This window comes from Molothrus aeneus, chromosome 1, assembly GCF_037042795.1.
Source record: "Molothrus aeneus isolate 106 chromosome 1, BPBGC_Maene_1.0, whole genome shotgun sequence".
In the NCBI taxonomy this organism is placed as follows: Eukaryota; Metazoa; Chordata; class Aves; order Passeriformes; family Icteridae; genus Molothrus; species Molothrus aeneus.
The window spans coordinates 78,039,490-78,111,578 of record NC_089646.1 but is presented as its reverse complement, the minus strand read 5'-3'; the positions used below and the strand labels follow the sequence as shown (position 1 = coordinate 78,111,578).

General features: G+C 41.5%; 1 protein-coding gene across 2 annotated transcripts; it reads left to right on the top strand.

Annotated features, from left to right (window-relative positions):
• Positions 1 to 17,146: 17,146 nt before the first annotated feature.
• On the top strand, positions 17,147 to 68,127 carry BASP1 (brain abundant membrane attached signal protein 1). Of its 2 annotated transcripts, none has more exons than XM_066559582.1 (2): positions 17,147 to 17,343; positions 66,504 to 68,127. In XM_066559582.1, exon 2 carries the CDS (start codon positions 66,513 to 66,515, stop codon positions 67,242 to 67,244), a length of 732 nt encoding a protein of 243 aa, XP_066415679.1. In that variant the 5' UTR covers positions 17,147 to 17,343; positions 66,504 to 66,512; the 3' UTR covers positions 67,245 to 68,127. The 2 variants fall into 2 exon arrangements, with proteins under 2 accessions (XP_066415679.1, XP_066415687.1); XM_066559590.1 differs by lacking the exon at positions 17,147 to 17,343 and adding an exon at positions 17,488 to 17,608.
• Positions 68,128 to 72,089: the final 3,962 nt, after the last annotated feature.

Genomic DNA, 72,089 nt, shown 5'->3' with positions numbered 1-72,089 from the left:
ATTTCTACTTCTGTGCACTTTGGGCATCATTAAGAAAACAATGTGCTACATACAGAGGACAAAAAAGGTATAATTTCCCATGTTGAAGCCAAGGTGTTCCTGAAAATTTTTTTATTCCCTTTTCACGGTGTCATTTCCAAAAGGAGTTACACCTGCACCTTCTGAGGCTGCATTACTGATGAGAGATCAGAGAAAATGGTTGGACCTACTGGATCCATTCTGGTCCAAGCCGGCTGAATACTTGAGTGCCTGTCAATTGGGAATGGCCATGGCCCAGAAGCAGCTTGAATGCAACATGGTCAGAGCAGCTGAGTGGGCCTCTGTTCCCTCATTCCATAGGCCTTGAGAAAATTCTCAGTTTATTAATGCTAGTATTAATGATAGCATTTTTGAAAGCAATTAATGCTGCATTATGTACATATTTTTTATTGTCTAGGCTGTCAGATCCCATTGTCAGGTTTACCAAACTTTAGCAGAACATGAATTTTATAATTTCTCTTCTTATATGTTGACAAGAACTGAAGAGCAATTTGACTGAAGGCCTACCATGTATTTTGTCATTGGGTTTGTGAAAGGTTTGAAGCTATTATGTCAATCTCCCTGCAATGAGCATGGCTTATTACCTTTTGGATTAAGATTTCATGAATGCCAACCTCCTTACAGCATGTTTTTTCCATTGGAAGGAATTCAGGGCTCTAAAATGTCACTAGCCATCTACAAATAGATCATGCAGGACCTGCATTAACTTGTTGCATTTCATCTTTATTTCACAATTTCATATGAAGTGATACTGTCTAAAATTAAGTTTATCACTTCTTTGCTGTCAAGGACAGTACTTGAACGTGTTTTACATATAAAATCCAACACCACTTTTCCAAGAGCAAATATTTCCAAAGAAACAGAATTTTCCCAGAGTTAACAGTGACTCATGAGGTCTGAAGCTTTGACTGATGTAAATAAGCAGAGAAGTAATAAATGAGGTTATGTCATCTACATCAGCTGAAGCTGTCCTACTACACAGCCCTGAGAAATTTGCTGAAAGCATACCCATTTTAAGAACTCACTGATGGATCATGGAGTCTACTACTGATATGCTTTTTTATTCTTTCCTTTTTGGATTCACTTGAAAGCTGTAGCATCTGTGGGCCCCAAACAAAAGCCCAAAAGACTGGAGCAGTTATCTGTTAGCTCCTTGTGAATGATCATAAGCCAGACCAGAACACTTTTGAAGAAAACTGCTTTAAAATCATGAGGGTTTCCAAAGCGAAAACAATGACATGTTCTGGACTAAGACTCTTTCCAGAAACTAAACAGTAAGTTACAAAATAGGCCAGTTCTCAAGCATTTTGGAATGACAACAGTTCAAGATTTTTGTGGTGAAAGCATAACCTTTGAAACTGTTATTTCACAAACAAACGGCAAGCTCTGTCCTTCTTCACACAAACACAAGATTTGATTGCCTCTGTAAAAACTGTCCCCAAAGCATTTCCTTTGGCTGGTGTGGAATGCTGACTATTCATTAAATCAGGCACAGAAAGAAAATTTTTTGGCCCTTACGAACTTTTGAAGCTTTGGGGGCTAGCAGCTGCTTATCTTGTGAACAGAATTTCCTGTTAGTATCCTTCTAGCCTATTTGTTCACTGGAAGCCCAACAAATGTCAACAAAAATAACACTCTATGTTCCAATTTTTAAACTCAATTGAGAAATCCCAGATATATATTACACTTCTCAAATAGACCTGTGTACTATTAATGAAAGTACTATTATGACCTTGCTCAGACATTGTTTAGTTCTGGTGGTTGTTAGCTGACTTGAAATTATAAAGATGTTGAGGGACTGACTATAAACACCATGTTCGTGTAGCATAAAATGTACTTCCAATAGCAATGCCAGCAATCATTTTAGGAAAGACTAAATAATTTTAATTGTTAAAAAATGGCCCTTTTCATGCTGTGAGAGTCTGATTCTTGTTAAATCTGCTATTTCTGTAGAACTAAAGGATAAATGAAATATTCTATTCCTTCAAAAGTTCATTCAAATTGTAAATAGTTGAAATAAGTCTTTCCCCTCTGATCAAAACCAGCCCTAAAGGAATCCTGCTTGATTTTAGGATTGGCAAATGTGCAGAAACATGAAGCTTTCTGATAATGCCATTTCTGGCAATGTCTGCTGCACAGAACGGTGCTGATCTACTGTCTCCAAGGGTATTTGTCACCAGCATTAAATCAGCTGGGTAGATACCCAGTTTCTAATGGAGCAGGACACACAAGTGTAGCAAACAGTGCTGCTAGGCTTATTCCCAGGGTGGCAGTCTGAAAGCTATGCCTGATTTTTCAAAGCAGGGACCAGACCCATGAGAAATAATTTATTTTATTTAAGACACTACTGGAGACATTACTGCAGAAAGCCAAGAGTCTAGGAAGACCACCCACCATCCTGGACTTAAAACTACATTGCCTTGAACTCCTTTGACAGCAGTGGGTGACATTTGCAGCACACAAGTTTGTGGTGCTCTGGGATCCCTTCTAAAAGGCAGGAGCCAATTGGGAAGCCATGAGAATTATGCACTACCGAGTTTCACAGCGTTTGAAGGAAGTGATCCTCCTGCTGGCCTTGCAAGATTTAAAGTATCAAGAGAAACAGCTTTGTGCAAGGAGACAAGGAACTCTGTGAGCAATTGAAGTTACTGTAACAAGTGGAAGTTTGTTTTCCAGATCCCTGTGGCTGATGTCCAGTGTCTACCCCACACACACATGTTGTGCTGCATGTGCACCCAGCAACTGCAAAGCACGTGTGCAGTAAAATCAGAGCATCCAACATCTGCACAGCACATCTGGTCTCGTTTATGACGATGAGATGCTGACTTGCTATGTACATGTGCTTTAAGAGAAACGTTTTTAATGTGCCTTTAATAACTTTTTTGCCTTCTGACTCAATTGTCTGTCTAAAGATGTGCCCAAACATTTTCCTAAACCCAAGGCATTCAGGATGCTCATATCAATACTTTCTGATGTTCTTGGGGTGAAAGTTGACATTAAAAATTTTCCCTAAAGTGGAGCAAAACTGGAGTCCCTCCAGAAATGAACACATGCTAGCTTTTCATGTGAGATTTCTATTGTCACTGTTGGATAAAACTGCCCAATAGGTTCAAAGTCGTGAAGGGATGGGGGAAATAAGTTTAGAGTTTGCATTTCTGATTGCAAACATTTTATTTTCCACACCTTCCTTCATATAGAACATCAACAGTGGCACTGTCAACACTGTCCTGTAACCTGGAGTCCAGGAAACTCTTTGTATTGTCAGCAAATAGCAAATGCAGAAAACATGAATTCTCCTAAGATTGAGACAACAAATCCAAAGTAATCTAAAATGCCTTTTTAGTGACATTAGTGATTCTTGATACTTCAGGGGGTATCTGCTTATTCACACATATATTTCCATTATATATTTTCTGTTCCTAAGTCCATTGGTAAGGAAATTTTTTTGGCATCAGAAATTCAAGAGGCATACACAAGCCACATACAGTCTTTCTTACAGCTTATTACATGGACTGTGAGTATAATTTTCCTTATTTGTAGCTGAAAGACATTTTAAAATAGCTGCTTTATAAATAATCAGGCATATAATGAAATCCACATGAGTACTTCAAGGTGGCTCTGAATTCTCACACAGAAGGTCTACAGACTAAACCTGTACAGTGTTTCCTATGTGAAGGGGGACAGACAGCCTTTCCTAAGGATGCTTTCCTTTTATTGAGTGCATGGTAGTGTTTTGGGTTATGAAGAATTGCTTCATTGTGTTCATTAGCATTTCAAAAGCATTTAGCTTGGCTGGAGCACTATAAAAGATTGCTGTGAACTGTATCGCTATACGTATATAGGCACTACTGAATACAATAGGAAATAGGATATATTTACATTTTTATAGAGTTTCCTGTGTTAAAGGAATGTGCTGACTACTTTGAAGTTGAGAGCAAATTCTCTTTCTTCTCTTCCTCAGCCAGAATGTTCTTATGTGCAGCACAACTGTATTATCACAGTGTAGGCAAAGTCATTGTTATTTTAACCATTCTTGCATTTTCAAGGGTGCAAATGAAGGTGTGGGTAGAAAACTGAATCTGAGTGCTGGGGTTTGTCTGGTGACTAATTTCACACCTTGTCTGTGCTTGTGAGACATGTCACAGGGAAGAACTGTGTTGTCCCCTTTCAGATAACAACTATATCTACCCCTGAGTGCAGAAGGGTAAGAGGGACATGTCCTAGAATTCTATTCACCCCCAAATATGAAGCATTTAACACAGCAGGTTTCACATAACTTGTGAAAGCGAACAGGTAGCTAGCTAGAAACAGGCTTCAAGGTAGCAGGTACTGTATTCCTTCCTTGTATAGCATAAATCCCTGCTGAACAGTAACTGAAAGGCCATGATCAGACAGGAGTAAAGGCATGTCTTGTAGGAAGGATGAGCAGGGGAAAAGAGACACAAGCGAGGGAGAAGAGAGGCTTATTAAGAGTCAGGCTGTCCAGTGTTTCAGCATAAAGCAGGAGGACACACTCACTGAGCCTGTCCCTGTGTCAAGAGCCCAGGAGGAGGGTGCACTGAGTCTGTAAGAACCACCTGACCAAGAACACATAGAAGATGAGGCTTTCTAAGACAATTAGTAAAGGTTTCTTGGTTATACACTCTCATCCTTGTGCTTTTCAAGCCTCTAGATATCAACAACATGGCAACATTCCAGGAAACCCCCTAAACTGGGTTGGTGATAATTTCACAATAAAAACATTAGAGGCTCAACCACAGGTTGAGCTATACCAGACCTACTGCTCACAAACTGTGAAGAGCTGGTGGAAAATGCAGTCATGGTTAGCAGCTTGGGCTGCAGTAGCCACAGGATGATTGAGCTCAGGATCTGAAGGAGGGCTGGGAAGGAAAGCAGCAGGGTTAGGATTTTGTATTTCAGGAGAGCAGACTTTGGCTTATTTTTAGGGAATTGCTAGGCAGAGTGCCCTGGGAAGCAGCCATGAAGGGGAAAAATGCCCAGGAAAGCTGGCTAATTTTTAAAGAAAACTTCTTGAGAGCTCAGGAACAAACCATCCTGTTGGACAGGAAGATTGGGAATTCTGGCAGAAGGCCTGTTTGTCTAAGTCAGGAGTTTCTCAATGAAGTAAAACACACACACAAAAAAAGGAGTGCACAAGAAGTGGGAACAAAGAAAGATAATGAAATAAGCGTGCAACAATATTGCTGAGCAATGCATTAGGACAAATGTTATAGAGAAAAAAACAGGATGGCCAAAACAGAAGGTGGGTCTGGAGCTAAAACTGGCCACAGTCAGAAAGGGCAATGTGAGATGTTGCAGGAACATCAGCTGGAAAAGGAAGCTCAGAGAAAAGGTAGGCCAGTAGATGAATGAGGATATGGTCTAGTGATAAATATGGAAATGACTAAAATACTGCAGTAATAAATCTTTTTGTTTCATGGACAAAACCTGTTCCCAGAGCCCTCTGTGTACTAGCATATATTTGGAAAGAGGTGGTGAGTAGGGGGCACAACACATTAGAGGGAATATTCAGTTCATGGGAAGAGGTGGATGCTGATGGAGATGTCTGATGTGATTGTGGTGCCACTGTCCATAGAAAATAATAACAATCAGGAGAGGTAGCTGAGGACTGTGTCCTCTGGACATTTCCAAACCCATGGACAAGCAGGCAATGAAGACTAGTCAACAGTTCCAAAGGGTTAATCCTACTTTACTAGCCAATTACCTTCTCCAACAAAATGACTGACTATGAAGGCAAGGGCAGATTGATGGGGATAATATATCTGACTTTAGGAAAGAATTTAACATCAGCTCCTACTGTAACCCAAATCTCACCTAGCAGCTCAGGAAGTTTGGACTTGACTAGAAGAGAAATTTGGGCTCAAAGACTAGAAATCAATGGCTTGAGGTCTGACTGCTCACTAATCCAGTCCTTCAGAGGGTAACACTACAATCCATATTATCCAGGGTTTCATCCACAGTCTTGATGATGCACACACCTTCCACAAATTAGTGGATGATGCAAAATTAGGGGGTGGCTACTGACACCTCAAGTGGCACAACTTCACAGTTCTTCACAGGTTCACAGTGACCTGAGAAAATAGGACTCAGTAAGAGCAAGTACACCTGGGGCAGAATAACCCAGTGTATCAGTACTAGCAGGGAACTGCCTGGAAGAACAGCAGCCTCAGTGATAAAGATCTGGGATTACAGGCATGTGACAGTGGATGCCAGGCTGAACATGTGACAACTGTGTGCTCCCATCATGAATAAAGGAAGGGGTTAAGGGTTTTCTTAGGGGTGCACAGCTGGCAGATCAAGGGAGGTTACTCCTTCCTTTAATCTGCTGCTTGGGAGACCACAGCTGGACTAACATGTCTGGCTCTGGAACACACTTCATGAGGGAGGTGGTCTTGCAGAAGGTTACCAAGGTGGCAAGGGATGCAGAACAAGTAAGCTGTGAAGTAAAATTTAGGGAGCTGGGCTTGTTTAGTTTTTTAAGGAAGAGACAACAGGGTCATTGAACAGCCTATAACTACACAAAGCGAAGGTATGAATATGACTAAGACAGATTTCTTTTTACAGTAGCAAGCACAAAGCAGACAAGAGTAAGGGACACATTGTGTCGCTTGGGAGGTTTAAATAAGACACTAGGAAAACATTATTCACCAAGATGGTAATGCAGCACTGGAAGATGCTATGAAACATGCTGTAGAGTCTCAAACTTAAGAGATTTTCAGGACTTCTCCAGATAAAGCCATGACAGGCCTAATATAGCATTAATGGTTGCCCTGATTTAAGCAGAAAACAGAACTATATAACTCTTCAAAACAGCTCTTGCAACATGCTGTGATGTGCCTCTAGTCTTGAAATCTGGCATTTCGAGGAGTTTATTTTACTACTGGGCTGTGTATCAAGGAAGGATATAAAATTCAGATTATCTGGGAATACTTCTTGGTAAGGAAGTAATTTCAGTTTATGGCCTTTTTCTCCCCCTTTATCTCAAAGCAGATATTTTTTAGAGTTGCTTGTTTGGTGAGAGAAGAGGAAATAGTATATTCAAGCACTTTTTGAAAGGTCTCTGTAATCAATAAAATTGGATTGCACATAAATCCAGAAAGTGATAATTAAGCAATCAAATGGAAAGCAACCTGTAGTCAAACTGCTGACATGTAATTTTTGTTTACAGTATCAACTTTAGTCTACCGCGATAAAATGGTCTGCTTCAGCCTTTGTACCATAACAGTGCAGGAGCTTGTAGTATATTCTTCCCATGATTCCTTACAGGCCAATGACCTTGTAGTGAACTCAACATTCCTGCTATTTACTGAGGTAAATCTTGTTTTATCTTCAGCAGAAGGCTGGAAGTAAAGGCAAACCTTCAGCATCTGTCACTCATCACATGGTATTGGGAATGAGCTGTACCAGCTTCAAGTGCCTTTGCATTTTGTGCTGAAAGCAGCTTTAGAAATGTCAGTGGGTACAGGGAACAGGAGGAGAAGTCAGCCTTCCTTCAAGCTTCCAATTTCTTTGTCTGGTTGGGGTGTCTTGTGCTTTTTGTGACAAAATTGCTCATGGCTGTAAAATAAATTGCTGGCTACAGGCTTGTTCCTCCATGAGAAAGGCTTACTCTGTGACTGGTAATTTTTGCAAATAATTTCAAAATTTCCAAAATGCTTTAGAAAAGGCAAGCAAGTATTTGCTTCTATATACAGAAGAAAGCAGTTGAGAAAGCGACATGGGAAAGCTTATATTTTGTCCCTCTCTATTGAATTTCATCTGTGCTCAGAGGAATTATTAGTTAGGCCATGATATACTTTTTCATAAAAACAGGCTTTTAAAAAATAATATGCAAAGAAAGAAGGCAAGAGGATTTACTTGGTTATGTGACCAACTTTGGCACACAAGGTAAACAGACATTGAGTAGAAGTGGCAGAACAAGAAAACCAGATGTAGATTGTAGACTGAACAAGATTGGAGCTTCAGAATATGCATGTGTCTATGCATTCATTACCCATCACTGCAAATTCACCAAAAATGAAATCCTCAAAAGTAAGCCTGTTACATCTGTCCTGGAAAACCAATATTCTCTCAGAATATGACTGGTCCAAAATGCCATGGGTCAGCTTTTCTTTCTGTGTGCAACCGTAAGGATTTTTATTCTTAGTCTTGGCAGCTTCCATGCCAAAAATTGTGTGTAGGTTAGCATCTTTAACCGATCTGATAACCCCTCCAATACCCTTCTTGTCTTCTGTGAGGCAAAAATCATCTGCCCTAGGTGCAGTTCTGGCAGCAGTACTTCCTCCCTGGTGCATAGTTTCAGAGGTGACTAAGCCAACATCAGAGCCATTAGCTACCAATACACTTGAGGGATGCCGCCCCCACTAAATCCAGCCTTGCTGCCTCTGAGGCTCTTTCACTCCCACTACAGGGGTATCACCCATGCTTATGCTGTTTGTGATCCTCACACCAAGAGCAGCCTAGCAAGCAGCACAGCCTTGCTGCTCTGCTCGCCCTGGTTAGGACCTACAGCACATGGGTGTGCATGAGCGGGAAAAGTGGCCCCACACCACAGTAGGACAGACTGCACGGGTGGAAGTCTGAACAGCAAGATGGCTGTGACTTGATTCTCAGTCATTTTGGACTCAATTTTACTTACATTATGAATTCCTGTAGATCCCTTACATTTCCTTTGTATTGGTCAAAAATGGTATAAACCCCTACCTCTGCCAAGGAGCCAAAGTGCTGGTTTGTAAGGGTGGGAAGGGGAGAAAGTGGAAAGGAAGAGTGCAAAGAAGAGCTAAAACATCTCTTAAACTGTAATAATTCATTGTTCACTGGCCACTGTTTTGTGCTCTCATTTCCCAGTTCACTTTCTCAGTTCAAACAAAGTGAGGGAAGCTGAGCCTGGAAGCCCTCCTGCTAATGCAGTGGCTACCATATGTGGAGCAAAAACTCTTTAATGATTTGAGTAGTAACCTCTGCTTGTTAACAGCTCAGCCTCAAGATGATGGAGCTCACGGAACCCAAAACACATTTACTAAACTGGCATTTACCTCCAGGTGTGGTATTAGCCCTGTTATTCTGACTGATGAATTAAAACACACAAGTTTGCTTAAGACCAAAGAGCAGATGGGCTCAACACAAGCAGAAATCTGTGGACTTGACTAACCAGAAGTAAAACCATACTCCTCTTCACAAAAATCCCATGTTGAGGAGTCTAGACTGTAAGGTCACACCATGCACCACTCTGCTGGTCACAGCTCTTCTGGAAGGTGTTTGGGAGTTTTGCCATCTCGGAAATGATGGTGCTCCAGGAAGAACATTTGGAAAATACTTGCAGAAAGTTAAAACTTCCCATTCCAACAGGTGGCTTGTCTTCTGAGTTTTGTGTCAGACCTACCAGCAGTGAGGCCTCTTCTAGTGAATTTGATGAGAAAAGATGACGCCTTCCTTGTCCCATTGGAAAGTTATCAGCTTTCTAACTCACTAAATAGTACTGGAGGTGCTGTTTGCATGGCCTGAGTGGTTGTTACTGAAATGAACTGATCTTCAGTGAAGGACAGAGTGGCAGTGTGGGGGCAACAGCAGCCGTGCATGTCACCAAGGCTGCCACCTAAACAAACAGGAGCTGCTGGGCAAGCAAACAAACAACCCCTAAACAAATAGGAGCTGCTGGGCAAGCAAAAGCAGCATTTGCTTCTGCTACATGAAGTTTTCCAGTTACACTGATCTACGAACTGCAGCTGATAAAGAAGGCAATGTCTGATACTTCTGTCCTGGGGTACAGTCAGTTATCAGCTTTTGCATCTCCACAGATCCCACTGGTCTTCATTCTTTTTCCTTCAGAAGTTTTTCAGTAAAACTTGAACTATTTTGTGTGTGTAAGTAAGTGTTGGATTTATGTACTGTGACAACCTTGATCCTGCCGTATGTCAGGAATCCCCATATGCTCTTTCATTTGTAGCATCCACAAGGTTCACTCAATAAAGGCAAAAGGTACAGCCTGGCTACAGACCCTCTGTCATTCAGCTACAAACAGCTGGTAGTGCACATTACAAGGCTTATTTAAAGCTCAAGTACTTTCACCCATCCTCTCTTATAGCTAAACTTGGCACGTAAAAATGTGAAAATAAAAATATCAGTGTAGTGTAACATTTCAAAGAAGCATTCGGGAAGCAGACAGCCTGTCTTGCTCCAACATGGAGAATCCTATGGCTGAATGTACAGCCCATGCTCTGAGAATGTACTTGTCTGTGGTATAAAAAACCCAGTCCTCTAGGTGTGGGGTGCATAACTTACCACGTACCTGCTCACACTTGCTTTTGGTAGTCTGAAGCACTGAATCCTTTGTGTGACCATCTACTGCTAACATTTTGACTTCAGATAAATCCCCACAGCTGGCTCTTGACTGGAAGAAGAGGAGTGGTTTTGCACACAGGAGTGTTCTCAACAACTCTATGGACATGTTGTTAGTCGAGGAATAAGGGGTTAGAGGCACAAGTACAATCTGACTCTTTTTCTGGAGGAGCCACTTCAATCTCAGCATTTACAAATATTTTTAGCTTTAGCCTCCTCAACTGTCATTGTTTGACTCTTCACAAGCCATTTGCAGCTTGCTCTTGGCACAAATAGCACAATAAAGAAACAGCTTTAAATCTAGTGCCTCCAGATTGAAGGAATGAAGGGGACTGAGAAAGGTGGCTGTATTCGGTATATGACTAGAGCTGCTGTCATTTATGAAGGTTTAAACTCTTTTCCATGCCCACTTCAGGCAGCTTAGATTCCCAGAACACCTCATTTCCGTCAGTTCCTGATCTAGAGATACCCTTCATTGTGAGAGGGTGGGAAAGGACAGGCAAGGTACACAAAATAAATTTATAAGCAGTAGGAAGACAGTTGAAAGAAAACCAAAAGATCCTATAAATTCATCTCCTACAATGAGTACCCAGGGCTTCCATAGTCAGCTTGCAGGATGGGAGTGGTATCAACAGATGTCAACAGGGGTCACAACAGCTGGCTCCCAGGAACATTTGCCCCATCAGAAAAATTTTTCCGTGTCTGAAAAATTTTTCCATCTTTTCCTTTCTTTCTCTGCTTTGACTCTGGGGTAACACTGGCACTGTTAGGAGAGTTTTAATTATAAGACTGTATTTGCAAAAGTACAGATGTAGGTGATCCTCATGTGACTCAGCTTGAATCCAAAAGCTGAGCTGTGGTACCATTGTCACAAGTGCCTTCACCAAGGAGCAGCATGCCAGGTAAACCAAATGGCTTAAGCTGGAGTTACCTCAAGGAACTGCATGCTGTGCTGTCTTTACACAGCTAATTGAGGTGCCAGCAGGCACCTGTTACAAACTGGATATTGCAGAGCAGCAAGCACAGGGCTAATCCACAAGGGAGGAAGAGCCAGGAGCTGAGAGAGGGGCAAGTTAAGGAGATAAACAAGACCCAGGGTCCATCCAGAAATTTCAGTCAGAAGAAGTAGAAGGTTGGGTCAGAGACAGGGATGGGATCAAGGACAAGAGTGGTGTAGCTGGGACTGGGACTGATGGCTTGGGCTGAGCTGGAATGGGGTACTGAGTCATGGGCAGGGGTGGAGGAAGTCCCAGGGGAGGCTTGGCAGGGGCAGTCAGGGCTAACAGTGACTTTGGGGCCATGGTGCTAGGGTTCACAACCAGAAGTTCTCTCTCAAGGTAGGAATCCAAAAATTTGTGTTTCAGACAGAATAATGTTTTAGTTCAATAAGTAAGGTACGTAAGCACCCTTCATTGTAGAGATCAGAACACCAAGTACTGGAGCAAAGAATTGTTTTTCTTCTCTGAGGGAAGACACTCCGAGGGACACTCTTTTCTGTGCACTCACTTCTCCTGCCTTTTAGGAGGTACATTATAGGTAGCTGTCACATCAGTTTGATCATCCAGTCAGGTGTGCATTTGCTCCTGCATTACTGGCATTCCTGTAGGTGAAAGAAAACAGAATAAAATACTACAAGAGAAGCCAATTCTGATCACTATCAAGATATTGATATGGTCACTCCAGCTGTTAACTGAAAGACATTTTTGTGGCGATTGAAGCCAAACAGTGAATACCTTATTCAGCTATTTCTTCGTTGAAACTTGCCAGTGAAAATGGAGAAAAGAGTCTGAGATCTAACCTATAGATGGTCATGGAGAAGCCTGGCATGAATAAATCATAAGGGAAGCTCATGGTAGTTGAACACATTTGCTTCTTTTGCACACAAGTAACTCTAACTCTTTAGGGTAAGTGGGGTAAGAGAAATAACCCAGATAATTGTACTGTCAGAACAGCAAATATATCCATCTTTGGAAAAACTTGCACGCAGACTTCAGTGGAGCAGAGAAGCCTTTTAAATCGATGGCTAGTGCAGGACCTCCTGGGAGGCACATATGCTTTATGTTATAGACTGAGCTGAAGCCAGAAATGCTGGGGTAAAGCAGGGTTCACAACCCACATATCCCTACCTGGCTCTAGGCACAAAATGCCACTTATGGTATAAACAGAACCAGTCTAGTAAAACTAGACTCAGATGCACCTACGACCATAGGATTTTGGGTTGTCCAGATTAAAATTGTTATCAGAAGTTTGCATCTGTCTTTATGTCAGGACTTAAATTTGAATTGAGGTGTTCCAGTAGTGATTTATCAAAGCTGTTATTTTGGGGTTTGATCAAAGCTCTTTATTTTATGTGCTTTGCCTGCAAATTTCTGAAATAATACCTTGTGTCTGACTATGCCATTGCAGTCAATTTTTGAAATTTATGTAGCTAGTAGTTATATAGCAGAGGAGATGATATCCACTGCAAATAGAAAATGTTAGATATGTCTTACACCAGCATCTTGCATTTGCCCCAGAATAAATGACTCCATAACCAAGAGAATCAACAGGGAATTAAACTGTAATTACAGTTTAGATATTAATAATAAAATTTACTTTACATGAATAATAATCTTAAGAAACACTTAAAATTTGCATAGCATGGTGAAAGAAAAAAAACCCATTATTACGAAAATGCTTATGGGGTAAACGGGCTTGGGAGAATCACTACATACGGGAAACTGCGGTTTTTCTCTTTGCCTGGATACCGGGAAAAACCAAGATCTGCCAATAAACTGAACAAAATGCTCCCTCTTGTGGTGTAAACTCGGGAATAGGAGAGCGCAGGGCAGCAGCTGGAGGCTGGGGCGGTGGGGCGGCTGTTCCTTCAGCTGCAGCCGGAGCTGGCAGGTTTGGGAAGCCCTCTGAGCTGCGAGAAGCCTGGATTTGCTCCTGTTTTGTTGTGATTGTAAGTGCGAGGAAGGCAGTGTTTCATTTGCAAGGCTGAAAGAGGGGCATAGGTGAGGGTTTTTACTTGCTTTTGGTTTGGTTTTTTTCCCTTGTTTGCTGGTCATCTCTCCCTTCCTATGGAATAAAATGGAAAGCTCCCCTGCTACGCTAGCATAGGTACTCCTTACTGATCCTAGTGTCTTCTGAGGAAAAAGCCCAGAGTGCTCAGACAAAAATGGAATTGTGGGTGACAAGGATACAGGCAAAGAGGTGGAAGGAGATGGGAGGTGGGCTTGTGAGCATTTTGGACCTGTGTTGTGGACATGCTGGGCTAAGAGGCGTGGCTTGTGGCTCTTGTCAGACCTAATGTAATCACAGAAAAAAGACTTGATTATTAATCAGAAGAACAAACAATAAAAATTAAGGATGAGGAAAGAGTATTTAGGATTGAATTTGTTTCCTTCTGGAAAAGATGGAAATATGACAGCAGGTGACACCCATAAGAGAGACAAGGCTGGGCCTGAAATGTTGAAGCTGGAGGGAAGAGCACTGAGGTACAGTAGTGGCAAGAAGTGACAGGAAGAGCTGGCTAAGAAAAGAGAGGTAGCTTGGGTATTTGTCAAAGCAGAGTAACAGTGTGGATTTCAAAAAAGCACCTGTTAATTACACAAAAGGGCCTAGACTTGCCTTTCCACAACAGATCTGGTTATTCATCTTTTTTTGCAGGTGTCTCTGTTCTGTGCTTTTTCTTCCTCCAGATACGGTTTTCATTTCAGAAGAAAAAAGAGAGGATATCTTACACACCCTTAGTTAAGACAAAAGCTGTTTAGAATACCCATTTGCCTAAAAGTATCACTTTTATTAAACAAGACCTTCAGATATGTATCTTACCTTGATGCAGCTGAGTAACTGAAATGAGCTTTTGACAAATTTTGAATTTGGCTGCCCTGAGATACACAATTTAGCATGTAGGTGTATTTAAAAGAATACTAGCTGGTAAACTATGGTTACCAATCTCAGCCCTCCAGTTGCTGAAAACAACAAAATGATCATAACCTCTCACAAACTGATAGTAGCAATGACTATTTCTGTGCCATTTTCAGTTGTACAGGCTTTTCCAAGCAAATGACTCAGAACACACTTTTATTTCTGAGATATATTGCGAACCCTGTGTAACTTGTAATTCAGCTACAGTCTGATAGTGCTCGATTTCATGCAGGTGACCATTCCTTGCCTAAGCCCATGTTTAAACACAAGCTAAAATAACAGCCTCTTTCTTTCCCTCTAATATTGCTTCACACTAATTGTGTGGTGCTTGGGCAATTTTACAAGACAATCTAGACAGTCGGAATGTCATGGCCTAAAGGGCACGGTTAGGCTTGATCGTCCTGCCCAGCATAACCTGGGGCTCCCTCTGTGCCCTACCCACGGTCCAGGACTGATTTCAGCCCAGCCCAGGCCCCCAGCGCCTCACTGAGCCGCTCTACAGTCGTGCTACTGCGTTCTGCACGCCTCTGCTTTACTCCATGGCTCGATTTTGGACCCATCTTGCCTCTCACTTCTCGCCAACGCTGCCTCACAAATACTCCTGGCTCAGAAATAAAACCGAGGAGAGGGATTTTCTCCCTTGACCTTGCAGCACGCCACCGCCGGGCAGGCGCCTGCCTCTACAGGGATGCTCCCGGGAAGGAAAGCGGGCGGGCGGACCCCGGCCCCCGCGGGATACGCAGCGGCAGCGCGGGGGCGGGACGCGCCTCTCCTCCCTGGGGAGCAGCTACCTCCTTCTCCGACGTGTCAGGGCGTGTCCCCCACCCTTTCTTCTCTTTCCTCGATTACCCAATTTAACGCTGGCTGCTGCATGCCTCACCCGTGCGACGCAGCCGCCCCCCCGAGCCCCTTATCGTGAGTGCAGAGATATCGCGACCGGGGGGAAGGGTCCCGCCTGCCCTCCCTCCCTCCCTCCCTCCCCCCCCCAGCTGCGGCAGGGCGCAACCAGTCCGCACCGCGCCTCGGGAAGGTGGGATGCTGCATCGGGGCAGGTGTGGCGTGGAGAGCTCTGCGCGCCGGCGGCTGCAGAGCGAGGGTTAAACCACCAGGAAAACGCGGAGAAACGCAGCAAAACTAGGAAAATAAAAACCTAATAAAATAAAAGTATAAGGAAAAGACTGGCTTGCGAACGCTTTCACTTAAATATAAGGAATTGTCCCTGCCGGTGAACCCGCCGTGTCCATGCTTCTCCTTTCCTCCTGTCCTCCCTTCACGCCCAGGGCTTTTGTGTGACCGCGGGGGGACAACGGGGGCTCCCGCCGCGCTGCCAGGTCATCCCTGAGCCTCTCCTCTGGCGTTTCGGACCGGCTCCCCGCCTCGGCAGCAACTGGGTGGATGCTCGGCACAGCTACAGGTTGCAGGGTGCGGTGTGTGAAACACAAACTCAGATGCATTTTTATTGTCCGATAGTTTTCCCTCGTGGGAATGTCCGGGAAGCGTGACACCGCACATCACACCGCACACCACACGCCCTCAGAAGAACACCCTGGCGGCCGCGCCCTCCCTCTCCACATGCCTGCTCCCCTTTCGATCCATATCCATCGAAAATACAAACCGGACTTAACCTTATCACGAGCCTACTACGCGTCTCTCACTCGGTCCTTGTCCCCAGATAAATGGGAAACAGCTTCCATTGTTCTCGCTGAAAGATGGTGCTGCCGGCTTTGAAGCCCCGGCGCAGCCGGACCGCGCCCCTTGAGCCAGAGGTTTCCCAAGACGTGCCGCCTCCGCGGTCCGTTCCCACCGGCTCCGCTCCTTCCCGGGCTGCGGGTCCCGGGGCCGGTCACCCGGCGGAGCCAGCGCCCGGCTCGGCCCAGCCCAGCCCGGCCCAGCCCAGCCCAGCCCAGCACAGCCCAGCCCAGCGCAGCCCGGCCCGGCCGCCGCTCGGGGAGCAGAGGGCGCCCCAGCCCCGCGCATCGCTGCCGCCGCCGCCGCCGGGCTCCCACAGCGCGGAGCGGGCGCGGAGCAACGAGCGGGGCGCACCCGGCCCCCGCCACAGCCAGGCTGTAAAAAGAGGGCGGTGGGAAAGTGCGGGCAGCACCCTCGGTTGTGCTGTGGCGGCCTCGGGGATGCTTTGGAACAGGGGGAGATCTGGAGGGATATCAGTCCTGAAGCCCCAGCGACGTTCAGGCCAGCTCTTCAGCTGCAGGCGCGCCCGGGAGAGATCCATTCTCCTGAGAAAAGTGTTGCTTTCCTCTATTTTGCTGCCTTTTGTGTTTAACCGGCAGACTCTCTCCTTAAGCGTGCCAAGACCATCCAGGCCCGGGAATTTTTAGTCTCCTCCGCCCGTGCCGCCCCTCTCCGCCGTGCAAGCGGCTTTCCCGCTCCCCGAGAGGGCTGCAGGTGTAGGCAGGCGGCCCGGCTCGCCTGCTCCCTCCGCCGCGCAGCATCCCCAGCTCCGCCGGGCACGGCCCGTCCGCCCCACGGTGCGGTTCGGGTGCGGAGGGTCGCGGAGCGCCCCGCACCTCGCCGCGCCGCGCCCGCTCTCCTCGGGGAAGGGAGGTTGGCCGCTCCCTTCCCTTTTTTTTTTTGAGGGGTGTGGGGGTGTAATGCTGCAAGGTGCGTTCGCGGAGCCGCGGTCCAGCCCCCCCCCCGCAGCCCGCACGGGTGATATTTAAACCTGGGGTCCGTGCGCCCCCTAAGCGCCAGCGCCGCGCAGCGCATCCCCCGCCCGCCAGCGCGGGAAATAAATAAATAAAGCGTGTGGCTTTTGAACTGCCCACAGACTGTCACAGGGAAGGGGGGAGGGAGGGAAAGAGGGAGGGGGAGAGAGTGAGAAATGCAGAGGCAGCAGCCGCGGTAGCGGCGGCAGTGCTCCAGCAGGCACTAGGCACTCCAGTCCCAGCGAGCGAGCGGGCGAGAGCCACAGCGCTCCGAGCGAGGCGAGGGGGCTCTGGGCTGCCCGGGACTCTCTTTGTGACACCCCAGCACACAAACACACCGACAGGGACAGAGGAAAAACACAAAAAGGTAAGACGCGGTTGTCTCACTTATGCCATTTACACAGCAGCCCGCGAGAGCTTTGCCATTTTTATCATTTTCCCCCCTTCCGTTGTGTCTCGATTTGTGGGGAGGGGAGATGTGCGTGTGAATCGGTAAGAGCAGAGAGAGCGGAGCAGCCCGGGAGGCGCCTACCCGGGCACATTTTAGGAATACCGCTGCGAGGAGCTCGATTCCTCGAGAGGGGACCACCTGGGAGCGGGATCGAGGCACACAACGGACCGAAGGCGATTCCGTGAGATTTAAATGCCCGGGAAGGCTCTCCTGGGGAAGGGTGGGGGTAGCGGTGGGTGTGGTGGGAATAATAGTGGTTTATGCCCAATTTCTTTTGGGTGCTTTTAGCCTGTTTCCAAAGGGAGTCTCCTTAATTCATAACAATAATTTAAAATAAAAAGAAAAAAAAAGAAAAAAAAAGGAAAGAAGGAAGATGCCCCAAGCTCTCCATGAAAGGAAGCGCTGGGAGAAGAGCACGCACGGCGCCAGGAAGATGGCAGGGCGGCTGGGCGGGGGGCGGCGGTGCTGCAGGGGGATTGCGGGCTCCGGGAGGCTGGTGGGGCGCTCCGCGGGGTGCGGGGGGCATCGGGGCGGGCGAGGAGCGGGGAGCGGCGCTTGCCCATTGTGGCCGGCGACAAGGCGATTGTCGCTTGCCCATTGTGGCGCGGAAGCGGCGCTGCCTCCGCGGTCACGCGTGCGCGTGGGCGCGCCGGCGGGTTTGAAGCGCTGCTCCCGGCTGGGCGGCACACGCCGGGGCTCGGCTGCCCGAGCAGGGGCCAAGGACCCGCCGTCAAACGCGACAGGGACCGCCGCTGCTGCTGCCCCCCGCGCGACGCCCCGATGCGCCTGGTCTATGAATATTCACCGACTGCCGCCCCCCGCTCCCCACAGGTCCCCATCAACCCTCTGGCGTTCCCCCCACCAAAGAAAGCTGCAACTCCCCTCGACCTTTTTTTTTTTCCCTTCCCCTCCCGACCCGCCTTGTTGCCTCTTCCCCACGCACACGCGTGTCTTTGGAACGCGGCTCCCGCAGGGCGCTCTCCCCGCGCCTCAGCTGGGCGTGGCGGCACACGCGGGGAAAGGGAGGCGGACACACGCACACCCCCGGGACACCCCCGGGACACCCCCGCCCTCCTGCCACGCCGGGTGGGCGCCGCGCGGGGGGATGCGGGGGGGATGCGGGGCTACGGGGAGGTGCGGAGTGGAGCGGGGATGCGGGGAGGAGTGGAGGGGGGATGCGGGGCGGCGGGGGGATGCGGATGGAGGAGGGATGCGGATGGAGGAGGGATGCGGATGGAGGAGGGATGCGGGAAGCCCCCGCCGCCCTGCCCGCGCCTTTGTCTGCGCCCGGCGCATGCGCGGAGGCGGCGGCGCGGCCGGGGCCGGCGGCGGAACAAAGGCGGCTCCGCGCCGCTCCCCGACCCCCGGGCGCTGCCCCGGCCGCCCTTGCCAGCCCCGGGGCTCATCGGGGTGACCCAGCGGTACCCCGCACCCTTCCTTCCCCGCGCTGCGCCGGGCTGAGCCGGGCTGAGCTTGGCGTCTGTTGCTGTGCGCGGTGGCGGAGCAGAGCCGTGTCCCCCCTCACCTCACCCACACAAAATTCGGCATTTAGGAAGAGGAAAAGGCCGGCCCGCTGCCCCCCCCCCCCCTCGGGTTCGGTGGGCGGCAGGCGAGCGCCCGCGGGTGCGAGCACCCCCAGAGCTTCCCCGGGGCGGGCTCCAACACCGCCCCCGCTGCTCTCAGCGGCCTTGGGGGGCAGGAGACGGGGCAGGGGTCCCTCTGCAGCGGCCTGGGGTCGCTCGGGGGTCGCTTTGAGCAGAGCGGGCGAGGCGGGCGGCGCGTACGTGCCGCAGAGGCGGCAGCCGCGCGGAGCAGCCCCGCCGCAGGGACGCGCTCCCTGCCCGGCTCCGTCCGTCTGGGAGACACACGCGTGCTCTGCGTGCCCGGGCGGGCGCTCTCCTGGAGCATCTCATCTCCCTCTGCCGAGGGGAAGCAATCTATCAAGAGGAAGATTGTGTGCGTGCGTGTTAGTGCGACATCTTGAGATCTCTTTTGTTCGAATTGTTGCGTCTCGTCATCGGTGCCTGCTCCTTCTTCACCACTCTTCTTTCCCAGCTCTTGTCTAAAATTCGGATATATATCTCTTTCTAGAGTGAGCATGCTTAAACCTGTTTGAAATGTATGATTTTGTAAGCTAATGGCAGTTTCTGAGCAGAAGACAACTGGTGTGTTAGGCTGGAGTTAAAGCTGACAAAAGAATATTGCCAGTGGGCTGCTAAACAGGCGATGGCAGTGGATTTTATTGCTTCCCCTCGAGGGTGATGAACATTCACTAGAAAACATACACCCCAAGGCCCCTTGCATAGCAATTACTTGATATTTCCAGTGTTTCCAATTAAGATCTCTTCTGAAGAAGCCATCAGAGCCCTAAAAAATGTCTAAATGTCTCCTCTCTGCTTGCCAGATGCTTGCCAGGCACCACCTAAACTGGTGGCCAGGCTTCAGACACTGAGGGTTTTTTCCTGTGTAGATGTTCCCCATTAAGCCAGGGAGAGTCTGGAGTGGCAGTGCCATACTGAAGGAAGATGCAGCATCTGCTGCTACTGCTCTCTCCAGGGGAGATACCTTGTCTCATACAATCCTTTTGTATTCAGGGTGTTTTTGAGAATTCTGGGCAACATTTAGGGGTGAAGAAAGAGAAGAAGCAAGAACATGGCCGAAGGTTTTTGCACTTGCTGTCTACTCATTTTCTCCCACAACTTCATTTGGGGGAGAAGCTTTGTTTTGTGATCTCTCTTGCTAGTGGATTGTATGCAGTGGAGATTTTCTTTTTGTCCAGCTGTTTCAGTTTAGCCAGGGAGCACCAACTCTGATCTGTGGACAGAATAAACACAAAATGTTGGGAAATTCGTGGTGGCTCTGTCTATTCTTGTATGCTTCATGTATGGAATAGCTGATTGTGAAATACAGGGAAATTGTACATAGCTGCCAAAATGCAATCATGCAGCAGTTTTTTTTCTGTTCATTTCAACCTCTGAATGTATCATATCCAGTTAAAATCAACATTAAAAGGGTGAAAATGGTAAAATCACTGTTCAAGTTATTGCCTGAAGCAATGATATGGTGATTTTTTTTTTCTTAACCCCCTGCCCTCTTCCATACATCATTGCATTTGAGATGCAACACTCTCTAAAGCAACGTGGTGATATAAGGTTGATTTATTTCAGCAGGAATATTTCAGAGGAATACCTTTGGTGCATATCCTTACCCTAAGACTATAGAGTGTGCAACCTCCATAATTTCTGAGCCATGTCTAGAGCTGTCTCCGGTCCTCAAGTACTTGTGTTTTGATCTTTCAAAATCAAGTCTGTGGAATAAATTGTATTTTCCAAGTGAAGCTGCTTCTGTTTGTGCTGTGTTCCACTGGTAGCTTGGCCCATGCATTGAACCATGAAGTCCTTCAGCAGAACCTCCTGCGTACCCGACAGCTTCCGTCTGAACAATGGTGAATTCTTCCCTTGTGCCAGCACCCACCCACGGCCCAATGGCACACACTGAGCAGGGTAGGGAAAAAAAAGCTGGTTGCAGGGTAGAAACAGGCCTTCCCATGAAATCTTGGGTGAGTTCTGTGTGGTTACATTTTTAGACACTCAGCTACCATTGAGTTAGTAATTATTTGGAAATCTGCCATAGAAAGCTGATCTTGCACTAATTTACTAATTTTGAAATTTTGAAAACAAAAATTTTGGAGGGCTTTTGTTTGTTTTTTTTCTTTTTTTTTGGTCCCATCTCTATGAAGAGTATTCTTCAGTTTTTTGTACACGTTTGTGCACAAATCCCAGGTCTTGATTTAGGTGTGTAGGTGCAAGCGTAGTGTCCATGGGTGCAATGTAAATTTAATGGGTAAAATCCAGCTCTTCAAATAAGAAAACTGGATGATCTTCAAATACATAATGAAGAGTACAATAACCAATATTCAAGGCCTTTCCTTTATTCATACAAGGGTTGTAAAGGCAAGCCATTTTGAGGTATGCTACAGAAGTATGGAGACTGATTTATAACTAAAGAAAGATACTTAGGAATGACTTGGGTTGCTGTTTCTGTGTCAATCAGGAATGAAAAGAATGAGGTAACAACCAGAAAAATCAAAGAAATTCCTGAAAGCATTATAGACTTGATAATAGAAACCATATGCAGCATAATGGGGGTTTCATGCATTAGTAGGAAATGCTTTCAAGATTAAAAAAATATGCAGGGGGAAGAAGGGGGGAAACCTTATGCAGAATGGAAAGGACTTTAAAGTCTTCCTTGCAATATCTTGTATCTCACAGTTCTCTTCCCTAAAAGTGATGCCACCTAAGCTTTTTACTTCAAGATGGAGAAATGTGATTAATATAAAAATGTATCTACTGTTTTTTTGGTATGAAACTTCATAAGTTTAAAATACAAATAAATCGATAGCAATGTGATTCCTCAAACATGAAAGATTCCTGACTTGCCAGAATCTGAAAAGAAATCTTTGGCTTTCGTCTGCACACCAATAAATGTAAAGAGACACTGATTTGTAACACATGTGGAATGGTCAGGTTTTGCCTGGGAGAAAGATGTGTAGTAATTCTGTCTTAAGTACAGTTAATGGAATTTAACTCTGAGGAAACAGTTTTATTAATAAAAACCTTGTGTCTTAGGATATAAATAATAGTCTGATCTCTTTTGATGTGTTTGGTATTGTCTTCTGCAGCATAGGAACGAAGCAGTCTGTATAGTTGCCTGACTTGTTGTGTGTATACTGCCAAGTACCCCACCAGTGCAATAGTGTTGGGAAAGCCACATGCTTTTTAGTCACATGTTGCATAGTTTAGATTTTAGCCTGGTAAGTGGTGCCACATATGATTATGATCTGCTGATCCAGGGATTTTTTTTTTACCTTTTAGGATTTTGAATGTCTTTTCAAAAGATTTTATTTTGTGTACACTGGCTTAGCAGTTGTTCAGAGCAGCATGACCTGGCACTTCATGTAAACTATAGGACTGATGGCAGGATCTTCATTTTGAATAGAGACTTACTGTCCTTACAGAGGATACAACACTGAATGTATGATAACACTGGGCCTTAGCTACCAACCTTGATGGATGATGTCACGATGGTGATTGTAATACTACTGATGCCTTGGCATGAAGAGAATATGAATGCACTGTTGAAGCATAATCTTTTCCTTCAGGCAAAAGCCTAGTAGCTATAATGACAGTTTCCCAAGAGTTAATTTTAATGATAGAAATCTATGCCATCATGATGTTGTGTGACAAATGGAAGCTAGTTCTGTAAGTGTAGTAAAATCAGGGGGCTGCTGGCTATCTCCTGTTTCAGTAGTCTTTAAATACTCAATGGGATACAGAACATAACCCCTGCAGAGGGACAGAGCCTGGTTATAGTTTTTGAACTTATTTTCTGCTATTACTGTTTCCCTTGTGTGATTGGTTGGTGATGGAGTGGCTCATATTCAAAATTACATCTTGATGTGATTAACTGTTTTAGGATGAAGTAGATGGTCACATAGTGGGATCCTGTAGATGTGCATCTTCTACACAAATTTAAGATGATTGCTGAACTATGGAGAAGAAATGAAACAAAGACAAAACAAAGAATGGATCAACAATGGTAGAATTGATGCAAGTTTCTCTCATCTTCCTACCTTAGAAAAACACATGCCAAACATGCACAAATCAAGATTTATAAAACAGTGAAAACCCAATTACAAACATAGTCAACATGGAAGAGTTACACCATGAGAAATGCTTTGGTATGTGCTTGTCTGAGATAGTCTGGAGCCAGAGAATTGCTACATCAGCTTCCTGTAATCATCCTTCCTCAAGGCAGTGAAGCGCGTCATTAGCGGAGAACGAAAACAAAAACAAAAACAGGGTAGAGGTGGTATAAAATTAAGAGTCTGGAAAGGACAGGGTGAAACCTGTCACCACTGGATGAGGTGTTCAGATTATTTCTACATTTTCCTTTCATATACAAAATTTCCAGTAACGCAAAGTTGCTGTATTTTGGCCAGTGCTGGTAAGTGCATGATTGACTTTTGCTGCTAACTGTGCAGATCTGGTGGGAGGAGGCAAATTCAGTGAGATCTGAGGTGGTGAAAACAGTCCTTATGGGTTTCTTGCTGTCAGCAGAAAAACTTCAGCAAACGGGGAAGATGTGCGAGCTGCTCTAACCAACGTTTCCTAACTAGATGTGCTGAGAGAGTGGGGCTCATTTTCCTCCAGCAGCATCACTCAGCTCACCCTGCACCAGTGAATGTATATTCTGCCCTGCAAATAGCTGGTGTCACTGAAGAGAGGGTGAGAGAAGATGTGTGTTGGACCTTGCTTTTCTTTTCAGATCTACAGGCCTTGCAAAGCAAGGGAGACAGATGTTCTCCAGAGGATAAAATTGAAAATCAGGCCAGATTTTCCAGGCTCTTCCATTCCACACTTTGCTTGAGATGTAGGAGAGTACTGTTGGTTTGCAACTTTATTTCACTTGGAGCTTTCACTAGGAGCTTGTGAGGCTTCTGTAGGGGACCTGAGTGCTCAGGATAGCCCCCGAGCCTGTAATTCAAATGCTTAAATTAGCAGAACAAAGCAAATGTGGAGAATGCAGAAACCCTTTCCTTGTTTGCAGTCCACACATACTCTATGTAACTCCAGCAATCATAGCTGAGAGCTTTCTGATAGCCCTAGAATGCTGCATGTAGGATGTGAGAGTTCAAGGAGAGTGACAAGTTGTCCTTGAAGATATCCTTTCTCTGAAGGATCTGGTATTACTCATAGGAGAGAATTTTAGTAAGAGGAATTTATCCATTCTCTGCTTCTGTATGCTGTTCCCTTTTCTCATTTCCTACCCTTGGAGATCTTCATCTGGAAAAAAAAGATCCTCTGGTGAAGAGGTACCAGCAGAAACCTTTTTAGCTGCTTGTAGCTATCTGATGTTCCACCAGTATTGTGCATTTTAATGATTTATTCAGTGCTAGTTTCCTTAGTGATATCTAGGGGAACATTCAGCTTTCTGCATAGTGGCCCATCCTTTCCATCCAGTTGCCTTGAACGGATGACATTGCCTTAATGAATAACAGTTTTAGAGCCAAGCTAAGTAAGAGCTGCCATGTGCACTGAAATATGATAGCTCACTGGGGTGCACTCTTTTCCTCTTTGTGTAATAGTGAGTAGAAGCCTCAACAGAGCTCAAGAAAACTAATATTACAGTATATTTTTGTAAGCACTAGAATGATTATTAGGTCACTGGAAGTTCAGCTGTCATCCTCTTCTGTGGATGAGTCAGTGACTGACAGATTCATGAAGAAATTATTGGTGCTGCTAGCAATAGGAATGTGGCACTCCTTATGGTGTCTCATTCCCGACTGAACAGCACACTGTACTGACGATCCACTGGGGCCACAGTGCATGAAAGTGGCCTTCAGTGCCGAGGTACCTTCTGTTACCAAGGGTTCAAACTGGACTGCAAATCACCTACAGGTGTCTTTGCAAACACCTCTTGGAACATCACTGTTACCAAGACATCATGGAGAAGAGCAAACATATCAGCTAACAGATGACAAATGCTGGAAGCAGGATAAATATTGTGTCTTTAAATACTCGCCATGTGTGTTCTGGGTTGGAGTTGATATATGGAGTATGGCGTTGAGGGAAATGAGCTGGCATTGCATGCTCTCCCACAGCCATTGACCCTGTGAGGAACATCCGAGTGCCTCACCATCTGAAACACAGAGGTGATAGAGAATGAAGGAAAAATTTTCACTGACAGATTTGTGGTTCAGAAAAAAAATATCTCTCCACGAGTTTTCTGTGGAAGAATGACAGTAAATTTACAGATTGAGGATAGAAATATTTATCTCAGCAGCTTTTATTTCGTTTCTACTTAAAAAAACAAGTCATTTGGGACATTTTCTCCTGACTGAAGAAGCTATTTTAAATGTTTCCTGTTAGAAATTGCATTCTAACCTGTTGGGATATACCATATTTTCTCTGTCCATATTTGTAAACGTATCCCATTAAAAGAAATTTTGTTGTCTTCATACTAATTTTTCATGTAGCTTCGGCTCTGTGCCCTTCCTTGCCATGTTACTGTAGCTCATTTATCTGTATTTAAAGGTATTATCATTGTGGCTATGTAGCCATTTCCCTTGTTTATCCTTTCTAGAAGTCCATATTTTCAGCCATGAACTAACTTAGCCTATTTCAGGGAACACCTTGATAATCACACAGTGAGAGGCAGTGTGTGCATAAGCAGACAGGCAGAACACAGGAAGATCTGTGTCATCAGCTTAATTTTGTGCTGGCATTCATATGTAATGAGAGTCCAGAACCACTTCTTGTAAAACTTTAATTTTAATCTCTGTAACTCATGCTACTAGACCCCAATGGTTTGCATGCATATGGCTCCCAAATCTAGATGTTCACTAAAGTGAGATCATATCAACATGAGAACTTGGTCTTAAACAGTTTCATGCAAATCCTGTAACAATGTGGAAAACTTGGAGCTCTGCCAGCTGAAAGCATTCAAAGTTTTAAACTTCTTACCAGCTGAAGAAAGATTAATGTGATTTCCTCTGCTGAGTGAAAAGGGAGAGAATTTTTCCTTTTTACACATTGTTTTAGTTTTAAACAAAAGTGGCTCTTGACTAAATGAAAAAAAAAATTCCACCAGCAAACCCAACCCTTCTGTGATAGCTTGAATTGTGTCTTATTCTCAAGAAGAACTAGATTTGTTTGATCCTGTAGACAATTAAATTGCTGCAAGCTCATAATTAGACTGCATTAGTGAGTTGAAAAACTGTCCAGAACACAGTTTTAGGGGAAAGATTTGCCATTATAAAAGACAAAGCTTTTCTGTCAAGCTGTGGCTGTGCTGGGTTGCATATTGCATAAAGGCCAGTAGCTGTCACAGTCATACTGGCCCGGGCTTGTTTTATAGAGAACTATTATTTGGATCCACTTCTAATTGCTCTAGATTTTAATTGTGTCTAAATAAAACACAACATCTATAAATGATGGAGATGACAACATGATTGCTGTGGACATTGAGTATGATTCCATCAAGGTGAGGACCATGTTTAGGCCAAGTGAATTCATGATGACAGATATATATGTCTTTTATTCTGAAGGACAAGTTTGTAGCTACAGGGTGAAGACACAAAATAGCCTTTGGTCTCTCTGGAGGGTCCCCAAGTAGGGGGCCAGGGAATTGAAGGGTATTGATTTAGATCATCTGCTATAGACTGTGCTCCCAAAAACCCTCTCAAAGGACATTCTTTGCATTAGAATTACAGTGAGTCATCTCAGTTAATTGACTCCATACACAGAGAAAAAACTTACAGTGTTGATAGAGCTGAAATAATAGATAAATATAAGGCTTATGAACAGCCTGATCTCGGCCCACAAGCCCTTTCAAGTCTTGAATACTAGTACTTGTTTCAAGTATGCAGAAGTTTTGTGCATTGGAACAAAAATCTGGAGTCCTCCCTAGTCCCAAACTTCCTTTTTAACACCCTTGGAATTGACTGGGCTTCCACTACCTGGTCCTCAGCATTTTAAGGTTTTTTTTTTCTGAGCCTCAAGTTCCTGGCTTGAATCTCTTGCCTGTCTCACCCTGCTGTCTCTGGAAACCTCACCTTTGAGCAGCCTTAGGGATTCCTCCTGGGAAGGAGGTCCTCTGGTCTTCTTAAAGCAAACAAATAAAATCAGACTGTCCAAGGGAGCCCTCTGGGCTGTCTTGCAAAGAGTGGCTTTGGTGGGACTGCATCCGTGGTTGGAAGTGCCAGTCATCGGCTGCTCACTAGTGATGTTCGTTGACTCCCTGCTCTGGAAAGAAGACCAAAGAGGTGACTTAATTATTACAAATGCCTGTTTTATCCTTATCTTTTATCTAGCCATATGATTCTGGTCCCCTGATCTAGTTAGTTAGGGAGATATAGTTAAATATAACTTCATGTATCTAGGCGCATTTAGCTATTTGTGGTTAAATCTGCTCACGGTTCCTAAGAGACTGTATTTCAAAGTTTCAGAGTCACAGCCAGGAATACCTTCATATGAAATAAAAAATACAGAGAGTCTGTCTTAACTAACACAGTAGAATATTTTTTTTATCTTAGCAATGCACCTCCCAGCTTACAATCACATTAAAGCCTTTCATAGAAACAAGGAGTCATCTTTCTGTCTTCTGTCACTAAGGACTAGCAGGTAACTGAGTTGAACACAAGAAATGAGATTTCCACTGTTCATGTAGATAACTTTGGACTGCATGAAGAAAATAGTTGCTCTTTGCTCTTTAACAAATGACAGATGATCGGTAAGCTGAGTTAAAATTATTTAAATAAGTTTTAATGGATAAAACCTTGTCTGTGGAATAACTTCTAATAAAGACAGTATGTGGTAGTTGTTGAGAATATATGGTCAGAATTGCCATAAAGAAGATTTTGTTGATGAGAAAGGGAAAACAAGGATAACAGAGGTCCATTCCTTAGTTGTGTTAAGTGTTTAGAACCAGAATAGAATAAATTGCCTTTTAACTATCCTAACATGGACATTGAAGAATTTCCTTTTTTATATAGTGCTTTGAACATTTAAAGATATTACTTGCATGGGTCATATGCCTCATAAAAGAGAGCTACTGTTCAAGTGGATGCACATGTAAACAGTGTGATCAAACAGGACCTATAAAGGGGAGAAATGAACACTTTGGTTTTGTGCAGTGTAAAGAAGCAAATGATTATTTTAAGACTAGGTAAGAAATAACCATTGCGAGATTACTTAAATATGACTCATTCTGCCTTGGGGCAAGGAGAGGAAATATCTTGACTTCTCTTGAGGTATCTTTGAGTCTTGTGGTTTGTGTGATCAGGGACATGAGGAGTCTTTGGAATGAGCTAGTTCTTGAGTGCAGAGAAATTAGTTCAGTTGAAACAAAATCCTTCTCAAGTGTACTGATTTATGGGCAGTGTGTCTGAGCTCTGTTAATATTGAGATCCAAAGATGAACCCTCTGCTGGGACGCTTTATGGACATGGTATATGCTGAAATAAATACACAAATAAGGCTTTTCTAGAGCTGGCAAGAGGCTATTTAGTTTATTGATGATGAACAGCATAGGTTGTTAAATGGAGATTTCTCATAGTGCTCTTGACAGAATTCTTTAAATGGACTGTAATTTTGAGGCTATTCTTCAAAATGAGGCTGATGTGCAAGAAGGGGAGTAAAGCTTACAAAATGATTGAGGCTTTTCAGGTCATAAGTTTTACTTAAAGACAGTGATAAGTAATCATATGTCTGTGTTTGAAAATTTTACTCTTCAAGCTCAGAATGAAATTTTGTGACTGCATCTGAGGACAGTTGTGTACTTCTGATTGATATGATACTAGGATATCTTTTGTTGCTTAGTCTATAGGCTGCAGAAACCTTTGCTGGGTTGTTCCACAGATGAGTAGAGAAGGCTATTCACATGTTTTCAACACATGATGACTGAAACTTAATGGTATAATAACTGTAGCTTGGAAAGTGATATAATTTCTAAAGAAATCCTTGGTGTATTCATAAATGCTTTTGAATAAACATAATATTTAGCTGAAAAAATATCTTTGTGCAGTTCATCTTTTGCATGCAGGTGGGCACCTGCTATTGAAGTTCCTGGCTCAATACCAGGGGCTATATCCATGCTACTTTGGACTATGTGTTTGAAATCAATCAATCAATCAATCTTTTCCTACCTGAAGGCAGCCTAAGATGTGCTTACTGGAAATAGTGTGCTCTCAAGAAGCACTTGCAGATTTTACCTGTGTTTTTCTGTTTAATGTACCAGATTCTTGGCTAGCTGCCCATGTCTTGGTATTATTAGAGATAAGGGAATGCTCACCTTCGTTTAGCTGCCAATTGTTAGATTATTCAGCAATGTATGGATGTCAAGTTGTGCACAGCAGTGTGTTGGCACTTTTTAAAGTGAACCTCTCCAAGAGGGAGGCATGTTTATGAGCAGAACTAGAGTGGTGGGCTTGATTCTGGTTTTATTCATGTTGATCAGTGAGTATCAGATTTGAATCTAATTGAGTTGCACTAATAAAGTCAGAGCTGTGAGCCATTAGAATTTCACTGTAATTTGGATGGTTGAGTGGGCAGCACTGATTGGGATAGATGTTTATATATATAAAATATAAAATACTTGTGTTTGCAATCATAATACAAAAGCATTTACCAGAATATTAAATCCCAGTGTTCTGTCACCTGTCTGCTTTTCTGCCTGTCTTTCTCCTTCCTTGCTTCCTTTGAGAAACCAGTAGTTGGTTAATTTGAATAGTATCGATGTTGAAGGGGAGTTTTCTACTGCCTGAAGAGGAAGGAGCATTATCTTTTCAATCTGTGCAAGGTAAGTGTATGCAGCAGTGAAGTTTTCATGTTGAGAAGATAGGTCAGAAAACAATATGCCTTAGGTTAGAATTCTTTTTGTTAGAAACAAAATCCCTGGCATTAGGTCTTATTAATATTAATAAGCTCATATAAACTGACACAAAATACTGCAAAATGGAATGGGTTTTTTTCCAGTTCATGGGCCTGTACATGAGAAAGAGCACACCTAGTAATTATGGCAGTGAGGAAAAGGAGTGTACCCTGGATAAACTGGGTTCTGCAAGTGTGTGCTACAATGCAGTAGCATGTACTACACTAGGTAGGGAGTGTGTAGTAGTGTAGACACAGGCAGTGCCCTCTTCTCTGTGGGAGATGTCTGTGTGGGAGCTATTGAATGAGGGTTGTGGGTTAGGGTGGTTGTGGGGATTTCACTGCTTGTCCTGGGTTTAGTCAGCACCCTGAATCAGAGCTGCCTTCAGCTGTGTTTTGATGGTTAATCTGGTTTTGTTAAAACTGTTCACAAGTAATCCAACCAAGCCTGTTTCATCAGCTGACTTATGGAGCTCTGCCAGGCAAGCAACAGGTAAGCAAGATGAAGGGCTAAAAATGACATGTTGGAGCTTCATAGGCTGATAAATCCTAGAAAGCAGTTTTAGTATTTTAGTATTATGTGCATGCTGATGCTTAAATTCAGAGTTGGTCTGATTTGTCATAGAGAAATATGTCACAGATATCAGTCAAATATGATTGACACAATTAGACACTTTTACAGAAACCTTTTCTACTGAACAGATAGGCCAAGGAAAAAAAACCCATGAATTTTAAAATCAGCACTCAGATTTGTATTTCAGGACTAATGTATGTTTTTGAGACTACTATCTGCAACATCCTCTGCTATGAGGACAAGCTGAGAAAGTTGGGATTGTTCAGGCTGGAGAAGAGGAAGATACAGGGAGAGCTTAGAGCAGCCTTTCTGTACCTGAAGTGGCCTATAAGAAAGCAGGAGAGGGGACTTTTACAAGGAAATGTAGGGATAGGACAAGGGGCAATGCCTTTAAACTAAAAGGGTAGATTTAGATTAGATATTAGGAAGAAATTCTTTGCTGTGAGGGAGGTGAGGCACTGGAACAGGCTGCCCAGAGAAGCTGTGCATGTCCCAGCCCTTGGTCTAGTAGAAGGTGTCCTTGCCCACGGCAGGGGATTTGGAACCAGATCATCTTTAAGGTCTCTTCTGACTCAAACCATTCAGTGATTGTAATGACATTTCTGTTTTCCATTGTATGTAACTAGCCACTTAATAAAGAGTATAGTTCATAAGAGTTTCTAGGTTTAAGACTTAAACCACGCAAAATGACACAAAGTCTATGGACTAATTATTGTTAATTAATGTAAGACATATATAACATGGACAGTCAGGATGCAAATCCTTGCTCTTGCTGACTTCTGCTGGGGAATTAGTTTTGTCTCCTATAAAACATATTCAGCAGAATATTATCTTGTTTTGCTTGGGTCAGGCTCAGCCTCTACTGATAGAGCTGTCTGCTCTGTGCTATACAAAGTACCAACTGGCAAGAGAATATCTCTGGTCTGAGCCCTCACCAAGGTGTTGAAACCTCAGGTTCAAGCCTAAAATTGGCAGGGGAGAATCAAAACATGCTCTTTTATAGAAAAAGTGACCCTCTTTAAGCAAGGGACAGCTAAATTTTTGTCTGTTCGACTGACAGCTTATGTAAAAATGCCGCAAATTCCAGTCTTTTGGGAGACTGTAACAGACTTTTACCATGTAGTTCTAGTATAAAGAAAATGTCTTTGTTTGAATTCATGATTAAATATGTACTCCTTATGCTGTTTTGCAGTATTTTGTTTGTAGGAGTTACTGGGAAGATGTTCAAGTCCCCAACTGCCAATTAAGTGCCTGGTATGAATCTTACCCACAGAGCTGGTGCCATTAGTTTACATTAAAGACACAAACATAATGTGAACATTTAAAGTTTACATTACAATGTCTGTGATTTTTTTCTTATTTGAGAACTAGTCCCATCTAGATATTAAATAGGTACTAATGTGTGGTAGATACTTCCACCCCAAGGGTGCAGGTACGACGGCTGCCCTGAACCAGCAGCTCCACGGGGTGGGCTGGCTTCATGCTTTCCCGTGTTTGTTTTGTTTTTCTTCTGGCTGGGCTTCTTTCCTCACAGCTCAGTGAACTGAATCACCTCACACAAGGCTCAGCTAAGAGAGCCAGACCAGCTACAAGGGAACAGGAGCTGGCAGTGGCTGTCCCACTTGACAGCAAACTATTTCATTTGGCTTAGCTGTATCACCTAAATACACCTTCATTCCAATATTGTAAAGATTTTTAATGTTATTAATCTAAGCATGCTTTTCATCTAAACCCACATTTGTAAGATGATTCACCTTATGACTAGAACATGGAAACACCACATTATTAAATTTAAAAAATAATTGTACTTTTAACCCAATTGAGAAGTCTTCCAATAAAATGCCTTTTTTTTTTTAAATATAGTTATTGAATTACTTCAGTCACAAAGGGCTAAATGTGCCCAAAGACCACTGTATGTCTTGCAAGGGAGTTCCAGTATGGGAAATCAGAACTGAATTAACTCAGACTGTGACCTTTAATGTCTGTCTGCATCTCTTACATCTATTATTTTGTGACTGACTCAAATATTAAGCTTGCTTTTTTTTTCCTTTCCTTTTTTTTTTTTTCTCTTTTTGGTCTTTTAAAGTAATTTCCTGTTAAAGCAAGCAATAACCCTTATGGTTTATCATGCAATCCTTTTGTTTACATCTGAGTGAAGATTGACGTGTAAATCTCAGGTGTGACTAAACTGGTATGGTGAGTAAAGGGATGCCTCTGACCATTCCACACTTTGGTGTCTTGGCCAGCAGCCAGATTGTTCAAGGGATATTGTGATCTTGGCATTGCAATAGGGTTGCTCTAATCGAAGGCTCACTAAATTCTTATTTTATGTTGTCTTTTGATTTGAATAATTAAAATAGCGAGTGGGTTGTTATTATAAAACTGTTATGTTGAACTGGAAACTTGGGTTCAGACTTTCAAGTTGGTAGTGTTTGCTTAATGCTGGTTGGAGGGAGTTTGGGGGGATTTCCATCAGTTTTAATCAAGGAGCCTATATTTTAATTACTAATACATATTTATGATCTCTTCAAAGAAGTTGTGGGGTTTTTGTTTCAGTTTTTTGTTTAATACAAGAGTCACTTATAGTTTGCTTCAAAAGATAGCGGTTATTTTAGCTTGACAGTTTCATCTGTAATTCTTGATTCCCACTACAAAACAGGTCGTTCAGACTACAGGCTGTACTCCTTGATAGAACTAGCTCAGTACAGCAGCCATCAAAACATGTTGCACATAACAAATTGCTACATCAGTGCTGGTTTAAGAAATCCTTTTTATCGTAAACAGGAACTTAGCACTTTTTCTGAAATGTCTTATCCTGTGGAAAGCTGCTCAGCATAATTTATGATTTCTCACTTAGTGTATTTATGAAACAGCTGTAAATCTGCACTTCATTTTGCACAGGGGTTTTGTATTTATGTCTACTGTGTCAGCCATTTGGCTGCAGGAAAACGGTACCACTTGCTCAAGGGAGGGGAAGTTATTCCTGTTAGCAAAAAATGAGACAATTTGTCAGGACAGCAAGGTAACTGTGCTATTCTTGTGTAAAGCTGTGTTTTATGAGGTGAGCCCAGCAATCATATTGTCTTTTCATGCAGTAACTCATTGGACACTTCCTGCCTACCAAAACTCCGGGAGAAGTCTTTTCTACCATGTCCTGAGGCAAGGCAGTAAAAAGAAAGGGCTATTGATGGGATTTTTGAGAAACAAACTGCAAGTAAATGCATTTTCTGATTTTATCTGGAAGTGGAGAATAGTTGGACCAGCCTCATCCATCAGTTCTACAGCTTTCTGCTTGTTTATATTGCAGCCATAAAAGTGGGAGTCTGTCCATCATGCATTTGGTAGCTTTAGAAATGCAGGAGTTGGCTCTGTTCACAGCAGCACCATAAGCCCACATTCATGAGGAAGCTCTGTGGGAACTAATTTTATCCTTCTGAGAATTTTAACCACCTCCTATAGAATTTCACAGGCATTTTGCCCTACTGCTTCCAGTGACCTGGACACCAGTATGTTATACTTCTCTGTACCCCATAGTTCTGCCTTCCAGCTGCATGCTTCAGTTTCAGTATTGCTTTGTCTGGAGTAAGTGTTCTTGTTCCATTCTTTGAAATTGAACTAAATTGAATTGAATAAAAGCAACATATAAAAAAATCAGTGGTGGTCATACCAGCTTTATCTTTCATTATAAAACTTTTTTTTTGCACACACACAGCTTTTCAGAAATGCTTGTAAAATCTAACGGACTCTCTTCAGTCTTAAAAAACCGAGTAATCACCAAATGGCAACATGAGGGATGACAGTAATGATGGAGATTCCACTGCCTTACATTCTGCACTTATGCATTGCACACTTCTACATATGGCCCTACAGAGAGTGGATCCATCCTACAAGTGTTAATGGGTCCAGTATCATTCCTTCAGCACAGATAGTCAGCATAAATGCAGGTTAAAGCACAGCAGTGTTCCCTCTTTTAAAGGGACCAGGACACTGACCCCTGTTATCTAGTGGATTTGCTTCTGTAAAGCAAACTCGCACTGAGTGAAAGAATGAACCTTCTATAAACTGTGATGGACACTCAGATAACAACTGTATGGCTAGCATATCATCCCTGATATAAATACTAAAAGCAGTCAAGGGGAAGAGACTGAGAAAAGCAGTTTTTGACTTGAAGTTGTGTTTTCACAAAACTTCCTGACCTGACCACCCCTGGGCAATGCCACGTGGCTTCTTGGTGGGGAAGCTTCCCAGCACTGGGGTGTGAGGAGCAGTGCCTGAGAGCTTACCCAATGGTCCTGCTGGGGAAACTGCACAACTGTGCTGCTGCATCAAAACCTGCTTCCTTCTCCTGCCTGTGAAATTTTTTGCTCATCTACCCTGCTGGTGCTGTTGGGACGGCTCTGTGATGCACCAGTGGTTTTGAGTTCTTTCAAGGTACATGCTAGAGCTTCATGGCAGCACAGAGCTCAGCAATCTGCAGAAACCATGCAAGCAGCCCTGCAAACACACAAAAAGTTAGCCCAGGCTTTGCTTTGGGTTAGCCACATGGCCAGCAGCACCTGGTGTAGCTGGTGTTGAAGCCAGGCAGCGTGCCTCGGCGCTGCAGGCGGTCTTGTGCGAACCTGTGCCTGATGAGGCCTTGGAGCACTCCAGCTCCTCACCTGCATTAGCATGTCTGATTGAAAAGCTGTTTGCTAAAGAGACTCCAGTAGGTATAAAAGCTGCTGCCTCTGAGAGGAGGAAAGGTGACTTTTTGAGTAGAACTTCTTGAGATAGAAGCTATATGAATTTTGATCTGAAACTCAAGTGCTAGTGCTAATACATAATCACTGCAAAAAATCTAATCGGAATATTACCAGCTCCCTCTGCTCTTTTGCGAGGACAAACCTTTCTTTCTAAATCTCAACAAAGCAAGCTTTTAATGTGGGTCAAATGGAAATCCTGTTTATTAAAAAGTTGCTAAAGACAACTAGATTTTTAATTTCAATGGAAGAGGCTTCTCTGTGACCCTTAAAGGCATGCCAGTGGACTCTTCCAGCACATGCTTCAGTAAACAACAAATGAATCACTGAGGTGCTCTAACAAGGATTGATGTGTCCACCCAATTAGAGGGATATAAAGAGCTCTCCCTTGAAATTCTGGGTTCATTTGGGTTGCTCTGCTATTTCCGCAGTCTAGCGCTGAAGCATTGCTTCAGGGGTATTGTTGGCCTCAACAACTGGCTTGTGTGCGTTGTCCTAGCTAACAAGTACAATTTTTGTACAGATATTTCTCCCATGAAGTACTCTAGCAGAGAAATAAAAAAAAATAATGCTGAAGGTCAAAAACAAATCCCTCACTAGTATCTGTTTAAGCTAAGAGCAAGATCTTCTCCAAATTTAGCCCTGCTATGAGTGTGGTTGATGAGACTGGTTAATCACCTGTTTTCAGGGGCTTGCAATGTCTTAACTTTATATGGGTTTAGTTTTCTTTTTGTCTAAAATATGTGCAGTTTGGGAAGTGAGAGGGTGCAAGTGCATGTTGTATGGTGTGGGTAATGCAACTGGTCAGATGAAGCAATGCATGGAAAATTCATTTAGTATTCCGAGGCCGTTTCCTCTTTCTCTTGGAACAATGTTTCTACTTTCCATTTCAACTGTACATGTAACTTGTACTGCTTCAGAAGTTTCTTACATCATCTTAAAAGAAAGTTAAAAATTAAAACCTTTTTTCACTCTATAAAGAATTCCTATTTCAGATAAAGAGCCCAATTTTTTGCACAGAACAGCACATAAAGTAGCCTAAAGAAGGATATAATGGACATCAAGAATAAAGCAAAGATGAGAGTATGCTTTGTTTTTCAACTGGCTGCTACCTCAACAATTGTGGAGCACTTCAAGACTGCACAGGGTATCTTGCAGGTGCTATTTAAGGATTCACTCTGACAAAATGTGGTGGGAATTTACAATTCCCTTACCATGCTTCTAGGAAAAGCGTATCATGTTATTATATCTGAAGATTGCTACATATTGACACCTGAAATTTCATTTCCTAGATCACAAATGAAACCCCGACTTTTTTGTTGAACTGCCTTGGCTAAGCAACAAATTATTATAGACCATCTGGTTAAGATATTCAAGTAACTGTTAAAGAACATGCTTTAACTCCTACCTTTTTGTTGCTCCTTTTTATCCCTTCCTTGTGAGTTGGGGATTGTAACTTAGGATGGTTAGCAGGTATTTAAATTCAGTTACAGTGACATGCCTGGGTCTGATGGTATTTTGATGCATCGATTTATCATCTTGCACCAAAGGCCTAGTGCTCTGAAACACATCATTGTTACATAAAAGATTTTGCTCTGTTCTGTAGGTTCTAGAAAAATTGCAAATATGGTGTTGCAGTTCTTGCCAAGTATCTTAAGAAGCAAACTCAAATGCCTAAATGAGAAACCTTGGTGGAGAAAGTCATGTTCATCATTACTCCTAATTACACACTGAAGATAATTAGCTGACCATTTTGAACATGTTTATTATCATAACTCAGATATGACAGCAATAAAAGTTATCTGAAGATTTCTTCGAAGTAAAAATGAGAAGTGTGAGTTAGAACAAGTTCTCTAAGTTACTGCCTCTCCTCTTTGTATAGCCAGAATCCTAAATACCAGGTGTTCAGAAGCTGAGCATATTTCAAAAAGTTTTACATGAAAATTGATTTAAGCCAACTTTACTGGAGCCAGTAACTTTAAATTTGGCTTTGGGCTGTCTTTTAAGCCCAGAACCTTCCCAGATAATCTTTTGCCAATTCCTGATTTTCATACACAACAAGACTTTATTTTATTAATAGATCAGCTGTGTTGGGAATTGTTTGATCTCTATTTCCACTATTTATGTAATCAAGTCACTGAACTACTGTGAAAATTCAGCAGCAGGCAGTTGTGGTACAGAGTGTATGTGCCTTATGTCACTGGCCTTTGTGTCCATAAACCTAAAAGCTGCTGCCTGGCCAATCCTCTGCTTGAAAAATCTTCCTGTTTGCCAGGTCCTTGAGGACATAAAGTAATTGACATATTTTCTTAAAATTGAGGCACACACGCGCGCATGTGTGTGTGTGTGTGCGTGCATGTGTGAGGATTTCCCATCAGAGTGAAAAAAAAAAAAAAACAGCACAGTGAAAATATCCAGGAATTACTTCAAAAAATATCCCCCTAAAAGAGTGAGTGAGAGCTCTTTATTTAAAATAACCTTAATAGTATTAAATACTAGAGTGAATGCAAAAACATATGAACCCTGTGCTTGTATTTAATCCATTGCTGTCTGCCAATATGTTTGGTTTTTTGCAGTACTGGAGATTGTTTCACCTCTGTTTCTCCTGGGCAACTGCTTTGGGACTGGACCAGCATAATGGACAATTCTCACTAGCTCGGATAATGGAAAAGAAAAAAACACAGATGAGAAAGGCTTGGTAGAGAGAAGATGGTACAAAACTCCATGGTTTTAACTCCTGTTCAGTACCAGATCCAATCTAGCTGTTTCCAGGACCTCATGAATCCTTGCAAGGCAGCAAGCAGGCAAAGCACTTATTCTTGTTCTCTGTGGAGTTTGGAACATGGATCAAAATTTGTTTGTATGAATCAAGGGTTGCCTTGATACCTTGAACAGTTTGCTTCCTCTTTTATCTTCTTTCCCCTTGAGACCCTCCACCTCCCATTTTCCAAACCAAAACAAAGTAGGTAAAACTACTCACTCAGGGGCTCTCAGCTAGAACTTCATCTCTTCTTGTCCCTTAACAGGGTGATTTTCCCCTGTCTGGGGCTTCTGTGTTTCTGCTTTGTGGACATTGCCCTTACAATTTATCACAGTTGTCCTATTCCTTATCACAGCAACAGCTTCTTTCAAATGCATTCTTTTATTGTGCTGATCCCTCTGCAGTGAACTATTGGCACAGGCATCTCTGCCATTAAGAATCCCTCTTGTGCCATTTCCTCAGCCTTCTCCCAAATCCTGCATGTCTTTGGATCTTAGGGCTTTTCTTGCAGTCAGTTCCCATCTAAGTTTTGCTTCTTTTCCTCCCACATGTTGCAAGGTAGTCCCAGGCCCCTGACTGACCATGGGCTTCCCTTTGTGCTCATCTGTTCTTCATCCCCTCTCCCTGTGTTCACTCCTGCCTGGATGCAGATTAGGTGAGAGACTGCCTGGTGCTGCCAAGGCTCACGGGAAATATACTTCCAATAGACATTGCAAAGCTTGCCAAAACCTTGGGCCAGGGCACAGGATAGTTTATTCTGGCAGGCTGTATGGGCACCAGGCTGCCAGCTGGCAGTGATTCTTTTGTGTATTTGCAGCATCTCAAAAAATACCGGTCCTTCCTTTTGGTTTATTTTAAATCCTCTCTTATGAGTCTTAAATGTTATGGGATCAGCTTTTCCATTGTGGGCTATAGGAATGGGTGGAGCCCAGGAGGCACACACTGAGTGCACACTTGCAGCACATCCATGAGCAAGGAGCTCCTTCTGCTCCTTGACCATCAGCCACGTCTTCAGCTGCACTGAGCTGAAATCCTCTCATGGGTTAAGAAAGTCTTTGTGATACTTTACACCCCCACAACCTCCCCCAACAAGTGGGAGGTGCAAATGAGTACCTCAAAGCAGAAGTCTCTATATCTGGATTACTTCCTTTGCTGGAGAAAATAATTACTTTTAGCTGGCAACTACAGTCATTTGGATACAGAGAAAATATCTTGTGTGCTTGGTATGTTGGAAGTAGTGAATAATTAAGGTATGTAGAATGGAAAGAACTTACATAATACAGTTTCACAGACCTGTGGGGAGACCTGAATTTGCTCAGCCCTGCTCTGCTGCATGAAGCTCTCTAGTTTTTACCTTGCAAATCCTGATTAAACATAGAAAGTGAATCAGACCAGCCATCTCCTGATAGCTTCTAGATCAGTTTTGATCTTTTCCCAATGTCATTTCTTAGGATGTTTAATGAACAATTTCAGCTATCACTTTTGCATCTTGCCTTTTGGAATATATTCTTATACATGAATGACTTCATCCATATCAGCAACTCTTTTCCTTTCCATTCCTGGAACACCTCATGGCTACCACTGTCAATATGGAGTAATAATGAGTTTTCCTGCATCCACCTCAGACAACTCACTGTAAACACCTTCATTTGCATCCATTTGACTCTTTAAAGATTTTCTGTTCTAATCTGTTGGAGCACACAAAAAGAAGAATATATAAAATGGAGATGTCTGAATAAGGTTCTTTTTTTGTACTGACAACATGGCTGATTCCTTTAAAATAATAATGGTTAAATATTGCCTGCATCACTGTTGTACTTTTAAAATTTCACTTTTCTTTATTGAAGACACAAGAAGGCTGAATCAATTAAAATTGCAAACTTTTTTAGAACTATGTCACAACTACTGGGATGGCCTCTGGGATGATCCTCCATACTGCTTCTCTCACTCGCAGATTCCTTACCAGAATATTGATTTGTTCTCTTGCTAGTTTTACTGGATGGGTGCAGAGCACCTACTGTTTATACTTGAATTTTCATTTCCACTTATGTAAGCTTAATTTTTGACACACTGATCAGAGGATGACAGTTGCTTGCTTGAGAAGCTGTGAAAATATTTATCAAATAATGCTTTGGCTCTGATGTTTTTGTGTGTAAAGCACCTTTCTCCTACCACAGGTGGATTAGAGCAAGTTACTGCATTTCTTAAAATAAATTCAGGATGGAAGTCGTAGGGTTGACTGTGTTTGTGAGGTGTTACTTTCTTTTTCATTCAGATCATTGTGCTGAGTCTGTTTCTGCAAGAGAAGTTCACTGCACTCCTGTGAGAAAGTCCTGCTTAATGCAGGACACACCAGGATGTGTAATTCAGATAGGGCAGGACACCTTCAAACCATGCCAGGAATCAGTGTGTAAAATTTAAGGAATAAATTTCATGAATAACAGAAGAAATGCTGTCCTTGATCTGGCATTTTTATTGTGTACAGTGGAATAAGTACCACAACTGCTTTTAATAATAGGACTGGTGGCTCTCTGAGAGAGTGCCACTTTGAGTTCTCTTGAATTTGGAGGATTTCTTTTGCTAAATTTATTTTATATTGCACAAAACTAGTATCTTGGTAGTGTTGAGTTTTGAAGATACTGACAGTTTTAAATTTATTCCTTATTGTTAGTCTCCATACTGATATTCTGCCATTGAAATCCAATTTATTGCAGTTATTTCCATCTTTCCTTTGGAAAGAAGTGATAGTCCTGTCTTTTATCATGGTCAGGGCAATCCCACAGTACAATATTTTGCAGCTTTGCTCTTCGCTTTTACAAGGTTTGTCACCATATTGAAAAAGTTATGTTCATTTGGAGTTCCTGTCTATCCTCTTGCAGTGGCTGGTGTGCAGCAAGGAACCTTAGCTTTCTCTGGAACTGTGGCTTGCTTTCTGTCATATGGGGATTCTTTGCATCAAATTCTTTTTAAGGCAATGAAGCAAGCCAAATCCAGATGTGGTAGACCCAGTTCCTTAAACTTAAATTGTGTTGGTTTCATAGAATAGACACAGCTGTAAGAAGTCCTGCTCATCCAGATAATTGATTCTTTGAGAATCTGATGTTAAAATTGAGGTGAAAACCTGTTTGTATTTAGGTCTGGAAGCAACAGAATGCCCTCTGAATCCTCTTTTCTCTTTGCTTAGGCTTGTACCAGACATGTTTCATACTACTGTGGTATGCAGGTAGAATCTTAAGTGTTGAAAGAAAATGTTGATGAGCTCCTACTCCTTCCTTTTGGCCTCAGAACTGTTACTTTCAGGGTGGTGGCAAATACTGCTGTGCTTTAGGAAGCCTTTCCTGGTTCTGATTGAAATTCCAGTCATGCCTGAGTGCCTGCTTGCATACAGGTCTTGTGTGGAGCAGGCTATCCCCAGTTCTGCTCTTAATTAGTTCAGAGCCTACAATCATCCTAAATTTGTAGATATTGAGAACTCTGCTAGGGCAACCTGATAGCTGGCCTTAGATGTTTAAATGAGTTTTGCTGCAGTACTTCAAAGGTATTACAAGACCAGGGTTAGCGATGACCTGGTGAATACAAGGTTTTCATTTTGTTAGATTGCCCAAAGCTCATACAGTTTGTCAACAAAACAAAAAAGGGAGATATTATTTGTAAATTCTCTTTACAAAATATAATACACATGAAATATTAACCAGTTTGGCTACCTGTGAAGTGATTGAAAACCCCATAAACTCTTTGCTATGAGTTTTTCTGTCTCTCACTGCATTGCATGAACTCAATCAACTCTACTTTTTTTTTCTTTCCTTCCAGCTAGATGGTATCTATATTCAACTGTATATTAGAAAACTTGTGAACTTAGGGTAGTTTCACTTCCTGCAGCATTTCTGCCATCCCAGGCTGGTGTGTGGTATGCCGGCGCCTGTTGTGAAACTTTCCTCTTTCAGAAGCTGTGCCCCGGGCTGTGGGAAAGATATGTTGTAATGCTGGGGAGGAGGGAGAAAGCACACCAGCCTCATCTACAAAATGGTCATTTCTCAAAACCTGTGTGGTCATCTTCTCTCCTGAAAATGCTGAAATTTGGGCTGTGTTTGTATTATTTTTTTCACTTATTTTTTTTATAGAAAACTGTTGACTAAAAACACTTGGTGAAGGAATAACTTTGCATACATGCTACCTGTGCTGTACCTTTTGAGACAGAAAAACTTTTCCTGACATTAACTGTATGTCTCTGAAAGGCTTGGCAATTCTGACCTGACAGAAAGACAGGGTAGGGAAAAAAATGCTCTGCAGTATTCACTTGAGCTTTCCTTCTGTCCACATGAACCAAAATTAGCAACGTCAGTGTTGATGTTGGGTAGTTATGCCACACATGGATTTATGAGCTTGCGTAAACATCTTGTTATTAAAAGTTTAAATATTTACACTGAGAATCTGCTGCCTTATGGACTCTTGTGAGATTATTTCTAAACAGTGAAGATTTTTTTTCTAATTGAGAATATTCTAAGGTTGACTAACATAAAACTGCTTTAGTGCTCTTCTAATCAACAGTTACAGATTAATTTATGCTAAATCAGGGCTTAAGTGTTGCTTAATCCTTTTAGAGTTCTAGCAAAGACTGACCACTTGACTAAGATTATGTAGCTTAGAGAAAACCCCAGTTTTAAATAGAACATTGAAGCAAAATTAAGTAGAGCTCACGGTGCTGGCTTTTGCTGGTATTTTCACATTGGCATTTTGCAATGCTAAGGCATATTTTTGTATGGGATCCTTAGGAAATCAAGGCTTGTGCTGCCTATTCCTCTTAAGGACCCAATGTAAATCCCCCTGGAAGAGACTCCTTGTTTTTGGTGAGGCTCGAATTGGAGTATTAAAGCAGAAATCATTATACTGGGTTAAAATTTAAACTATTTTCTGTTTAGTTGTACATACATATAACAAAATATGCCCTTGGTTTGCCAAACGTTATCCAGTTGGCAATCACATGGCAAACAACATGCTGAAAATTAAGTCTGTGCTTTAAACAACACCTTCTGTACTTGATGTAATATTTCCCTTTTTATGTTGGGAACTAGCGCTGTTAAGTGGAAGCAAATAATTTCTGTGAAAAAGTGCAGAATTTCTGAGTGGAAGTTTATCTTCAAAGTCCTAGTGGGTGGTGGGAGATAAGAAACTACCAAATATACCCAGTGGAAGGATTGGCTTAAGTGACTGTGTGCTGCACTTGAATATTGTGGTACCTGGAGGAGCTGCAGACTGCCAAACATCACCCACTGAGGAAGGCAGAGACAGCTCTCTTTTAGCAAAAAAAGCAATGGACTTCAGTCAGTGTGGAGGGGGAAATCATGGGATGAGGCAATTTGTGTCAGGGAGGCATGTTCTAGCACTAGCTGTCTGCAGTGGATCTTTTAATTCTAATATTTTTGGTGAAGTTTTAATTCATTCAAAGAACAAGATAATCCCATTTTTTTTCCTCTTTTAGAAGCTTGCAGGGAGGTAAAAGAAGGATTAAGTAATGACTTTGGAATTTTACACTGAACATGGATGTTGGCTCTGTTGCTTTAGCTACATCATCCATCTCAACATACAGTAGCTATGGGGACAGAACTATTGCACCTTGTAAAAGGAATGCAAACATTTCATTGCTGGTTTGCCATTTGTCAGAGTCCTTTTCTCAGAAGTCTTAAAATAATTTCTATTCCAGTCTTAGCTCATTCAAGCCTAAAATTCTAACCATGGCATCTCCCCCCTACAGAGTCAGTCTCAATGCAAACGGGTCTCTTTTCTCTGTATTCTTACAAGTCTTTCTATCAAATTTTACTTTTTTTGACTGAGCAAGGACACTGAGTAAAATATAGCTGTAGACAACAGGGGAAACCAAAAAAGGCATAGAATGGCATCACAAATAGCTTCACTGCTCAGGACACACCTGCAGTTGGACAGTTCAGTCACAGAATCCCATGGGTATTGCAAGTCCAAATGTTCTGGTACTGCTGGATCTTGAGAAATATGGTGGTAGTGAGCATTTTAAAAATGCTTGATAGAAAAGCTTGTCAAAATAACCAGTAACAATGAACTTGTTTCAGAAAATGTTGCAATCAGCCGCAAGGAGTTACAATACTGTAATTTAAATATAAATACAAATGAAAGTTGTAACTGTTTAGTGCTTTATTTTCCCTACACAGCATCCTGACATATCCAGCAAAACTCTTGCTCTTTCCTGGCTGAAGAATTAACAATATTAGGTATATCAATATTAGCCTACTTTACCTGAGTGCTCTTAAATGTTGGTGGCCTTGGGAAGGAACAGAAGGAACCATAAATATTGCTCTGTCAGAAAGCTACCAGAAAAGAAACAGGACAGTTAAAGTAAGATACTTATGTTGATGAAATTAATGTTCACAGCATGACTCTGTCAAAACTTGGCTTAGTATATTATAAGCAATTTATCAAAGAGAACTGGTATATTCAAGATAAAGACAGCCACAGTGTCCTGGTTTTTGAGAGCGGAATATAGTTGAGTTTGAACCTCAGGAACTTGATCCAGGCTTAAAATTTTTGGCTTCAAATTAAACCAGTAACATTCTACTTCCTAGGAGATGAACTAAAATAAATCATCCGTGAAGCCTGATTCTGTTTCTTGCTTCTATCTATTCTACTGCAAGTAAGATTTCTTATTAAAATCACCATGGATACATGATCCTTATAATCCTGTGAGTCTTTTTCTGATTGTCTGCTTAGCTGCAGAAATTTAACTAATGCTGTGCCTAAAAGAAATGAGCTGCTGCCCCTCTCCCAAAATCCCAAATCCAAGCAGCTCACTTTTAAATTAGCCACAAACATATTGACTTGGTTTCACCATGGCAGATGCATTTGACAATGCTTCACATCCATCCAAGTGGGATCTGGGCTGTGTGCCCTGTGCTGCATGGCCTTTTGCAGTAACAGAGAAATAAAACATGTGTGGGAAGTTGCTTAGGCATCTTTGGGAAGAGTGGAGTAGCAGTTCAGAAGCAATTGCCCTGACACAGAGCTCTTTCACAGAGGTATGTGCACACTGCAGACAACAAAGTGCCTTTATTCAACAACCAGTATGATTGCTGTGGACCAGCTGGTTATTGCTGGTAATTGGTGAATCAGTATTCTGATTTGTATGTCCCTATGTGAAAATATGAATGTGCAATCTCTGATCTTCTATCCTACTGCTTATATGCATCAATTTGAGTCCCTTAAACTTGGTGACATACAGTGCATTGAGCAACTTGGCGGTCATTGAGAGCGTCGCCTGGCTGCTGGACAAGCAGTGCTCAGGAAGGGAGGGCAAGGATCAAAGGTCCTAATTTTAGTAACTGCAGCAATATTTTGTACGTAGCCATTTTGCCATCATCACCTTCTACTGGTATGGCTTTAAATAAAAGGTAGCATGGATGACTTACAGTGTACATGTGGTTTCTGGGCTCTTCCTTAGCAGCAGTGATGTGGTGTCATTATGTGCTTCTCAGAGAAAGAGGCTGAATTAAAAACAACTTCTGTTGCTGTTTAATGTACTACAGCAAATGCTCTGTAGATCTGTAAATCAAGACATTTGTTCTTCATTTTTAGCAATGCCCTTTCCCTGAACTCATTTAATGAGACAGTTGTAAGATGTTTGTATGTTCTCCAGCTGGACTGGGTGCACAATTCTTGAACTCTGTCTCTTACTACATTCTCATTTTAAAGTGTCCTGTGTCAATAGATAGTGGCAGCTATATTCTTAAGGCAGCCTTGTTCCATAGAATACCACTCTGTAAGCAGTGTAGTAGACAGGAAGATGCTTGAGAGTGAGAGAGTTTGGGAATTTCTTTGTTACTGAAGATCTTGACAGCTGTGTTTTATAAAAGTGAAGGGGCACTGTAGGTAAAAGGGGAGGGTAAATTATGGAAGGTACTGTACAGACCAAAATGTGATATACAGCACAAGGTGATAGTGAAGAAGAGAAGACTGTTGCTTATTATCCCTGCTTGTCACAGAAAACATGCACAGAAATAATTTCTAGCATATAAATGAAGTTTATGCAACTAAAGCAATATGAATAATTATAAAAGTAGTTTTAGAGATGTAGATTATTGCCTCTAATTTCATCTATCTCTTAAAAAATTAAAAATACGTTGCTAAGTAACTACTATTTTCTATCTGCTCTAGATTAAACTGGAAGTGAGGATTTTATCAAACCATTTAACAATGTCATGCCCCTTTTCTACTGAATGTTATGGCAAATGTAGAGTGCTCAGGTTCCTGGGTCAGCCCCACATCCCAACCCCCGTGCACTGAACAGCCATTTACCAAGAATGGGTCAGGTAGAGCACTTTTCTCTGTACACTTTGCTTAGGTTTCACTTGATGCCTTGCTGGGCTTGGCCTTGTGCATTCGAGCTGTGCCACTTCCCCAGTGACACCAGGCACTTGGGCAAGCCAGCCCTGTCCCCAGACAGATGCCAAGCTCCATTGCCAGAGTTGCTACTACTGCTCTGAGGGAGCTTTTGTTCTTTGCTGGTTTGCTGTTTTGTTTTGGTGTGTAGCTAATGCTGTACCTTTCTCATCTAGTCCAGGGCATCATCTTACACCTGTGTACAGCAGCTAGTGTATCTAACTTCCACTTCTGGGTGGGGAGAACTTTTTGTTTGCAAAGATCCCATGGAAAAACGGATGAAAGCTCATCTTGTGTTAGCATATTCTTGCTCTTTTTGAACATGTGAAGGATAGATTTCTTATATATCCTTTTGTCCAGCATTTTAGTCTCTCTTTTGTCCCTCTCCTCCCCTCTCTCCCAGAGTAAAAGTGTGCATTTACTTCTGGCAATTCCAGGTTTTCATGGGATCTTTTGCTACATGCCAATGCATAGAAAGCAGCAAGATGATAAATGGCATCAGGAAAAGGAAAATGGGGCACATTCTGTGCTGAACATGCACAAGAGAGCCTGAAGCTGAGATGCTCTGTCATGGCAATAGAGAGTGATATGAACCATACTGACCCTGTGTACAAGCTGGTTTGGGTTTTTGAAAAGAAGACATCTTGCCTTCTCTGTGTGGTGCTCCATACTACCTTGCATGCTAAAATAATTTTCTGGATATTTCTGCAGTGAGGAACATGGTAGAAAAACAGAGGAAAGACAGTGAGAAGGAGGCGACTTGCCATTTTCCAATATCCACTTAAAAGCTAAAACACATCCCTTAGAAATGTTCTGAGGGGAAAAGGACACCCTTTTGTCCTTTCTCCTTTTGCAAACTGTTGGATGTAAAAGCAGTTTCACTCTTTAACATTTACAGATTGACCTCAAAAATAATCAGTGGCATCCTAAAATGACTGTTAATCCTGGGGGCTGCAGAGATGTCTGCCATTTGTCAAATACTTACACAACATTTGAATTATCAGAAAAGCATAGGGACCAGTTTAGTAACCTTCTTCTGGCATTGTTTGCTTAACATTTCCTATTAGACCATGTTCAGTATAGACAATATCATTGGCTAACTTAGTTTTCTGAATTACAATCATAACTCATGCTTCAGTACCTTATGTTCTGGCTAGTAGTCTTAGTTTAAATCTGTGGTTTAACTTTCCTCTGTACCTTTAACTTGCAGATTCTACATAAGAGCTTTCCTTGGTAACCATGCTTGTAATGTCCAGATTAATGCCCTAATGCCTTAATAATTTTGAGATCTAAAACACTGCTGTAGAAAAGAGTTAAAACATAGCCTGGAATGAAAGAACTACTTAACAAATACTATATCCCCTCTCCATGGAATGCATTAGCTAAGTATATGTTGTTCAGGCTTCTAGGTCTCCTATGCAGTGTGACCTCATGATACCAAATCTAGATGAGATGCAAAGTCCTGGGTGGTAGGATAGTGTATATTTTATTTTCTTTTTGCATTTTAAGTAGAGTTGAAAATTTATGAGGATTTAGGTGAACAGGAAAATTAACCTCCATGAACCTGTACTACCAAATTTATGCTAATATCTGAAAGAGATGTGTCTCCTTAGTGCTACAGAAACCTCCAACAATATCATACCCCAAGAACAAAAAGTATGGCTTGGAGGTGTTCATACAATAATTCTATGGAAGTGTCTTCATGTAGACATCATTGTTTCAGGCTGTGATTGTTTATTCATCCCATAGTGCTTATAAATCTGCACAGAGCCCTGGAGTGCTGGTGGTCTCTCAAACCTTAGGAAGATCAGCAGTGGAGCATATACCCTTTCAGAGCTGCAAGATTTCCATATGAGGTGTTAGAGGGAAAATAAACATTTCAGTGATGCATTCCTCTTTTCTGTGAGCAACCATTTATTCAAAATAAATGCAGAGTGACAGGCTCAATGAAGTCCCCACATCTGAATGGGAATGGAGGGTGGTAACATTTAACATTTACTCTTTTGTTCTTTTTTTTTTCCTCTACTTCCTTTCTAGTACCAAGGGAAGGGGAAAAAACCACTCTTTTCTCAGATATTATTACCTCTTTAAAAACTCCAGACTTTGTTTCCTGGCAACTTTAATTGCAATCGTGCTCTAATGTCTCTCTTTTTTAATACAAAAAATGGGATCGTGCACAAAGTTGGTCTCCTGTTGCTGTCTTCTCCTGTCTACTTATTAACAGAGCTGTAAAGTGGTTGATCAAATCACATGAGGGATGTCAGACCTTTATATTTTCTTAGACATAAGTCCAAGGTAGAGTTACAGACGGCTAATGGAAACTCAGGCTTTTAATTTCATCCTTCTATAGTTAAATATTTAATTAATTGTTGAATGTTTTTGCAGCTGAGCATTGAGTCTTTTGTTCCACGTGCTTAATTCCATGTGCTGAGCTTTCATGGGCTCTGTGGTGCTACTTGACATCGTGCTGAGGTGCTAGTCAAGGGCAGGCTGAAAATCTCAGATATTTACAGTGGAGAAATGGTGATGTATCTTGCAAATGTAAAAAAATTTGCTTCCACTAACTTCCTAAACACTGCTGGAAAGTCATTACAGTGATCTGAGGAGAGGGACTGCTCAGCTGAGAAGAGACTTAATTGCTTTCAGTCTGTATAGGCAGGTGGTCATGTGTAGCTGCAATATTCCTTTTCTCTGGCTATTAGCTTGCAGATTCTGATATTCACCCAGGTTTGCCACTAAGACTAATGTTTTCCAGCTGCTGCTTGCTCGTATGAGCATATTTCTGGCAACTGAGCCCTGCATTTGAGTAACTGTAGTTGTCATACAGTTGGGCTGCATATGGAACACTTGATTTAAAAAAAAAAAATTGCTGAATTTTAGGTTCAACAAAGCCAACTGGCTTCGGAGCCTCTGGTTAAGTATTCTTTGCTCCAGTTTCTAACTTCATTCATAGAACAAGCAAAGAGTCTTTCTTATTGGTTTTTTTTACTGAAAGGGAGTTATACTGGTAAATGCTGGAGATATGATTAAAGATCCCAGTTAAATTCCACCTTCCTTAATATAAAACTAGTTTTTTAATACTCATTTGAGTAGTGAATTACAGACATACACTGCAGATCACTTTTGTTTAGCATTTCTAAGCATTATTTTTGTAGTTGGGTCAAACTGTAAAATTATTGTTAATGATGATGTCATTTTGTAAAGACTGAGTTCTTGCTTTGCAGTATTAATAGTTGTCCTTGAGAAAAAGATTATAAGAAAACTCTCAAGACCCCTCAACTGAATTTTGAAAATGTAACTCAGGCAAATAAAATCTGGAACTTAAAAAGTGTGAGGAAGCCCCCATCTCTTCTGCAATACTGAAATTGCACAGTGATTTATATCTGAATTACCACATTACTCTGAACGAGTTTTAGAACTGTTCTTTTAATCTTTTCTAATAGAAAATAGTTATTTGCCAGTTGCTAAAAATAAGGATGAGATACAAAAAGAGATGTTCAAAAATATCCAGGAAAAACAATTGAAATGGCCTAATAGGAAGCCAGGCAAAATTCTCATGTTTTCATTTGTGGATTAATTGAATTCTATAAATAAAATAAATAAAATCCAATGATTGTTATAGTGTTCCAGCTGGAAAATCACTCAAGAGCACCAAAAATAAAAATATCAGTAATGTGCAAATGAGCAAAGAAATTTATATCAGAATGCTCAGTAGCTGGAGAGTAAATGGCATAGATTGTCTTACAGCGATTCACTACATCTAGCTTGTAGATGACAAAATTGTCTCTATTTTATAAGGTTAATTTAATATTTTTAGGGCAATTTTGCATTTTATGTGTAGGTTTGAAATGGCAAAATGCCTGATATATCTTCTTTCTCTACCTGTGCTGACTTTGACAGACTCCCATCTCTGTAGTCCTGGCATACTAGTTACTATGGACTCAGTTCTCTACTTTCCATTTACAATTCTTCTGTCTTCTCTATAGCCCTGTAATTTTGGTTATTAGATTTATTTCAAATGGTGCTGCATATCTTGGCTTCTGCGTATGTACAGTAAACTTGCCAGAACAAAGCATGCTAAGAACACTCACACAAATTTAAAACTAAATTTAAAGGACTCTTATGTTTCTTGAATTTATCTGAATACCAGCGTAACAAGTATGAATGATTGAAATAAATTAACATCCATTTTTAAAATGAATGTTTCACATTCCTTTCTTGCAAGCATGCAGTATTCCCAGGCATAAACATTTAAAATGAATGATGTTGTAAGAAATCATGAGACAAAAATTGCCTTATGGTTTAGGAGTTTTTCAAGACTTTTCTTGCTTAATCCAAGATTAGAAGTGAAATCTAGATTATTTTTGTAATCAGTACTAGAGCTGATGCCTTAAAAAAAATCCAGATGCTTTGAGTTTATGATAAAATTCTGAGCTGTCAACTTACATATACAAGAGTTCATAGAAACGGAGCAAATTTGAAGCTGAGTGTCATTTGCTTAGGATCCCATATTATTTATTTACTTTAAGCTCTCTTATTTCTCAGACTAGAATCTCTAATGTTTGTTGGCACACATGAATATTTTCCTGACTGGTCTCTGAAAAATATTATAATGAAAGTAGTTTTCTTTTAGTTTTAAAGGAAAAAAAAGGCTTCTAAATTTTTCTTTCTTCCTTTGTAACTTTTAAACTTTTTACATGGAAAATGTGTTTTCAAAAGACTTGTGGTTGTGTAATGTAAATGTTCTGACATAACCTGTAGAAACATAGAAACATTTAGGCTGGAAAAGACCTCTAAGATCATTGAGTCCAACCTTTAACCCAGCACTGCAAAGTTCAGTACTAAGCCACGTCCCTCGGTGCCACATAATCTACTCGTAATGGAAAAAACCAAATCAAAATGTACAAAGATAGCAGTTTACAAATTCAGACTGTGACTCTGAGCCCAGCCTGCAGTCCTTTGTATCTCTTTGTCCCTTGGTGCAGGTGCTAAGAACTGAAAGCTCTGGGGCTGTTCTTCATTCCCTTGACACTGACCAGGTCAAATTTGTACCGCTGATCTTGATTTATTTACCAAAACTTCTGAAATTCCAGAATATAAACTAGTTTGAGTACTGTGATAGAGGGGAATGTACCTAAATTTGCCACCCTTCAAATCCCTAATTTCTGCCATTTCTTTCAGATAATCATCTCCAGCAGTGTTGTGTTGCTGTGTCTATTTGATGCTTATTCACACATTAAAGGAAGACACTTCCGATTTTCATTACTTTCTATGACTATAATAACGTAATTGCTACAGCTCAGATCTGTGGGTAGGAGAGGAAGCTTCTGCAGAATGTGACAAATATAACTCAGAATTTTCAAACTTGTGTAATCTTAAAAAAGGTCTTGGAAAGTTAGTGAACCAATTTTGAACTTCCTCTTGTATCTGTTCAAATTTGAATAATCACTCAGAAAAGGGATGTCATTTTAACAGAGACATGGATCTACTTGATAAAATATAAAATAAATATAGCAGTGACCAGAATGTGTCTAATGCCCAGAAACATAATGAAAGCAGATTAAAAGGGTTTATGGTTGTTTTTCAAAGATTCAAAATTTTCTGTTTAAGAAAAAATGGCTTTGTTTTCTTACATCTGTCTTCAATAAAGCACTAAGATGGCTGCCAAGCAGTAGCTACATCTTCATCCAGCTGGGTACACCTGAGCTTTCTTAGCTTGAGAAAAAATCCTTCTCAGCAAGTCAGCCGTAACTGAGCAAAATGTGCATATTTGGAACTATAAATCAAAATGCCCACGTACAGATGTTCTCAGCCTAGAGGCATGAATGTGAAGTAGCTTGGTTCCAGAAGGATTTTTCAACAATACCTGAAATTGGTCAGAGATGCTTTACAACTGCAGAATTGACATGGTACTGTAAAATCACCGTGAGTGACTTGCTTGTTATGCTGTTCTCATATGTGGTATACAGTGGGAAGCTTCAAAGAGAGCAATTCAGTACAGTGCCAATTTTCAGAAAAACAGCGTTCTCTAACAGAGAATTGGGGTGAAGGAGTCATATGGGATGGGCTTGCTTTTTAAAACAAGGAGAAATATTTCTGAGCCCTTACAGCACCTATTGGCAGCAGGCTTTTCTGAGGATGGAAATGGATATTATCCCATTTTGCAAATGGGGAAGTTGGGCTGCAAATTCGATGGCCTTCCATGCAAAAGCAACTGGGAAAAATTGAGTAGGTTTTGGGTTCTTGCCTCCTCCGACCCCAGGCTGCTGTGGATCCCTGAAAATAGAAGGAGGGAGAGGTAATCTTATGACTTTGTGATATGTTACAGTTTTAGTGCAGTGGTATATTCCTGCTTTGAAAGGGAAGATCTCATCTGTCATTTTTACCATGGTACACTTTTGTACTATGACAGGTCCCATAGGCTTAAACCAAAGAATATTGTCTCATGTTCTACGATGGCTATTTCACCTTCTGAGAATCAGATGCCTCCTGCTGTAAATGAGCGTGTTGTGATTTTAGGGAAAATGTGATGGGGTGGTTGTAGTTTTGCATTATTTATCTAAGTTGTCCTGAGTAAGGAGAAGAAATCCTTCTGTATCTGATTTCTGTTTTGGAATGAAGTGGCTCTTGTCAGATTCTGTGAGGAGAAGTTGGTGACAAGCAGACTTTGAAGTCATTGGCAAGCAACATAAAAGAATCTAAACGTTTAAACTCATATATTCACACGGAGTTGAATTTGAAAAGGAAACTTCTTTTTAATCACCACGTTGCAAAAGCTAGTAAATACTTAAATAGAAGATTTGTCCACTTACAGTGAAGAATTGCTGAGCTGAAAGTGGATAGGGAAATTGAGCATTTCTGTAAAAAAAGATTTTTTTTTTGTTTAAGTGTAAATCATAGAATAACTTTACCTGTGGTACTGCTTACCAGATATCTGTGATTAAAAATAAAAGAAATACCGAAGGCAAGAGATAGAGGTAGGTAAGAGACTGAAATGAATATATTTGGGGTTGTAAACATTCTTAAAATAGTTAGGTGTTTCTTGTGACGTATTTCTTAAAACTGGCTCACTTGGCATTTTTTGGGATAGCGTGAGAGCTTTGAAAGTAATATTTCCAAATATGGATAAGAGATTTTAATGTGCTTGAATCATATTTCAAGCCAGCCCCCTTGTTTGGGATGTGTGAATTTAGTGCTCAGCTTGTGCATATGGGGGGGGATTACCCAGAAAACTGCAGCGAGCAGAGCTGTGAACATGATTTCTGCAGAGCTATATGCCTCCTGGCTTCTGACAGCCAACATCTTGAAGTTTATGAAGTGCAGCTCCCTCTCCCCAGTACCCAAGAAAATGAATTGCCAAACTCTGGGAGCCAGAGCTGAGACAGCAGAGCAGAGGCATTAACTCAGTTCACATTTCTTGATGACATCTCACAGGGGAATGCAGGGGCCCTGTCCCACCAGCTGAGCTGCTAGAGCATAAAGGCAAAAATCCCCAAATTTAAGTATTGGCCAGTCTGACCACTGCTACCTCACCAGCCAGAACTGATTATAAAAAGCCTCTGGAAAAGCCAGTTACTGCTGGGAGCTGTAGCAGCTGTGTTCTGTTAATGGAATTAAAATGAATTTATATCCTCTTACTCCTACACCATGAGCTTCCTGGGGCACACATGGGTTCCATGTATCTGCTAGTATGGGGGACAGAGAAATGGAGCTGCAGTGCTGGTTTGAAACATGGACTACTATTAAAATATATTAGTGCTGAAACAGCTAGCAGAACCTTTTTAGTGGTATTTTCCTTTTTATTTATGGCTCTGTCTTGAAACATGAAAACCAATTTTCCATATTTCTGAAGTCTCCATTGCTTTGATAGATTTCTCTAATTTAAATCCTGAAATAGCTGGGTTATACTTTATATTGATGTCTGCTTAACTTCTTTGGTTAGAATAAATAATTTTTCACATAGCCATGGGCTGAAATCTTCTTAAACTGAAGGAATGACTGTAAGAATTCTCTATAAATAGCATATGGGCATTGGAAAACAAGTTTTTTTCTGGTATATGGTATGAGGTGACCAAAACTACAAAGTGGCCTACATACAGCCTTGATGGAGGTGCATCTAAGAGCTATATCATCAAAAACAATTGATATGCATTCTGAACTGCTAAAATGTAATTGTGCCCATATTAGGTATAACTAAATTAATTGACATAAAATGAAGTTAATGCTCAGGTGAGGAGGTGGAAAAGGACATCCAACTCCACAGCTCTACCTGCAAAGTTATTTTTTGCTTTCATTTAGTGAGTTTAAATTTGATAGCTCTTATGGACAGATTTTCTACTGATACTTAAATGGAAATGTAAACTAAGCTGTTTTATTGAAAGGAGATATGCATCTGATCACCTTTTCTGATTTCTAGTTTTCATTGCTGCTGCAATGATGTTCTTCTTTTTGGGTAGTTGCTAGCTTGGAGTGGTTCTGGCTGAGTAATTATTAAATTGGATTTCTGCCTTTCCTGGTTTGAACATAAATGTCTCAGTGCAATTCATGGATTGCACTAGCTGCTCACTTCATATCTTGCCAAATGGACTTGTTTGCCTCTGGTCTTACATAACCTTCCCTCTAGCAGAGCTGATCAGACATCCCAATATAACCCAAACCAAAACAAGGAAAAAGAAAAGAGAAAGTACTGTCAGTGAAGATTTCAGAAAGAAATTTAGGCAATCAGTCCAAGCCTGGGAGTCTTGAATCCAAGCTGATGTGTAATAGCTTAAAACATGACATGGTACAGCTTACTGCCTGCCATGGCTCTAGTTTGGGATGATTCGAAACACTTTATGTTTTTAAAGTGAATTTTTTTAAAGCTGACCTTTATCTTGTTGGATAAGGAGATAAAACTCTCTAATAGATGTTGGCTTTGTTCTGCAGTTCCCACTGTTGTCTTGCACCACTGAAATCTAAAAGCAAGCAGTGGTTGTTTCCTCTCAAGCCTCTGGCACACAGAATATGCTGTACCCTATTCGCATCATGTGGCACTGAAGGAGGGTAAAAGGCTGACAGTGCCCATGGATGCATACCTACGGTTCTCCATCTGTGTCAGGAAATACGGCTCTCATTTCTCAGGTTTTGGAGAGTACTGCAAGTCTTAATTAAAGATTGCCTAAGATGTCTTGGTATTTTTAACAGTCATTAAAGGAGTGCAAATGAGTAGTGGTGGAAAAGATGGAGAGAGATGAGACACAAGTAAAAATTAGCTGGTTAATAATCTTTTCTTTCAGTAGTTTTTGAGTACCTGTTCCATGCCATTTTGATAAACTTCCCCCAGTGACTAAAGTGAAACTGGCAAATCAGCTTGAATGTAATATTTTGTTTAAAAAAGGAGGCGGGTGGGGGAAGAAAAAAGTCAAAATGCAGTATTAAACATGCATTCTAAATAAGATCAAAAAGAAAGTCTGGAATATGAGATTTTCTTTTGTCTTAATGTATGCTGGTTTAAAAAAAAAACCCTGCATATTGTGCTAGTGTGAGAACCAGGAAATGAAAGGGACTGAAGTGAAAAACTTAATATAATAGACAAAGCTGCAGTCTGGTAGAAAATGTATATGGCACAAATGACTGCTTAGGAACAAAAATATAGAAAGTTTTCCACAGTGTTGAGCATTCCATCTTCCATTTTCTTGATTTCTTTTGAGCACGTCTTTACTAGAAGATGTTATTACAACAGATCTGTGAGGAGCTGAGAGCTGATAAGCTGCTGATACTGATAATGTGATCACGAGGAAGAATTTTTCTTAGCAACATGAGAAATACTTGTAATTCAGCCCAAAGTCTCACAGTTTTAATTATAGGTAGTTTTAATGTTACACAAGGAATGACTTGACTTGAATATGTTGACTTCAGTACAACATTTTTTGTTTAAAATGAAACTTCGTACACAGGACTGAAAGTCAGAAGTTTTTATTCCAAGAAGAAATGCAGCAGCTCTTCAGGGAGTTGGTGTAAAATACCCTGTAAGTGCTGCTGAGGTGGTGAGAAGCCTTTGTGCTGGTTGCTTGCAGGAGGTTAAATTCCAGCAGAAGCAAGATGTGTAACACTATCCTAGAGACGTAAGCATGCTCAGCTTTCTAATGCCATGTTAGACGTACCAGTATTTTTGGAATAATGTTTCAATTACTAATTTAACTGTCATTAGCAATTGTGTATTAATTGGAGGGTGAAATTGGTTTTATCCTGTGATTCTTGCATATGTTTTAATTTTTGGGGAATGCTGTTGCTCTGTTCAGGACTGAGGTTATCTGGAAGGTGGGCACATCATCAGTGACTGAAGTAGATGTGCTCTTTGGGAGAAAAGAGCTCTCAGTGTTCATTTAAAATCAGCCAACCTCTTCTAATGTCTAAACCCAAAAACGTGATACATCCAGGAGCATCAAGTGGATGTGCAATCATTTCCTTTTGAGGAAAAAGAGAGAAAAGCTATTCCTGCAGCTTACTATAGAGCTAAAACAGATAGAAACAGACAGAGAATATGTTAACTAGATGCTAAATCTTAAAATACTTAAAGAGTTATGTCATGGAATAAAGGAGTCAACAATAAATATTTCATTTAAATAGCTATTTTTTTTTTTGTTTTATTTTCTGGGTGAACTAAATACTGTGTATTTTGGAAGGAAGAGATGCAATGCTCTCATGAGCACCACGATATGCACAGCAGCAACAGGTGCTGCATTAATTCAGTGGCGGCTGGTCTTGGCTCCCTGTTTTCCTCCTTTCAGTGGTGCAATTGTGGAGTTGTATGGTGCAGTCAGAAATGGTGTGTTGCACTCCATGTGCCTCAGATTTAAAGATGAAAAACAAAACTGAGAACTGTATTTGGCTTACAATTGTAAATGGGGTTCCATTCCTTGTGGTGAGGGTGTCATGCAAACAGAAGAAGGAAATGACAAAGTCTAAGGATTGCCATGACCTATCCTACACCTGTTAAAAGTTCTGTTCCCAGGTATAGGATGCTTTCTTACAGCCAGGTTTAATAAAGGTTTTTTACAGCCATTGCTTTTTTCATCAAGCAGCACCATGAGATGGAAAACAAAAATGAGGAAGAATTTAGCAATGACTTGGAGAATCCATTTTCAAAGCAAAACTCATAGATACTAGATTTCAAAGCTATTTCTTATAGCATACTGTAATTAATATTCTAAGGACTCTTTCAAGTTTGATTAAAACTGGTTTGACCATTTAAATGGGCATTAAAGTAATAGAGGTGTTTTTGAGTGTGGAATGTTAGACAAAAAAAATGTAATTATAGATCCCCATAAATAACTTTCTCTAGGGAGAGTTCCCTAGTTAAATATCCAAATGCCTTATTCAGAATGTGAATGTGGCTCTCCATGACTATTTTAAGAAATAACAGGTAAATTTACTATTTATACAAACAGTAACCAAGAACTTTTGCTATTGAAGAAAACATGTAAATTAGAATCATATGATAATTTCTTTTTTTATTATAGAAAGCATGAGTTTCAACTCTCTTCATGTTCCCCAGACTGTTTGTTCTTTCTTCAGGAAGAGGCTAGAAAAATATAAGCTGTAGGTGTTAAGCTTGCTTCCCTTTTCCAGTGTGAAATCCCTCCAGGAATGAGGTCTTCCCACCACTGCTCCTCAGTAGGACTATAGTGTGGAGGAGGATCATGTTTTCATTGCTTGCTAGCATTTGATTGTTACATTTTTAATGTAGTCTTTGGAGGTATCCAAAGGAGGAACTGTTCCTGGGTCTACAAGCCAAGCATATTTGTGGTGTTGAGATCCGTGGTAGGGATTGCACTGGAGGGACAGAATTCAAGCAAAACATGATTCAAAAGGAAATCATCCCATTATCTAGGCTTTTATCACCCTGTGTGTTTTTGTGATTATACATGGTGGTGGTGTCTTAGGTATTTGAGGGAGGTAAAAAGTGGCTGGCCATAATTGGAATAATATGTGTGGAATCTCACCTCTCCCTCAGTCTTGCATGTCCCGGGACCTAAACAGCTTCAAAGATGTGGGTAATAACCACCTCTGAAATTTGCATTATTACCCTCTTAGAAACTTGATTCTAGGATACAGGTTAGAAAACTGGCTAGTAACAAAATATTTATTAAACTGGCTGTTGAGGAGACATGCACAAACCCCAAAATGATGTGGCAATTTAGAAAGAAGGAGATGGCGTATGTTTATATGTCTTGGCTTAGTCTTTCAGATTATTTGAATCCTGCAAGCTGTTTCTACAAGAGGTGTTCTTGTAAGGTTAATTTCAATCTTTGCAAAGCAGGTGTTTACAGCAGAGTTTCCTCTTCCAACCATGTGCCTAACAATAGTGTGATTAAGATCTCACTCTGGGGCAGGCTGACTTTTGGCTGCATGTGTGTGCCTGCATGAGCATGTCTGCAAGCTGCTTTTATTATTCAACAAAGAGAACATATGCAGTTGATCTGAATATAGGAGAAATGCTTTGAATTGGTCTTGAATCTGTAAGAAGACTGGTCGGCAGAATGAAGAAGATGAGGCAAATAAATAGACATTGATGGCAGCATTTTTAATTTAAGCAATCAGAGCATCAGATGAACTGAATGTGAAGCTGAGCAATACATCCACTGCACTGCAAAAATAATATATTTTATGCTGCTTCTTTTTTGCTCAGTTTTTAATATGATTTGTTTTTGTTATACACAATGCAAAACAGCCTTGGATTTGCTGCCAGGGATGAAACTGAACATTCTGGAAGTTGTATCTGCACTGCTGGGCAAAGTAGTACTGTGTTGGATCAGTGAAAAAAGCCCACACATGGCAAAACACTGCAATTCTGCTTTGAAAGCAGCAATGAGAAAATAATGAAGAAAACTAACACAAAAATGTGTCAGTAGTGGACAATTCTCTAAGGAGAACAGGGGTGCTGTTATCTCTCTCCCTGTTAGGTGGTCTAACAAAAGACTTTATCTCTCCCTGCAAAGCCCAGCTTTGCCTGGGGTGGGGAAGGAATTTGTGCACAGCAGAGCATTTCTTCCATGCTGCTCATTGACTCAGGAAGGCAAGAATGGCCTGTGTTTTCAGCTTATGTGCTCTGCAAGATGGCTCTGTAGCTGGAGAAGCTACTTGTGCATTGTGGAAATGAGGTGTATTATATTTGGGAACCTGCTCCCACAGAGTGACTGCAGCACACAGGTCAGTACTTCACTCAAGTGCCTCTCATGGAGTGACACAGACTGCATAAGGCAGTGCTGCCACACACTTGTTCCCACAGACCCTCCTACAGCAAAGGGAGTGCTGCTGTCTGACCACAGTCAGGCTGAGCTGTGGATCTTCAGTCACTGCTGTGTACCCAGATTCTCCATCTGTAGGGCCCTCCAAGTCAGGAGGATACAAGTCCAGAGTCTCCAACAGTGCCTTTCAAAGTAATCCATAAAATCTTCATCACTCTTTGATCAAATAATGGACAAATTTTACTTTTATTCAGGAATTCTGCCTAGCTAGCTACCTGTTTTACACACAGAGTGCAATCATGGATTACACGTGTGAAATGCTTGTGGTTTCAGGCTGATGCTCTATGAATTGATAATTCTGGCAATACCTTTACCTCTTATGAAACTGCTGATCATCATCCTTCATCTGTTCTTGGAAAATTTTTTTCCTAATTGATTAATTAATACACACCTCTGACCACAATCACATAAATCTTAGCAGTATCTCAGGTACGATTTTTTCATTTGCTCTCAAAAAAATTGTCATGTGACTGCTAACTTTTCTGATAACTTGCTGTGTTACTAGCAGTTACGCTTCTCAAATGAAGCAGTTTTTCATGTACAAGTTCTTAAATAGACAGAGATAATTTTATATCAGCCTGCAGTGTGCTTAAATTATTATAACTCTCATGATTGAACTCTAATATCAACAATAATAATTTAAATATATTAATAACAAATGGCTCATATTAAAAATCACGCTTCCCATTTTGGTGTGGTATACATGTCCCTGAGAAATTTTAAGTTATATAAAAAATTTTAGTTCCTTTTTTTAAAAAAAATTGCATTAAATCTATTCTGCTGCTCACCAGAGGAAACTAAAACTGAAATCTGGCTGAGAATTGAGCATTTAAACTTGGTAGTATTACTTCCTAGGATTCCTTTATTGTCTGAATTTTAAAAGAAAACAGATAGGTCCCAAAATTGGAATTTGCTTCTTTTAAGATTACAGTTAGGATATCAGGTGAGCATAATTTCTGTGTTTTAAGCATTCACTGTTCTTTTACTCTATACCTTTTTTCTAAGTCTTGAGATTCACAAGGCTTTGGAAGAAGAAAAGGAGATGCAGTAGTTACAGGACTGTGCACATGTTGAGGGAGGGATTAAAAATTATCTGTGGTCCATGAAGGAAGGAAACAGCACAAGTGACAAGCTGAGATGTTCCCAGTTCGTTGTTGTGTCTCACAGCACAAACCACACAAAATTGTGTGGTGCTAAAGAACAACCAGGTCATATTTTTTTGTGTGCATCTCCTGTCTGAGCACCTTGCTGCTCTGGGGTTCGTGCAGGTGTGCAGGTGATGCTCACAGCCCCACAGGTGCAGATTTCCACCATGTGCTCTGCCTCTCCTGGCACAGCTTTGTGCCAGCCCAGCATCTCCTCAGAAGGGAGAGATGGGCAAGGGTGTGTTTCCTTCTGCCTCCCTCACACCAGCCTGCCTGACTGTGGAAGAGCTGGTTCCCATCACTGCTCTGAAGCATAAGTAACACAGAACAAGACGATAGGGTAGGGTAGGGTAAGGAAGGGAAAAGAAAAGAAAAAAGAAAAGAGAAAAGAAAAGAAAAGAAAAAGAAAAGAAAAGAAAAGAAAAGAAAAGAAAAGAAAAGAAAAGAAAAGAAAAGAAAAGAAAAGAAAAGAAAAGAAAAGAAAAGAAAAGAAAAGAAAAGAAAAGAAAAGAAAAGAAAAGAAAAGGTCACTGATTCTGAGGTTTGAAGAGGCTTGAACCTGAACGACACCTAGCATTTCTGTTCTCTTAATTCCAAGTAAAAACAGATGAAACAAAAGATGAGTGAAGATAATGGAGAAAGAACAGAAAAACATGGCTTTGTTGCTAAAAGGCAAAGATAGCAAGTCTAATTCTGTCTTAGGTTTTGCTAACAGACATTTTCTAACATTAACCTGGCAAACTGATTGATCTGGCAAGGATACACACATACCTTGAGTGTGTGTAAGTGTAATGGGGAGCATGAAATTGTATTGTGTATTTTGAGAAGCAGTAAGTTTTGGTTGTTTTTTCTTTCATAAAAATTTCAGAAAATCTTTTAAAAACAGCATTTGCATGTCCCTTGTTTCTTTCAGTTCCCATATGTATTCCTTACTTGAAACTTTTTGCCCTTTTTTTTTAAATGAAGGTGTAGGGTGAATCAATGGGCTACAGAGATGTAATAGTTTCTTCAAGATCTTTCCATTTCTTTTCAGCACCTGGGGACTGGGGCAGTTTCTGGGATCGGTATTTCATTTGATTTGGAGTGTTGAAACTCTGCCTTGCGAGGGATGTGCATTTTTGTCTGCAGGCAGTGTGAGATAACTCATGCCTGGGAACAGGCTTGTGCAGGGGCTACTTTGGCCTGAGCCACCGCACGTGCCTGCCCTGCGCTGGAGGCAGTGGAATTTCAGAAGGCACCTATTGTCTTCCTGAACTGGTTTTTCTGGCAATGGGCTGAACTCCCGACGCTTTGCACGTAGTCAAACAGGAGCTTTGGAAGTTTAGCTTTGGCAATCAGACTGAGGTAACATCAGGTGCAATCTGTGAGTTTGGCCTTTCCTGTTGCCCTGCTTGCAGTGCTGTGAGGGACAGCGACAGCAAACCTGTTCTTATAATAGTCAGACTCTTTAATGGTGTGTGAAGGCCTCTGCTGAAAGAAATGTTTAGGAGTTTATAAGCACATAAAATTAATTGGGCAGACAAACCTTTACTGACTAAAGAGATAGTAAGAGTCTGACTCTAGAGACTTTTTCAATATAGAAGAAAAATTTGAAGTATAAAACTTCCAAATAATAGTTCTTTTTACAAACTGTACAAATGTGTGCTGCCCATGTTCCAGGAACTCATGTCTATGAGTCTTCAGATGGAGAATTTGAAATGTTCCATGAGTTCTTCCTCCTCTTGCATTGTAGTCTTATGGACATTGAATCTTTGAGTCCTAATTATTACAAATATGGAAATTTCAAAGTGCTTAGCATTCTCCAGGCGACCTGTACACCCGAAATGTTTTAATCTAAATAATCCACCCCAGAGATTATTTCTACTATACAATAAGAAATACAACTATGCAAGTTCTCTGGTTCTGTTCCTGCTTCCTGCAGGAGAATGGAAACTTCAGGATGTGCAAAATCTATACCACCTTCTAGAAACTGAAGCAATCCTTGCTCCTGTTGCGAGAAGTAGCTCTTCTACAGTCAGACACAGTGATCTCTGGATTGGTTTCTCTTTCCATAAGAAGAGCAATACAAAGTATATTGACCAGCCTGGGAAGCAGACAAAGTCTATTGTAGCTTCCAGGTGTTATATTTTCCCTCACTATTCTGAAGTGCTGCTCTGCAGAGTTGTTCACCAGAGTTCCCTGAAAATTACTGCTAAATTGAAACTTCTTATATAAAATCAGCTTCTGGGCTCTCTGTCTCTAGACCCTTTTCCTTCCATCAGTAAGAAGACACAGCCATCAAATGCTGTGCCATTTTATAGCAATGGTGCTCAGCACCAAAATTCTCAAGGATCTTCATTTGGGACATGCTTGCTGCAGAGAGCATTATGTTCATCTGGCAGATGCTCAAGCTAGCTCAAAACCTGTACCTGTCAGTGGAAGTGCAAATAACTGAAGACCTACTGGGGTTCAGCCTCTAACTGAAAGTTTTCCTATAACTATTGACCACTCTAAATAGTGGTCAATAGTTGTAGGCAAACTTTGGTCCTGGGTCCCTCATTCACATGGTGAATGTAGTGATTAGGGGATTAGGGAGGGGCAGGAGTAAAGGAAGAGACTGAGCAGTGACGCCAGGGCCCCAGTCTCACTGGGACAGAGGGTGCATCCCCTTTATTTTTTTCCATAATTTAGTCCCTTGGTGGGGGGCGGGAAAGATGTCTGAACTCTTTTTAAGTGTTAGCATGTAGGTAATAACACAGAGCGGATTTAACACTGTATGAATTCGCATCTCAATGAATTTTGCACTTTGCTTCACTTGGGAAACATTTCACTGACATCCACTTTGATTTAGTACCAGGTGGGATTATCCCTGCAGCAATATCCAGCACAGTCACGGAGATGTTTAGGTGCTGTGGTTCACATGCTGGTCTTCCTGCAGGTACGGATGGTTGTAATTTTAAAATACTTTTTAAGGCTTGGGTTGTGCCTGCCAAACCTTTAGAGTCTGCACTGGATGGTTCAGAGCTGTGCTTCAGGCTGGGGCAGGGACAAGACCAGAATCTGTTTGAAGATGTGGAGCATGTGGGGCTGTTTCTAAAAAAAGGTTACAGGGAAGCCCAGATGTGTTATCAGAACTCTGGGGACAGGAGGAATGTTTGCAAATCAGATCTGGGGGAAAAGGGACTTTGTAGCATTGCTACCTGGGTGATGACCCCAATGATTGCTCTGCTTTTGCATCATAGCCTGGCACAGCTACTATCACAATGATCTAGGCAGCTTTTTAACAGGGAGATATGAGATTCAGCATCCCAAAGAGTGAATTTATTCTGTTAAAGTAGTTGAAACTCTGCTGGAAGATGACAGTACATTTGTAAGTGTAAATATTTGCTAATACACCATAATGGTAGTCTCTGAGCCTCTTCCCCATCTCCTGCTCAAATACCTTGGGATAGCTGGCTCTGATGCCAATTGAGACACAGAGATTTCACAGTGTACCTCCAAGCAATGACAGTGCATGTTTCTTTTCTAAGTTTGGGAGCACATTTCTTGTATGCATGCTTCTCTACTTTTTAAAGGTTCTTTGCCATAGACATTCTGTATCCAACTATATCCAAGGTCAAAAGATTGTTGTGGAAAGAAATATAAACTGTGGTGTGTTACTACAATCCATGAAATAGCAAAATCTTGAAAAATACAGAAGACACAACAAATAAAATTAGGCTCACTGTACCTGGGCTTTGCTGAAAAACAAATAAAGGCTTAATTAGGGATTACAAATTGGGATACACGCTTGGTTTCAATATAAATCTCCAGTCTGACTGACTTGTAGAAGCCCTACCAAAGTATTTGGCTGTAACTGCACATGAACAACAATCAGGGCAATATTTATGGAGTAATTTAGAAGGCTATATGTTTGTCAGATAATGAACTAATGTCCACAGCCTGCCCTAAATACCTAAAAAGCCGATAACTCTGTCACGAAGGTAGAGATTAGATTGCTCAGCTGTGAAAGTTAATCCTTTTATTGCTGTTCCCGTAAAATTTCAGGCAATAAAGCAGTGTTTCAGTAACATCACATTACCATTTTGCAGGGCTGTGTGATAACCTTTCAACAGTATTTGCAAATTGTTACCCTTTTTGAAAGCTGAAGTCAGAAAGATCTCTGCTGACCATAATATCTCAGTTTTGCCCAAGATGTGTGGATATTTGGCTGTTGGGCTCTGCCTGGGGCTTGCATCTGTGGTAGCAGATAATCTACTGAGAGGCAGCTACTTCTGAGTTGTACATAATATTGCTTTATATTCAGCCTACTGTGAACAATCATGGATTTTTACTGATTTGTATTCACAATTTTAGCAAGTGTGTGAAAAAAATACAGCCTATAATTATATCTACCTGTGCAAAGTGGAAAATTAGAATGATTCATCTCCCTTGGAGAAGTTCTTACATTAAACATTTGTTTGACAGTTCTTTGAAAAAAGTCACCGTCTCCTATTTTCAAATAGTAGAAAACACAGAAATATTTTTCTTTAACTTCCATTAACCATGAATTATTTCCTTTAATACTAGAAGTGTAATTTTTTCTCTATTCATAGAGGTTTTTGTTTTCAATGATGACCTAATAATAATATCTGTGTCTCCTTCTGTTTTCATAGACAAAGTTTGCTTTGAAGTACAGTGAAAGATTTTGTGTATTCTTAGTTAAGACTCCCACATAAAGGCTATATAAATACTGTTATGGCTATACACATGGTCAACTTCTTTTAAGTAACTGAACAGTTATTGCTTGTCATGCTTGAAAACTGGGAGCAGAGGCTACAAATATGCCCCTCTCTTCTCCCATTTTTTATTGCATCATGTCATGTGCCATGTATAAACTTGTGGTCAGAAGTCCCTGTATTTGTTTCTTGTGTCTTATGGAGTGATCTTGCTGTGCTTCAGGCTCTGTGTCTCCCATCCTGCTGAGTTTGGGAATGCAGGGCTTTGGGCAGGCAATCCCTGTGGAAGCTGCAGGGCTGGGTGGGACTCTGTGCGTAGGAGCTGTTCCTGCTTCTGGGGCAGCTGGATGTGGGTGCCCACATCCCTTTGGGTGAGGGAAGCACATGCTCCCGGCCCCTGGTACCATCAGCTCTCTACAAAGGCCAGTATCCAAGGGAAACTGGCCATGAGGGACAGGCTGTGAGGTGTAGGGAGTAGATGCAGTCTCCTGCATTAGCCTTCTCACTGACTCTAGGCTTCCTTTGATTTCTCCAACTTGAATGAAAAGGTGGTTCAGAGCCTTTGCTAAAGTGATGGTGGACTTTGTGTTAACCAGGGGTGGATGCCATGAATAACAGCTAAATTTAGTTCATTCCCAGCCTGAATATAAATATGTCTTTTTTCTACTTCCACTCTTTCTCAGGCCACAGAAGATTGTGGTTGTATGTTAGTCCTCCATTGTCCTGCTACTTCTTGTTATTCTGACCCCTTCCTCCCTGCTGAACTGTAACCAGGGTTAGAGGTGTTTGCAGGACTGTTTGTAGGGGGTGTGGCAGAAGGGCATTTGCTGACTGAAATTCTGCAGGGCTGAGCAGAATGTAAGCTGAGTGGCAGTGGTGCTCTGCAGCATCAGTACATTCAGCTGGCAACATCTTACCCAACCTTATGTGGTCTTCTTTTCAGGAACCAGAATAAATTTTTCCTTTGCACTCTGTTGATTCTCTCAGTGGTGAATACTGGGCTTTGTTTAATCAATCCCTTTCTCTTTTCTGTTACAGAACTCCAACATGGGAGGCAAACTGAGCAAGAAGAAGAAGGGATACAGTGTCAATGATGAAAAAGCTAAAGACAAAGACAAGAAGGCTGAAGGAGCAGCAACTGAGGAAGAGGAGACTCCAAAGGAGGCTGAGGATGCCCAGAAAACCACAGAGACCACAGAAGTGAAGGAGAACAACAAGGAGGAGAAGGGAGAAAAGGATACTCAGGTCACTGCCAATAAGACGGAAGAAAAAGAAGGGGAGAAGGAGAAAGCAGTGACCCAGGAAGAAACCCAGAAAACAGAACCTGAGAAGTCAGAGGCTGTTGTGGATGCGAAAGTAGAGCCACAGAAGAACACCGAGCAGGCACCCAAGCAAGAGGAGCCGACTGCTGCCTCTGCTCCTGCTGCCAGTAGCGAAGCGCCCAAACCCTCTGAGCCTAGCACCGATGCAAAAGCTTCCCAGCCTTCAGAAGCCACAGCTCCCAGTAAAGCAGATGACAAGAGCAAAGAGGAAGGGGAAGCCAAAAAGACTGAGGCTCCCGCAACGCCTGCAGCCCAAGAAACTAAAAGTGAAGTGGCCCCAGCTTCAGACTCAAAACCTAGCAGCAACGAGGCTGCGCCCTCTTCCAAGGAGCCCGCGGCAACAGCAGCACCTAGTTCCACTGCTAAGGCCTCGGACCCTGCAGCCCCTCCAGAGGAAGCGAAACCTTCTGAAGTTCCAGCCACTAATTCGGATCAAACCATAGCAGTGCAAGATTAAATTGGACAGCCTGTTGAAACAACCACTTAAAACAACCTGTGTCTTTTTTTTATTTTTTCAGCTATACTAACTCGTTTCAGATCTGAAATAGCAAATATGTATTGCCCAGAAAAGAAGGAGAAAAAAAAACAAAAGAGAAAAAGTGAAAAGGATGTCCCATCAAGTTGGGAGGGAGGGAGGGGGGAGAATCCAAATAGTATTTTTGTGGGGAAATATCTAATATACTTTCTGCCAACTTGACACAAGTCCTGGATTAAAATAAGTAAATAAATAAATGGATGTCTGAAAGTACAGCACATCTTTTGTATCTGAACTGCTGTAAATGCACTCCACCAGTGTATCAAAATCTTCTTTTTGTTCTGTAATGGGGTTTGGGAGTGATGCGTTTGATTCTGCCCACTAGGTTTGTGCCAAGGCAATCAGATCTTTATGAAAGCAGTATTTTCTGTGGTTTTTTTTTTTATTTACAGCCTTTCTTATTTTGATATTTTTTTTATGCAGTGGATGAATGCCAACTTTCAGACAAAACCCACTTAGCTGTCCACATATTTCTCAATGCCAATCCTCCAATTCTTCCTCTCCAAATATTTTTTGGGAGTAAAAAGCATTCTCATCCTACTTAGCCTACCTAGATTTCTCATGACGAGTTAATGCATGTCCGTGGTTGGGTGCACCTGTAGTTCTGTTTATTGGTCAGTGGAAATGAAAAAGTCTGCGTTCATTGCAGTTCCAGTTTCTCTTCCATTCTGTGTCACAGACACCAACACACACTCATTGGAAAACAAATGAAAAAACAAAATGTACAATGGATGCATTGAAATTATATGTAATTGTATAAATGGTGCAACAGTAATAAAAGTTAAATAATTTAAAAAATATAAAAGTGTAAAGACTGATTAAATCTTCACTTTCACCCCTTGAGAACTAGGCAAAGGAGGTTCTTACACTTAGAGAAGTATTATGTCTGGGGCTGTTTACTTTCCTATAAAGAGTCACTCTCCAACAGCCACAAGTGTTCTTAGGTGAGGTTGGAAGAAGTGGCCAATGGACAGCACATCTCATAAATGTTTTATCCCAGTCAAAATAGAAATTTTGCCTGCCTTAACATGTGAAAAATGCTCTCTTGCTATTTTGAAGAGCCACAGGCATGCTGACTGAGTTTTAATTGAGACTAAGACAGTGGATTTGATAAACTGATCTTTTATAATGAGGCAATTAAATTTAATCCTAGTCCTATTAAAGTATTTCTAGTGCTGATACACTTTGTTCTTTTCCTCATTACTATTGCGTAGGGGATAAACTGCTGCAACAAAAAGCCAGTCCTGTGTATTTCAAATATGGATGAGCTTGTGTAGCTGAGTAGAGTTTAGCCCAGCACAAACATTTTTCACTACTTTTGCCTACTTGCTTCATTCTGTTATTCAACAGAACAGCTGAGTAATTGCACTTTCTGCTGAGTGGTGTCATTGGTGGATACGGACAATGATTTCAGGGCAGAGCCCGGGATTCACAAAACCAGTTAAAGCAGCATATTTGGCCTGCCTATTAGTAAAGTTTTAGGTAGAGCAGAAGTTCTGAAAGAAGTGGGCAGCAGTAAACAGAAACACAGCTGGTACACATACCAAAGGGATGAGCAGGCTTGTGTTTAGTAAATAAGGAAAATGGTGTTTTAAAATGGTATAAATTATTTCAAATACTTTCTCTCCATGCAGCGAGGATGATTCACTCCACAGACTTGCATAATGCTAATCCTAATTTTTTTTCAGAAATACAAACTTCCCATACCACGCTGGCAATATTGTTATGCAGCTGTGCCCCTGGGAGAAGCTAACTGGAAGAGGCAGGAATAGTTCGGTTTGGTTTAGATCAGGTCATTCACCTCCATGAATTCTTGCACCACAATGAAGCTTTTGCATCGTTAATGTGATGCTGAATGCAGTCTCTGCTTTAATTCTTTGAGGTAATTAAAAATACCCCTGTGCTCTACAGCTGTATCCAAACCCAGCAGCCTCTGCAGCTGTGGACAGCAAAGTCTCACCACACGTGCTCTTGTTCTCACAACCTGCTTGCTGATGGCTATTTCATCCCAACAGGGTCAATACTGCAAAGAAAAGTTGTGCCTCACATGGCTGGAAATCAATAGCATATGGTCAAAGAAATATGCATTTGTGTTTGGGAAACTGAGAGTCAGCACAGCCAAAGATCAGTACACTTCAAACTCTTCAGTACTCTCAAGAAATAAAAAAGGAAAATTGTTGAATGAAGTTTTAAATATTTTTATTAATAGAAAGGCCTGCAAAATTGTTTTTTTGCATAGTTTCTAAATTTCTTAGTGTACAGCTAGTGGTTAAAAGGCATTCTGGCCCAGGCCACTTCTCTAAAATGCTGTTATTCTATACCTACATACACAAGAAAAGAAAGAATCTCTGTTCAAAGAGCTTATGAACTGAACATATATGGTTAATAGAAATGTGATGCATATTGCTTGCCTGAAGAGCCATGAGAAGAGGTGAGAGCCTGGAGGCTTGCTTTTCTTCAGTCCAGTGTCTCATCTCCAAGATACATGTTTTTCTGCAATATAATCACTCTTTAATGACAGTAAAAGCATGCTGAAGGTACAGAGCTAACAGGCATGTTAATGCTCCGAGCATAAGCACATTGCAGATAACCTCAAAGGACCCAACCCTTTTGTGAAAGTGCGCCAAAGGAATAGAGAAATTCAACCCTGGGAAAGAACCTTTGCTATTGTTTAGAGCCCCCACAGAGACATGTTTGGTCAAGAATTTCTTGCTTTCCTTTCAACAATAGGAAGGTCAGTGCCACTGACTTTGCTCATACTTTTCTTGCACTTGCACTGCAAAGAGAAGCTCAGATGCCTTTAAATGTACAGCAACTTTACCTCTTTCTTTTCTTTTCTTTTCTTTTCTTTTCTTTTCTTTTCTTTTCTTTTCTTTTCTTTTCTTTTCTTTTCTTTTCTTTTCTTTTCTTTTCTTTTCTTTTCTTTTCTTTTCTTTTCTTTTCTTTTCTTTTCTTTTCTTTTCTTTTCTTTTCTTCTCTTCTCTTCCCTTCCCTTCCCTTCCCTTCCCTTCCCTTCCCTTCCCTTCCCTTCCCTTCCCTTCCCTTCCCTTCCCTTCCCTTCCCTTCCCTTCCCTTCCCTTCCCTTCCCTTCCCTTCCCTTCCCTTCCCTTCCCTTCCCTTCCCTTCCCTTCCCTTCCCTTCCCTTCCCTTCCCTTCCCTTCCCTTCCCTTCCCTTCCCTTCCCTTCCCTTCCCTTCCCTTCCCTTCCCTTCCCTTCTACTATTTATTTATTTTTATGGTGAATTTTGGGGATGGAAAAAACCCTCAAATAATGTTAAATTATTCATAATGAAATGGCTTCCTAGAAGCAATGCCTACCACTTGCCCTGTAGTTGGTTCCATACACTAAACTTCTGTGCCTGTACAGGATAAGATCCCTCCTTGAAGAAACGGTAGAACAAAACATTGCAGGATGTGTTAGTGTCCTATGTGACAGCATTTCCAGGCACAGGTCTGTGTGCCTGCCAGTATCTGAACAGTCAGTGACTTCTGAATTTCTGCTGGCACTTCCTCTGTCCCAGCTCTGAACTAGGAGGTCTGTCTGATCTCTGTCTCACCTGACCATTGCCTTTTCCAGATCACCATGAACTCCAGCTTCATGTAAGCGTACTGATCACTACATGGCATTTCTGTGAATTTATCCTTATTTAACCAAATAGGGGAGTGTCTCAAAGAAATGTCTCAGATTTGTTGCCACTGCTGCAAGAAAGCATTTTCTTGCAATACATTTCTTTAGTACATTTTCCGCTATGCTTTCATTGGTTGCTCATAGCACATAATTCATAGTATTTAAAGTTATTTTTCAAGATTTTTGAGATGCTAATCATGTGATTTGCTCTTTTTATTCAGCAATACATATTTTCTTTCTGCATTAAACTTTTGACATTTATCTTGACTGCAATTTAGTTGATTTTCTGCCTCTCATTTCATTATTTATGTATATTAAATTTTTACATCCTATTTTATATTTAACCTCCCCACCACATTTCATGCAACATGAATGCATATCAGCTATTAAGTGGTCAGATTTGGAAATCATGGCACTGCAGCCATGGGAAAAACATAGCCAGCAAAAGGAACAGCAATGCACCAGTGGTTTCCTTCACTGCTATGAAAAAGTGTCTTCTCCAGGACTGGCAGAGCTTTGCTTGCTGCATTTATCATGGTGGGGTCAAGATCTGGCTACAGAGTTCGGTAAGCAGAGGGAGTTTTTTGCTTTTTTTTGTTCTTTGTTGGCAAAGAGAGGAAAGGAGTGGATGTTTTGAAACATGGCCACAGGAGTTGGGACACAGAACACATGACACAATCCTTTTGTTTCCTGAAGACAACACTATTGTGTGTTAGCTGGCCACCACAGGGCTACCAAGCCTTTTCAACTTGGATTCTTGTCTCTATTTTAGCATATTTGTTCGTCTACGCAATAAATATTAATTACAGCTCTTACTCTTATGGCTGTTTAAATGTATTGTCTCTATCTTTAGCTTGTCCTCTTTCCACAATTTAGGTCTGACATCTCTTTGAGCCTCCTGTTGCATCAGGAGGCTAACTGAATTTCTTGACGTTTTGGCTTGATCAAGATGATTTTTTTGAGACTGTTCAGTCAGGTGAGATACAGATTTGATGGAGTTACAAGTTTGTTTCACTTACTAAGCAAAAATTCAAAGGCTTTACAGGATATTCCTGCTGAGGTTAGAGTGAAATCTTCTTCCATGTCCTATCAGTCTGTTTTTTGTAATGTCATCAGGTTGCTGCAAAATGCATAACTTGC

Coding starts and splice junctions, on each gene's coding strand:
- BASP1 (XM_066559582.1), top strand. CDS start 66,513: ATGGGAGGCAAACTGAGCAAGAAGAAGAAGGGATACAGTGTCAATGAT.